Below are 72,089 nucleotides of genomic sequence, written 5' to 3' on the forward strand. Positions count from 1 at the left end.
ACACAAGACCAACTGACATGGATGCAACATGCATGCAAAAGAAAAATAAATACACTGGGTGAAAATAAAAGAGAGGCTATGGGAATTTCATCCCTGGACCTCCAGGATTCAAACCAAAGCGCTAAGAGCATCTCCAATAGATGATCCAAATGTAAAAATAACTAACTTTTAGACTGTGTGGGGGCAAAAAACGATGCTCCAACAGACAGTCCATATGCAAAAAAATGGACCGCGGCCTCCTCGTGATGTAAAATCCAACACCTCGCGGTGCAAATTTACATCACGAGGTGCATCTGGTCCAAAACCAGCCGCCGCCCGCGAGCGCCCAACCGCCACTTCCTTTCCATTCCCGCCCGCCCGAAGACCAGCTGGCTGGAATCTGTCGCCGCGACCGTCGAAAACCACGCCGTCGGCGCCGCCACCACCCTAAATCCCCGCCACCGCCCTCCACCGGTGTCGCCTCCCTCGCCGGTAGCCGGCTCGCAGCCGCCCGAACGCCGCCGAATCGGGAGGCAGCCGACGCGGGATTCGGCGCCTCCGGCGGTCCGGCTGCCGCGGTAGGCCTCCGTCGGGTCTAAGGCTGCCGCCGACCTTGTCCCCGTTGGCCGTGAGCCTGTTCACGGCCGTTAAGCCGGCCGCACGACCGCTGCGCGAAGCCCTCCGCCCGGGTGTTGAAGTACTGTTCACCGCCAGCTGAGCTCCTCTTGGCCGGCCTCGAAGATCTTTTATTATCACCGCCGCTGTCCAGAGGAGTTGACCGCATCAGTCCCTATCCGGAGGAGCCGACCGCGGCAGTCCGCAGCCATCAGCAGCAACCAATCCAACCGGCGGTCATCTTCTTCCACCGCGCGCACTATGTGTTCGACGGAATTCCCCAAGGTAAAAAATGACGAAAATTGATGATTTAACTCCAGAAAGATTTGATGGAAGAGCATTGGAAATGGCATAGAGAAAGATCCGCATAGATTCATTATTTGTTTGTCCAAAACTATGTTGTATTATCCAAAATATGTTGTATTTGTGTTGCATTTCATCTCCTGGATCTGAAGAACAATGTAATAATTTGATATTGTGGACATGAATTTTTTTACATTGTTTCAAAAAAATATTTTAGTGCAATATGTGCGCCTGTACAGTGGCTGAACAGCAGACGCGCGGCTGCTGACCGGTTTTGGACCATCTATTGGAGTTGGTCTTTTGAACCATGAGAATTTGGACCACCTGTTGAAGTTGGCCTTTTTTCGAAGCTACAAAACGCATTTTTGGCATTCTAAATTTTACATCTTCGATTTTGGATCATCTATTGAAGATGCTCTAACCAGCTGGGCTGGCTACTGGTGTGTGAACGAATATGGGCTCGATGCTAATTGAACCAATGGCATACGACGTGCTAGGTTGACCAGTAGAGGTGGCCAATGCTTGTGCTATGCGCAACTCAGTCATTGGTAAAGAAATAGGAACAGGTGCACACCGACGAGGCAACAAAAATGAAATGGAAAGTTGATCCCGCTGCGATTTGATCCTAGGTCTCCCGGGTGGAAGGAGAGGGTGCTAGCCACCGCGGTAAGTCATGTCCTTGTGCAGAAACTAGTGGCAACCCTAAATCACATCTACATGGCAAGACAAAGCTAAGAAAAGAATAGAGATTCATCCATGACGGGAGTTGCTTCCAGCGGACAAACAAAGAGGCCCACGACCATGGCGAGGCTGGCTGCGGGTGAAGGGAGCTGGGCCAGCGCGGAGGTCCAGGGCAAGGCGAGGGGGATAGGTAGAGGCGTCGTCCTCCTCTGCTTGAACTGCTCCTACTAGTCATGACAGGTGGGGAGGGGTGGGTTCAGGCGCTCGTCCTTTGTACGAGAGGAACCAGAGAAGCGGCGGCTTGGGCCTGATGCAGACCTTCGATGAGGTGGGGACATGGAACCGGTGGATCTGGTCGGGGCAAACCCATTCCTGCGATGGGAGCTCGATCTGGTCCATGTCGACGGCGTGGATTAAACTGCAGGCGTCCTCCATGACCATGGTGGCCTCCCTGTAACATAGAAAGAGAGAGCAAGAGAGATACAGGGAGATGTGAGAGAGGAAAACAAGAGGAAACGAGAAGAAGGGGAGGATACAAGGCATGGTCAGCGGAGATGGTGCCTGGTCCCCGAATTTTGGGGGATGGCCTTCATCAGTGGCCGGCGAGGTCCAGGTCGCCGGTGACGATGAGTCCCGGGCGGTCTCAGGGTGGATCTGAAGCTTCTCGATGGTTGGCTTCAAGAGCAAAACTTGGAGGTGGGCTGGTTGGATGGCTCATCGGGGATCTAGTTGCTGGTTGGTGGGATTTGGAAAACGAGGAAGAGGCTGGCGGCGGCGGAGGGACAAGCCTCGTATTTTTAGGGTTTGACTCATTTGACTAGGGTTGTCTACTTTATACTCGCTCCGTCCCAAAATAAGTGTCTTAAGCTTAGTATAACTTTATACTAGAGTTAGTATAAAGTTGAGACAGTTATTTTAGAACAGAGAGAGTATATAGTAGGGGTTCAAATGGAGGGAGTTGGGAATTATTAGAGACATCGGATCGCGATCGGACGAGTGCACGCAATTGGGAAAGTTAGTTGGGATGTGAAGATAGGCTAGGCTGAGATGAGAGAGGGGTTTGTGGACCGTGGCAAGATTTAAAATACCGAAAACATCCCATGATTTAACGGACTATAGTGTCGTTATCATTTTAACGGTACGTGTATCAATCGAACTCCGATTGCGACGAAATTTGTCACACGACCTACCTACATTAAAATAAGACCGCACGCCGAGTTTCAACCCAATCCAAGAAAGTTTTATACACACCTTTAAAAGCAACATTTAAACGATGCCGCGGGCGTGTGCGTGTGTGGTTGGTCTCAAAACGGTCAACGAGAAAAAACAGAGACAACAGACAACTAATAACAGATGCAGTTTTGAAAAACTGGCGACAACAGAGTGCCGATGCAATGCAGATGAAGCGGATGATGCGATGATGAGTGCGACAAACAAATAATCACACGGCGACAACAGAGTAAAAGAGGAATCTTCTAGAGCGTCGGTCTCGGGCTGTTATATGCTTCGTTGATTTCGGGCTCGAGTTGTGCCCCGACACATGTTGTTTTATTGGGGGCCGTTGGGTGTACCTGGAACTTGACGATCTCGTCCGCAAGTTTGAAGGTTGTAGACTTGGTCCGTTTGCTGATGATCACGTCATCTTTGTCCACCACGGCACGTACTACCGTGAGCTCTTCTGCGGCAAGGGTTTTCGCTAGCACCTCCAAGGCGAGGGATGCCGTTTTGTTTTTGGCTCGAAGGTCTCTTTTGGGGTCACTGTTTACTGTGATCACTCCATTTGGCCCTCGCATTTTGAGTTTCATGTACCCGTAATGTGGTATGTCCTAGAATCGTGTGAAGGCTTCGCGTCCCAATAGTGTGTGGTAACTGTTGTGGAACCGGACGGTATGAAAGAGCGGCTCTTCGGATCGGTAGTTATTGGGTGCACCGAATACTACGTCGAGCGCTACTCATCCGGTGCAGCGGGCCTCTCTCTCGCGGGCAATACCCCGGAAGGTGGTTGTGCTCGTCTCGATTCTAGATCGGTCGAATTGCATTTTTTCAAGCGGGTCCTCGTAGATGAGGTTGAGGCTGCTACCCCGTCCATCTGTACTTTGTTGAGTCTGAAGCCATCGCCTATGGGGTCTAGGACTAGGGCGGTAGGTACCCGACCCGTGCTGGTCATCGGCTCATCGCCTTGGTCGAAGGTGTTAGGTGTGTTCGACCATGGGTTTGCCACCGCTACATGGTGGATCTGATGGATCTCCTGAAAGGCTCTCTTTCTCTGACTTTTTGAGGTGAACGTCTCGTAGATCATTAAGTTTTTTGTGGACTTATCCGGTGGTGCCACTCGCCGCCGCTCCGCGAGTGTTGCATTGAGGATGTTCTCCCCGATTTTTGCAACCTGCCTAACGACCCAACATGCTCTAAGGCTATGGGTGGAGCTTGATTCAGGCGGGGCAGGATGTATGGGGCATGGTTTGTCTAGTAGTACGTCAAGGATTGACCTAGCCCGTGTCCTGTTCTCTTTGTTGAGTGCCCGGTGGTGACGGGCCCCGTGAGTAAGGGTGTACGTATTGTCTGGGTTTGTCTGGTTTGTCCTACAAGGCTAGGGTCGTTGCACATATGCTATATTTGCCAAGTGCTTTCATGGCACAATATTTGAGCACTAGGCTTGACAACTCGATGACGGTTAGAATCTGGCAACAGGAGGGGCACTGAGGATACCCTCATCATGACAATTATGCTGGAAAGCACGAATAAGCTTCTCCTCGTCGTGGCCGTCGACCCTGTTGTTGAGAGGAATCGGGCTCAAAAGTGGTGTACTGATTCCCTGGCGGTTGCATGACTTCATGTGGGGTTGATGAACCGTACTCGTCCATGCTATGCTCGAGTTGGGTGGTGGGTTGGAAAAGATTTTGAATTCCCATGATTTGTGGGCAAGAGACCTTGGTGGTCGCATTCCCAATTGGGTTGCGCCCTGGACCTGCCGCCGGCCCCGAAAATTGTCGGGGCAAGATTGATTCTCTGGACTATCGGGTCAGTCTGGATGATCATTGATCGGGATGTAAACCGTCCTCAACTCAGGTGACTGGTGCGGGGAGCCAGTAACCAGGCACTCGACGATCTTGGTCAAGCGTGTGATGGGCGGGATGTAAATTTCCTTCTCGTCGGGTCTAAGCCCGATCTGATCGTAGACTGTAACCTGGTCGTTCTTCATGCACATGACTTGTATCTGATCGAGTAGTTCGTGTAGTACAGGGGTTTCGGCGTAGCTCGTGCTCCCTATGAGTTTGGGATTAACCCATGTCACTGATGCCCTGGTGGCCCTCAAGGTCGCTTCCAGAGTGTTTTCGGCTGAGACGCACTCTAGCGTGTTTACCACGTTGCCGCTGGCTACGCCTATAGGGATTTCCTTGGCAAATATGCAAAGGATCCCCCCGCAGCCTTGGAGCCTTGCGTTGATGTTCCCTTGAAGAGGAAAGGGTGATGTAGCATAGCGGTGGTAAGTATTTCCCTCAGTTTGAGAACCAAGGTATCAATCCAGTAGGAGGATCGCGTCAAGTCACAAGTACCTGTACAAACACAAACAGCTTGCACCCAACGCTATGAAGGGGTTGTCAATCCCTTATAGATTGTTTGCAAAGTGAGAACTGAAAGCAAAAAGTAAACAAAGCAAAGTAAAAGTAAAAGGGGAGATGATAGTTGTGAATAGACCCGGGGGCCGTAGTGTTCACTAGTGGCTTCTCTCATGAAAGCAAGTAGACGGTGGGTGAATGAATTACTGTCGAGTAATTGATAGAACCGCGCAAAGTCATGACGTTATCTATGGCAATGATCATATCTATAGGCATCACGTCCAAAACAAGTAGATCGATACTTTCTGCATCTACTACTATTACTCCACACGTCGACCGCTATCCAGCATGCATCTAGTGTATTGAGTTCATAAGAAAAGATTAACGCCTTAAGCAAGATGACATGATGTAGATGGACAATCTCAAATCTATGATGAAAGCCCATCTTGTTACCCTTGATGGCGGCAACATGATGCGTGCCTTGCTGCCCCTTCTGTCACTGGGAAAGGTCACCGCATGGTATGAACTCAAAACCAAGCACTTCTCCCATTGCAAGAATCATAGATCTAGTTGGCCAAACAAAACCCAAGACTCGGAGAGACTTACAAGGATATCAAATCATGCATATACGAAATTAGCAAAGACTTAAATATAATTCATAGATAATATGATCACAAATCCACAATTCATCGGATCTCGACAAACACACCGCCAAAGAGGATTACATCGGATAGATCTCCATCAAGATCATGGAGAACTTTGTATTGAAGATCCAAGAGAGAGAAGAAGCCATCTAGCTACTAACTACGGACCCGTAGGTCTGAAGTAGACTACTCACGAGTCATTGGAGAGGCAATGATGTTGATGTAGAAGCCCTCCAGCTCCAAAGTCCCCTCTGGCAGGGCACCGGGAAGGGTCTCCAGATGATATCTCGCGGAAACGGAAGCTTGCGGCGGGGAAAAGTGGTTTCGTGGACGCCCTGATTTTTTCTGGGATTTTAGGGAATATATAGGCCAAAGAGCTAGGGCACGGGAGCTCGAGGGGTGCTCGAGGGAGGCCACAAAAACACAGAAAAAACAGGAACTAGCACTTGGCACTAAATTAGTAAGTTAGTCCCAAAAAAGATATAAAAGGTATATAAAACATCCAAAGTTGACAGGATAACAACATGAAACCATCAAAAATTATAGATACGTTTGAGACGTATCAAGCATCCCCAAGCTTAACTCCTGCTCGTCCTCGAGTAGGGAAGTGATAAAGAATGAATTTTTGATGCTTTCATGCTACCTAGCATAGATGTCCTTTGTAACTCCTCTTATGTGACATGAATGTTCAGATCCGATAGATTCAAAACAATAGTTTGCTATTGACGTGGAGACAATAATACTTCAAGCACACTAGCAAGGTAATCATGAACTTTCAAAATAACAAGGCCAAAAGAAAGTTATCCCTACAAAATCATATAGTCTGGCTATGCTCTATCATCCTTGCACAACAAATTTAAATCATGCACAACCTCGGTATTGGCCAAGTAATTGTTTTCACACCTTTACTTTCTCAAACTTTTTCAACTCTCACAAAATACATGAGCGTGAGCCATGGTTTTAGCACTATAAGTAGAATGGAATGTGGTGGAGGTTGCAAGGTAAACAAGGAGAAGATGGTCACATTGACTAGGCATATCAATGAACTATGGAGATGCTCATCATTAGATATCAATGTGAATGAGTAGGGATTGCCATACAAATGACGCACTAGAGCTAAGATTATGTGAAAGCTCTTAAAGAAAACTAGTGGGTGTGCATCCAACTTGCTTGCTCACGAAGACCTAAGGCAATTTTGAGGAAGCCCATCATTGGAATATACAAGCCAAGTTATGTAATGAAAATTTCCCACTAGCTATATGGTGGTGAAAAAACGAGAGATTCTCAATCATGAAGATCATGGTGCCTAATAAGCACAAGTGCGGAAAGATAGTAGCATTGTCCCTTCTCTCTTTTTCTCTCATTTTTTGGTGGGCTCTCTGGCCTCTTTTTTTTGTGGGGATCTTTGGCCATTTTTTGAAAATGGGCTTCGCTGGCCTCTTTTATTTCCTCACATGGGACAATGCTCCATCAATGATGATCATCACACTTACAACTCAAAACTTAGAGCAATGATGACTCTATATGGAATGCCTTCGGTAGTGTACCGTGACAATGATCTAGCATGGCATTGACATCAATGGAAACATCATGCTAGCTATCTTATGATCATGCAATGGCAATGTAGAAGCTGTGGCACATGTCATGGTGGTAGTTGCATGGCAATATATCTCGGAATGGCTTTGAAAAGCCATAGTAGGTAGGTATGGTGGCTGTTTCGAGGGAGGCTAATGGTGGGTTTTATGCACCAGCGAAAGTTTCACGACACTAAAGAAGATAGTGATGGTGGAAGGTGAAAGTGCATCTAAACCATGGACTCAACATTAGTCATGAAGAACTCATATACTTGTTGCAAAAGTTTTAGTAGTAATCCAAACAAAGCATTCAACGCATACTCCTAGGGGAAGGGTTGGTAGGTATAAACCATCGCGCCATCCCGACCGCTACCCAAAGGATGACAATCAATAAACTAATCATGCTCAGACTTCATCACATAACGGTTCACCATACATGCATGCTACGGGAATCACTAACTTCAACACAAGTATTTCTAGATTCACAACAACTTACTAGTATAACTTCAATATTACCACAACCACAACTCAAAACTAATTGAGATGAATCAAACTTCTCTAACTACTCAATGCATATGAAGGTGGAAGTTTTCATATCCCTTTGGATAACTACCCCTTTTGAGACAACTTTCATAGCATAGATCAACTACCATGCCACGCACTGTCGTGCTCCAAAAGATAGAAGTGAAGCACATAGAGCAAAATCAACTAGCTCAAAAGATATAAGTGAAACACATGTGAGCTGAATTTCCTAACCAAAGGATATAAGTGAAGCTCGACAAAATCACGGTGAGTGCATGTCTCTCTCTCTAGGTGTGCAGCAAGGAAGATTGTGACACAACAAAAATAAAAGACTCCTACGATACAATACGCTCCAAGCAAAACACATAACATGTGGTGAATAAAAATATAGCCCCAAGTAACGTTACCGATGGATTGAAGACGAAAGAGGGGATGCCTTCCCGGGGCATCCCCAAGATTAGGATTTTTCGGCATCCTTGAATCAACTTGGGGTGCCTTGGGCATCCCCAAGCTTGAGCTCTTGCCGCTCTTTATCTCTTTGTCCATAAGAACTTCACCCAAGACTTGAAAACTGCACAACACGAAACTTAAACTGAAACTCGTGAAATCATTAGTATAAGAAAGCAAACCACCACTTCCTTACGTACTGTAGAAAACTTAAATTCTACTTATGTTGATGTTGGATTACTATATTTTCAATCTTCCATGGCTAATACCCCCCGATACTATCCATAGTTTCATCAAAATAAGCAACCAACTCAACAAAAACAGAATCTGTTAACAGCAGACCAGTCTGTAGCAATCTGTATACTTCGTATACTTCTGGTACTTCAAAAATTCTGAAAACTTACGACATTCTGAATAAATTGCGTAGCAATCAGAAGAAAAAAGAATCAACTCAAAATCTCTCTCAGAAAGAAAATGAATATTCTTTTCGTGAGCAGAAAGTTTCTGTCTTTTCCAGCATGATCAAACGATCATCTCCAAGACTAATCATAACGGTTTTACTTGGCACAAACGCAAAAGAAACACCAAAACACAATCATAACAGAATTATGAAAGTGTGGAAAACACAAAACAGAAAGAAAAAGGATAGATTCGTTGGGTTGCCTCCCAATAAGCGCTATTGTTTAACGCCCTTAGCTAGGCGTAAGGTGATGGAATCACGTATAGTCATCTTTGGTGCTCAAACCATAAGTAGTGTGATCATTTATCATCTTAAGATCTTCATCTTTATTGGATGACTCACCACTAGATTTAGGAACAAAAACAGACTTGACAGTCTTTTTGAGAGTGAGAATTGGAGTATTTTGCACAACGGCAAAAGAGGAACCCAAGTTGGTTATGACATCTTCTAGTTTGCCAATTCTAGAGGAATCATTAACTATAGGTTCCTTCTCCCTTCAATTTTTCAAAACCATACCTACTTTGGATCCGTACTGAGTAATTTGATTGTGGATCTTTCTATCCAAATCCTCAATAAGTTCAATTGTGGAAAAAAAAATTCAATGGCGTCAAGCCTTTGCATCACGTGTTCCAAGGTCAGGGTAGTTCCACTAACCATGAGCGGGGGTGAGCCTACCCAATTCATGATAGCTCCATAGGAGTCAACAGTATGGCCTCCAAAAAAATTCCCGCCTATGATGGTATCAAGAATATACCTATTCCATGGAGAGATTTCAACATAAAAACTGCGAAGAAGAACGGTAGTGGATTGCTTACGAGTAGATCTACTTTGAGCACTACAAATCCTGTACCAAGCGTCCTTTAAATTTTCTTCCTCATTCTGTTTGAAATTGAGAACTTCGTTCTCAGGGGTATCATTTGGAGTGGTGGCTCTAGCCATTGATGAACTATCCCACACACAAACGAGCAGGAAGTAAGCGAGTGAAACGGGCAAAAGAGAACGGCAAAAAGGCAAAAGAAAACGGCAAAGGAGAAAGGCAAATGAAAACGGAAAATGTGAAGTGGGGAGAGGAAAACGAGAGGCAACTGGCAAAAAAAGGTAAATGCAAGAGATGAGTTTGTGACACTTACTTGGATAGATCTCGACTTTATCTCCCCGGCAACGGCGCGAGAAATCCTTCTGCTCCTAGCTACGCCTATAGGGATTTCCTTGGCAAATATGCAAAGGATTCCCCCACGGCCTTGGAGCCTTGCGTTGGTGTTCCCTTGAAGAGGAAAGGGTGATGTAGCACAGCGGCGGTAAGTATTTCCATCAGTTTGAGAACCAAGGTATCAATCTAGTAGGAGGATCGCGTCAAGTCACAAGTACCTGCACAAACACAAAGAGCTTGCACCCAATGCTATGAAGGGGTTGTCAATCCCTTATAGATTGTTTGCAAAGTGAGAACTGAAAGCAAAAGGTAAACAAAGCAAAGTAAAAGTAAAAGCGGAGATGATAGTTGTGAATAGACCCGGGGGCCATAGTGTTCACTAGTGGCTTCTCTCATGAAAGCAAGTAGACGATGGGTGAACGAATTACTGTCAAGCGATTGATAGAACTGCGCAAAGTCATGACATTATCTATGGCAATGATCATATCTATAGGCATCATGTCCAAAACAAGTAGACCCATACTTTCCGGATCTACTACTATTACTCCACACGTCGACCGCTATCCAGCATGCATCTAGTGTATTGAGTTCATAAGAACAGAGTAACACCTTAAGCAAGATGACATGATGTAGATGGACAATCTCAAATCTATGATGAAGGCCCATCTTGTTACCCTTGATGGCAACAACACGATGGGTGCCTTGCTTCCCTTTCTATCACTGGGAAAGGTCACCGCACGGTATGAACCCAAAACCAAGCACTTCTCCCATTGCAAGAATCATAGATCTAGTTGGCCAAACAAAACCCAAGACTCGGAGAGACTTACAAGGATATCAAATCATGAATATAAGAAATCAGCAAAGACTCAAATATAATTCATAGATAATCTGATCACAAATCCACAATTCATCGGATCTCGACAAACACACCGCCAAAGAGGATTATATTGGATAGATATCCATGAAGATCGTGGAGAACTTTGTATTGAAGATCCAAGAGAGAGAAGAAGCCATCTAGCTACTAACTACGGACCCATAGGTCTGAAGTAGACTACTCACGAGTCATTGGAGAGGCAATGATGTTGATGTAGAAGCCCTCCAGCTCCAAAGACCCCTCCGACAGGGCACCGGGAAGGGTCTCCAGATGAGATCTCGCGGAAACGGAAGCTTGCGGCGGCGGAAAAGTGGTTTCGTGGACGCCCTGATTTTTTCTGGGATTTTAGGGAATATATAGGCCAAAGAGCTAGTGGAGGGGAGCTCCAGGGAGGCCACAAGCCTGGTGGCCGCGGGCCCCCTGGCCGCGGCAACAGGGCTTGTGGGATCCCCGTGGGCCTCCTGCCTTGGCCCTCAAGTCCCCCGATCTTCTTCTGTTCTGGAAAAATTTATTTCGGGGATTTTATTCCATTTGGACTCCGTTCCAAAATAAGATCTGAAAAGAGTCAAAAACACAGAAAAACAGGAATTGGCACTTGGCACTGAATTAATAAGTTAGTCCCAAAAAAGATATAAAAGGTATATAAAACATCCAAAGTTGACAAGATAACAACATGAAACCATCAAAAATTATAGATACGTTTGAGACGTATCACACGTCGAGCTCTAAGGCCGGGGTGGGGACGCAGGTCGTACCAGTGGCGAGACCCGCGGTTTCCGATGCCGAAGTATCGGACCTGCGGGTTCCTGGAGAGGAGCTAAGAGCCTTGTTAATGCAAGATCTCCATAGGGGTGAGTGGTGAACTCTAGGTTACCAAACCTGACCTCCTAACTAGGGGTAAAGTTGTGGACCAGTAGGAGGTGGCCGGCCAGATTAGCATGCAGAACCATGCTTCCAAAAGCGAAGATCTGTCCGGGGACAAAGACATCCCTGTTGATGATCTCCTGGCTGATGACTAGGTGTTCCATCGATCCTTCTGGCGATCCAATCAGTGGAACTCTCAATGAAAGCACCAATGTCGATGTAATCACCGGCATATCTCGGGTAGGGGGTCCAAAACTGTGGACCTTAGATCGATGGGTTGCAGGAAAGAGGGGGGGACAGTGTTTACCCATATTCGGGCCCTCTTGAGGAGCTAAAACCCTACGTCCTGATTGATTATATTGATGGGGATGATGATTACAGAGTCTACCTCGAGATCGTGCATACTCAACGCTAGGTGAATCAACCTGTCTACACGGACGAGGACCCTCGGTTTGTGTAGTCACCGGGGGATTTAGGGTTACACACAACCGATGTAGTCTACTTTACATGGACTTCACACCGGTCTTCGGTGTTTTCCCCCTTGAGTACGAGATGACCGCACAACCCAACCTCCAATCGGTACGGCCCATCAGGCAGACCTCTTCATAGTAAGACGTCTACCTGAGGACCCCTTAATCCCGTACTCCCTCACCATGCTTCTTTCGATGTCCTCCTTGCGTATAATTTCCTTGAATTGCTTACTTCCGGCAAGAGTCTTTAAGACACCTCTCTCTATAATTCCTTTCAATAAATCATTTTCTTGCTCGAGTGTAACTTGGCTAAGAGAATCATTAGTGGAATCAAGAGAGCTAGTAGATGTTGGGGAACGTAGCATGGGAAACAAAAATCTCCGTACGCACACGAAGACCTATCCCTTTTGTAGCGAGGTGAAACGTAGCAAGCAAAGAGTAACAAGTAACAAGTAGTAGCAACGGTGCAGCAAGTGGCCCAATCCCTTTTGTAGCAAGGGACAAGCCTGAACAAATTTTTATAGGAGGAAAAACGCTCCCGAGGACACACGGGAATTTCTATCATGCTAGTTTCATCATGTTCATATGATTCACGTTCGTTACTTTGATAGTTTGATATGTGGGTGGACCGGTGCTTGGGTATTTCCCTTACTTGGACAAGCATCCCACTTATGATTAACCTCTCTCGCAAGCATCCACAACTACAAAATAAGAATTAAGACAAAGTATAACCATAGCATTAAACTAGTGGATCCAAATCAGCCCCTCACGAAGCAATGCATAGACTGGGGTTTAAGCTTCTGTCACTCCAGCAACCCATCATCTACTTACTACTTCCCAATGCCTTCCTCTAGGCCCAAATATGGTGATGTGTTATGTAGTCGACATTCACATAACACCACTAGAGGAAAAACAACATACATCATATCAAAATACCGAACGAATATCAAAATCACATGACTATTATCAGCATGACTTATCCTATGTCCTCAGGAACAAAAGCAACTACTCACAAGACATAATCATAATCATGAACAGAGGTGTAATGAATAGCATCAATGATCTGAACATAAACTCTTCCACCAAGTAATCCAACAAGCATCAACTACAAAGAGTAATCAACACTACTAGCAACCTTACAAGTACCAATCGTAGTTGCGAGACGAAGACTGGTTACAAGAGATGAACTAGGGATTGGAGAGGAGATGGTGCTGATGAAGATGTTGATGAAGATGCCTACCCTCCGACGAGAGGAGTGTTGATGATGACGATGGCGACGATTTCCCCCTCCGTGGGGGGGGGGGGGAGATTTCCCCGACATGATCGTCTTGCCGGAGCTCTAGATTGGATCTGCTCAAGTTCCGCCTCGTGGCAGCGGCGAAACCACGAAAAATCTCCCTCTTGATTTTTTCCAGACCAGGACGCTTCATATAGCAAAAGAGGGGGGCTAGTGGGCCTTCAGGCAGCCCACAAGCCTGCCCTGCGCCACGAGGGGGGGTGGTGGCGATGGGCAAGCTTGTGGAGCCCTGGTGGCCCCCCTCCAGTAGTTCTCTCGCCCAGTATTTTTAATATATTCTAGAAAAAATCCACGTAAATTTTCAGGGCATTTGGAGATGTGCAGAATAGTGTACTAGGATTTGCTCATTTTCTAGTCCAGAATTTCAGCTGCCTGAATTCTCCCTCTTCAAATAATCCTTGCAAAATAAGAGAGAAAAGGCATAAATATGGTACCACAAGTAATATAACAACCCAAAAATCAATAAATATCAACATGAAAGCATGATGCAAAATGGACGTATCAGTGTAGCCGTAGCAGAAGGATTCCTGGTGCCATCAACACGCCTATTTCTGGCGCCATTGGAAGGTCTTTTGTTGCAGTAGCAGAAGTTTTTCTGGCGCCGTTGCCGGGGAAGGAGAGATCTATCCAAGTAGGTCTCACAAACTCATCTCCTGCATTTACTTTTTTCCAAGTTGCCTCTCGTTTTCCCCTCCCCCACTTCACATTTGCCGTTTTCATTTGCCTTTCTCCTTTGCCGTTTTCTTTTGCCCGTTTCACTCTCTCTTCCTGCTCGTTTATGTGTGAGATAGTCCATCAATGGCTAGACCCATCACTCCAAACGATACCCCTGAGAATGAAGTTCTCAATTTTAGGCAGAATGAGGAAGACAATTTAAAGGACGCTTGGTACAGGATTTGCAATGCTCAAAGTAGATCTACTCGTAAGCAATCCACTACCGTCCTCCTTCGCAGTTTCTATGTTGGTATTTCACCTTGGAATAGGTGCATCCTTGATACCATTGTAGGCGGGAATTTTTTGGGGAGCCATACTGTTGACTCCTATGGAGCTATCATGAATTTGGTAGGCTCACCCCCGCTCATGGTTAATGGAACTACCTTGACCTTGGAACACGTGATGCAAGGGCTTGACGCTATTGAAAACAAAATTGCCACAATTGAACTTATTGAGGGTTTGGATAGAAAGATCCACAATCAAATTACTCAGTACGGATCCAAAGTGGGAATTTTTTTGAAAAATTTAAGGGAGAAGGAACTTATAGTTAATGATTCTTCTAGAATTGGCAAACTAGAAGATGTCATAACCAACTTGGGTTCCGCTTTTGCTGCTGTGCAGAATACTCCAAATCTCACTCTCAAAAAGACCGTCAAGTCTGTTTTTGTTCCTAAAGCTAGTGGTGAGTCATCCAATAAAGATGAAGATCTTAAGATGATAAATGATCACACTACTTCAGGTTTGAGCACCAAAGATGACTATACGTGATTCCATCACCTTTTGCCTAGCTAAGGGCGTTAAACAAAAGCGCTTGTTGGGAGGCAACCCTACGAATCTATCCTTTTTCTTTCTGTTTTTTGTTTTCCACACTTTCGTAATTCTGTTATGATTCTTTTTTTTCTGTTTCTTTTTGTGTTTGTGCCAAGCAAAACCGTTATGATTAGTCTTGGGGATGATCGTTTGGTCATGTTGGAAAAGACAGAAACTTTCTGCTCACGAATATAATTTTCATTTTTTTTTCTGTAAGAGATTTTGAGTTGATTCTTTTTTCTTCTGATTGCTACGCACAATCTTCAGACTGTCGTAAGTTTTCAGAATTTCTGAAGTACCAGAAGTATACAAAATATACAGATTGCTACAGACTGGCCTGCTGTTAACAGATTCTGTTTTTGTTGTGTTGGTTGCTTATTTTGATGAAACTATGGATAGTATCGGGGGGTATTAGCTATGGAAGATTGAAAATACAGTAACCCAACATCAGCATAAGTAGAATTTAAGTTTGGTACAGTACCTAAGGAAGTGGTGGTTTGCTTTCTCATACTAATGTTATCACGAGTTTCTGTTTAAGTTTCGTGTTGTGAAGTTTTCCAGTTTTGGGTGAAGTTCTTATGGACAAAAAGATAAACAGTGACAAGAGCTCAAGCTTAGGGATGCCCAAGGCACCCCAAGAGATTCAAGGATGCCGTAAAATGCTAAGCTTGGGGATGCCCCGGGAAGGCATCCCCTCTCTCGTCTTCAATCCATCGGTAACGTTACTTGGGGCTATATTTTTATTCATCACATGTTATGTGTTTTTGCTTGGAGCGTCTTGTATCGTAGGAGTATTTTATTATTGTTGTGTCACAATCATCCTTGCTGCATACCTAGAGAGAGAGACATGCACTCACCGTGATTTTGTCGAGCTTCACTTATATCTTTTGGTAGACAATTCAGCTCACATGTGCTTTACTTATATCTTTTTGAGCTAGATACTTTTGCTCTGTGTGCTTCACTTATATATTTTAGAACACAATGGTGTGTGGATTGGTAGTTGATCTATGCTTTTGAAATAGTCTCAAAAGGGGTAGTTATCCAAAGGGATACGAAAACTTCCACCTTCATGTGCATTGAATAGTTAGAGAAGTTTGATTCATCTCAATTAGTTTTGAGTAGTGGTTTTGGTAATATTGAAGTCATGCTAGTAACGTGTTGTGGATGTAGAAATACTTGTGTTGAAGTTAGTGCTTCCCGTAGCATGCACGTATGGTGAACCGCTATGTGATGAAATTTGAGCATGATTAGTCTATTGATTGTCATCCTTTGCGTGACGGTCAGGATCGCACGATGGTTTATACCTACCAACCCTTCCCCTAGGAGTATGCGTTGAATGCTTTGTTTCGATGACTAATAAAATTTTTGCAACAAGTATATGAGTTCTTCATGACTAATGTTGAGTCCATGGTTTAGATGCACTTTCACCTTCCACCATCACTATCTTCTTAGTGCCGTGCAACTTTCGCCGGTGCACAAAACCCACCATTAGCCTCCCTCAAAACAGCCACCATACCTACCTACTATGGCTTTTTCAAAGTCATTCCGAGATATATTTCCATGCAACTACCACCATGACATGTGCCACCACGTCTACATTGCCATTGCATGATCGTAAGATAGCTAGCATGATGTTTCCTTTAATGTTTATGCCATGCTAGATCATTGTCACGGTACACTACCGAAGGCATTCCATATAGAGTCATAGTTGCTCTAAGTTTTGAGTTGAAAATGTGATGATCATCATTGATGGAGCATTATCCCATGTGAGGAAATAAAAGAGGCCAAAGATGCCCACCAAAAAAAAGAGAAAAAAGAGGCCAAAGAGCCCACAAAAAAATATAAAAAAATATGACAGAAAAAGAGAGAAGGGACAATGCTACCACCTTTCCACAGTTGTGCATATTTAGCACCATGATCTTCATGATTGAGTCTCTCGTTTTGTCACCACCATATAGCTAGTGGGAAATTTTCATTATATAAATTGGCTTGTATATTCCAATGATAGGCTTCCTCAAAATTGCCTTATGTCTTCGTGAGCAAGCAAGTTGGATGGACAGCCACTAGTTTTCTTTAAGAGCTTTCACATACTCTTTGCTCTAGTGCATCATTTGTATGGCAATCCCTACTCATTCACATTGGTATCTATTGATGAGCATCTCCACAGCTCATTGATATGCCTAGTTAATGTGATCATCTTCTCCTTATTTTGTCTTGCAACCTCCACCACACTCCACACCACTTATAGTGCTAAAACCATGGCTCACGCTCATGTATTGCATGAGAGTTGAAATGGTTTGAGAAAGTAAAGGTCTAAAACAATTACTTGGCCAATACCGGGGTTGTGCATGATTTAAATTCGTTGTGCAATGATGATAGAGCATAGACAGACTATATGCTTTTGTAGGGATAACTTTCTTTTGACCTTGATATTTTGAAACTTCATGATTACCTTGCTAGTTTGCTTGAATTATTATTGTTTCGATGTCAATTGCAAACTATTGTTTTGAATCTAATGGATCTGAACATTCACGTCACATAAGAGGAGTTACAAAGGACATCTATGCTAGGTAGCATGAAAGCATCAAAAATTCATTCTTTATCACTTCCCTACTCGAGGACGAGCAGGAGTTAAGCTTGGGGATGCTTGATACGTCTCAAACGTATCTATAAGTTTTGATGGTTTCATGCTGTTATCTTGTCATCTTTGGATGTTTTATGTACCTTTTATATCTTTTTTGGGACTAACTTATTAATTCAGTGCCAAGTGTCAGTTCCTGTTTTTTTTGTGTTTTTGGCTCTTTTCAGATCTGATTTTGGAACGGAGTCCAAATGGAATAAAATCCCCAAATTAATTTTTTCCCGAACGGCAGAAGATCACGGGGCTTGTGGGCCAAGCCAGGAGGGCTACAGGGAGCCCACAAGCTCCCCATCCGCCAACAGGGGGCAGCGGCCAGCAGGCTTGTGGCCTCCCTGGCGCCCCCTGACCTAACTCCTTCGCCTATATATTCCCTAAAATACAGCAAAAAATTAGGGGATCCACAAAAATACTTTTCTGCCGCCGCAAGCTTCCGTTTCCACGCGATCTCATCTGGAGACCCTTCCCGGTGCCCTGCCGAAGAGGACTTTGGAGTTGGAGGGCTTCTACATTAACATCATCGCCCCTCCAATGACTCGTGAGTAGTTCACTTCATACCCACGGGTCCGTAGTTAGTAGCTAGATGGCTTCTTCTCTCTCTTGGATCTTCAATACAAAGTTCTCCATGATCTTCATTGAGATCTATCCGATGTAATCCTCTTTGGCGGTGTGTTTGTCGAGATCCGATGAATTGTGGATTTGTGATCAGATTATCTATGATATTTATTTGAGTCTTTGCTGATTTCTTATATGCATGATTTGATATCCTTGTAAGTCTCTCCGAGTCTTGGGTTTTGTTTGTCCAACTAGATCTATGATTCTTGCAATGGGAGAAGTGCTTGGTTTTGGGTTCTTACCGTGTGGTGACCTTTCCCAGTGACAGTAGGGACAGCAAGGCACACATCGTGTAGTTGCCATCAAGGGTAACAAGGTGGGATCTGTCGTAGATATGAGATTGTCCATCTACATCATGTCATCTTGCTTAAGGCGTTACTCTATTCTTTCGGACTTAATACACTAGATGCATGCTGGATAGCGGTCGACGTGTGGAGTAATAGTAGAAGATGCAGAAAGTATCGGTCTACTTGTTTTGGACATGATGCCTATAGATATAATCATTGCCATAGATGATGTCACGACTTTGCACGGTTCTATCAATTGCTCGACAGTAATTTGTTCACCCACTGTCTACTTGCTTTCATGAGAGAAGCCACTACGGCCCCCGGGTCTATTCACACCTATCGTTTCCACTTTCGCTTTTTACGTTGCTTTGTTACTTTGTTGCTTTCAGTTCTCACTTGGCGAACAATCTATAAGGGATTGACAACCCCTTCATAGCGTTGGGAGCAAGCTTTGTGTGTTTGTGCAGGCACTTGTGATACTCCTTCACTGGATCGATACCTTGGTTCTCAAACTGAGGGAAATACTTACCACCGCTGCGCTACATCACCCTTTCCGCTTCGAGGGAACACCAACGCAAGGCTCCAAGGCCAGGGGGAAATCCTTTGTATATTTTCCTAGGAAGTCCCTTAAGGTGTAGCCGTAGCAGAAGGATTCCTGGTGCCGTCAACACGCCTATTTCTGGCGCCATTGGAAGGTCTTTTGTTGGAGTAGCAATCCGTACCACGAACTGTCTCGTGATCCGTCCCGATCAAGTGCTGAACCGACGACACATCTTTGTTCAGCACACGTACAACTCGATCAAGATCTCCTCCTTCTTGATCCAGCAAGAGAGACGCGGATGTAGATGAGTTCCCCGGCAGCGCAACAACGCTCCGGTGGTGCTGGTGATCTATTCCTGCAGGGCTCCGCCCGAGCTTCGCAGAAAACCGATCTAGAGGAAGAACTACGAAGTAGAGGTTTAGGGTTGCACGTGGCAAAGTTTTGTTTAAAACAACCCAAAACCTCTATTATATATAGGAGGAGGGAGGGGGCAGGCCTTGCGCCACAAGGGAGGAGCCCTTGGGTTTGCCTAAGTGGAGGAGGGAGGAGTCCTCCTCTAATCCCACTTGGATTAGGACTCCTTCCTTAATTTCCCACCTCTTTTGGATTTTCCACTTTTTCCTCATGGGCTTTCCTTGGATGACTTTGTCAGCCCATTATGACTTATTGCGCATCCAATAAACCCATGTGGACCCCTTAGGGCATGGTGGGCCCCCCCAGTGGGCCCCCGGAACCCATTCGTCACTGTCGGTACACTGCCGACAATGCCCAAAAACCTTCCGGAATCCAAATACCAACTTCCTATATATCAATCTTCATTTCCGGACCATTCCGGAACTCCTCATGACGTCCCGGATCTCATCCGGGACTCCGAACAAAACTTTGGACACCAACACATATAACTCAACTATACCAAAACGTCATCGAACCTTAAGTGTGCAGACCCTGCGGGTTTGAGAACTATGCACACATGACCTGAGACACTCTCTCTTCAATAACCAATAGCGGTACCTGGATGTCCATATTGTCTCCCACATATTATACGAAGATCTCTATTGGTTAAACCTCTGTGTCAAGGATTCAATTAATCCCGTATGATGTTCCCTTTGTCCTTCGGTATGTTACTTGCCCGAGATTCGATTGTCGGTATCTCCGTACCTAGTTCAATCTCGTTACTGGCAAGTCTCTTTACTCGTTTCGTAATACAAGATCCCGTAACTAACTCCTTAGTCACATTGCTTGCAAGGCTTGTTGTGATGTTGTATTACCGAGTGGGCCCCGAGATACCTCTTTGTCACACGGAGTGACAAATCCCAGTCTTGATCCATGCCAACCCAACAGACACATTTGGAGATACCTATAGAGCACCTTTATAATCACCCAGTTATGTTGCGACGTTTGATAACCCACAAGGTATTCCTCCGGTGTCCGGGAGTTGCATGATCTCATGGTCATAGGAACAGATACATTGACATGTAGAAAACAGTAGCAATAAACTAACACGATCATACACTACGTTTATAGTTTAGGTCTTGTCCATCACATCATTCTCCTAATGATGTGATCCCGTTATCAAGTGACAACACTTGTATATGGTTAGAAAACCTTAACCATCTTTGATCAATGAGCTAGTTAACTAGAGGCTTACTAGGGACAATGTTTTGTCTATGTATCCACACATGTATTTGTGTTTCCAATCAATACAATTATAGCATGGATAATAAACGATTATCATGAACAAAGAAATATAATAATAACTAATTTATTATTGCCTCTAGGGCATATTTCCAACAGTCTCCCACTTGCACTAGAGTCAATAATCTAGTTTACATCACTATGTGATTTTAACGAATCCAACGCCCATACAGTTCTGGGGTTTGATCATGTCTTGCTTGTGAGAGAGGTTTTAGTCAACGAGTCTGAACCTTTCAGATCTGTGTGTGCTTTACAAATCTCTATGTTATCCTGTAGATGCTGCTACTACGTGCCATTTTGGAACTATTCCAAATGACTGATGCACTATACGAATCCGGTTTACTACTCATAGTTATTCGGATTAGTGTCAAAGCTTGCATCGACGTAACCCTTTACGATGAACTCTTTAATCACCTCCATAATCGAGAAAAATTCCTTAGTCCGCTAGTTACTAAGGATAACTTTGACCGCTGTTCAGTGATCCAATCCTGGATCAATCTTTGTACCCCTTGACAAACTCATGGCAAGGCATACATCAGGTGCGGTACACAACATGGGATACTTTAGAGCCTACGGCTAAGGCATAGGGGCCGACCTTCATCCTTTCTCTTTCTTCTGCCATGGTCACGCTTTGAGTCTTACTCAAATTCACACCTTACAACACAACCAAGAACTCATTCTTTGCTGATCTATTTTGAACTCCTTCAAAAACATGTCAAGGCTTGCATTTCTTTGAAAGTTCCATTAAGTGTTTTGATCTATCTCTATAGATCTTGATGCTCAATGTTCAAGTAGCTTAATCCAGGTTGTCCTTTGAAAAACACCTTTCAAACAACCCTTTATGCTTTCCATAAATTCTACATCATTTCCGATCAACAATATGTCTACCACATATACTCATCAGAAATTCTAAAGTGCTCCCACTCTCTTCTTTGGAAATACAAGTTTCTCATAAACCTTGTATAAACCCAAAAGCTTTGATCATCTCATCAAAGCGTATATTCCAACTCGGAGATGCTTGCACCAGTCCATAGAAGGATCGCTGGAGCTTGCATACTTGTTACCATCCTTATGATCGACAAAACCTTCTGGTTGCATCACATACAACGTTTACTCAAGGAAACCGTCGAGGAAACAATGTTTTGACATCCTATGTGCAATATTTCATAAATAATGCAACAACTGCTTAACATAATTCCAACAGATTTTTAGCATCGCTACGAGTGAGAAAGTCTCATCATAGTCAACTCTTTGAACTTGTCGGAAACATCTTCGCGACAAGTCGAGCTTGTCTTAATGGTGACTTTTCACCATCATTGTGTGTCTTCCTTTTAAAGATCCATATGTATTTAATAGTCTTACGACCATCAGGTAGTTCTTCCAAAGTCTATACTTTGTTTTTATACACGGATCCTCTCTCGGATTACATGGCCTCCAGCCATTTGCCAGAATCCAGGCCCACCATCGCTTCTCCATAGCTCATAGGTTCATTGTTGCTCAACAACATGACATCCAAGACAGGGTTACCGTACTACTCTGTAGCAGTACGCGACCTTGTTGACCTACGAGGTTTGTATTAACTTGATCCGAAGCTTAATGATCACTATCATTATTTTCCACTTCAATTGGCGTAGGCGCCACAGGAACAACTTCCTGCGCCCTGCTACACACTGGTTGAAGTGACGGTTCAATAACCTCATCAAGTTCCACCACCCTCCCACTCAATTCTTTCGATAGAAACCTTTCCTCGAGAAAGGACCCGTTTCTAGAAACAAACACTTTCTTTCCGGATCGGAGATAGGAGATGTACCCAACTATTTTGAATATCCTATGAAGATGCATTTATCCTCTTTGGGTTCGAGCTTATCAGACTGGAACTTTTTCACATAAGCGTCGTAGGACCAAACTTTCAAGAAACGGCAGCTTAGGTTTCTCCAAACCATAGTTCATACGGTGCCATCTCAACAGAATTACGTGGTGCCCTATTTAAAGTGAATGCAGTTGTCTCTAATGCCTAACCCAAAATGATAGTGGTATTTCGATAAGAGACATCATAGTATGCGCTATATCCAATAGGGCGCGGCTAGACGTTCGGACACACCATCACACTATGGTGTTCTAGGTGGCATGAATTGCGAAACAATTTCCACATTGTCTTAACTGTGTACCAAAACTCGTAACTCAGATATTCATCTCTATGATCATATCATACAGAGTTTATCCTCTTGTCACAATGATCTTCACTCTGAATTAGCTTTGAACTTTTCAATATTTTAGACTTGTGATTCACCAAGTAAATACTATTGTATCTACTCAAATCGTCAGTGAAGTAAGAACATAACAGTATCCACTCCGTGCCTCAGCACTCATTGGACTGCACACATCAAAAATGTATTACTTCCAACAAGTTACGTTCTTGTTCCATCTCACTGGAAAACGAGGCCTTCAGTCATCTTGCCCATGTGATATGATTTGCATGTCTCAAGTGATTCAAAATCAAGTGAGTCCAAACGATCCATCTGCATGGAGTTTCTTCATGCGTTTATACCAACAGATATGGTTTGCATGTCTCAAACATTTCAAAAATGTGTGATTACAAAGATCCATCAGCATGGAGCTTCTTCATGCATTTTATACCAACATGACTCAAGTGGCAGTGCCACAAGTAAGTGGTACTATCATTACTACTTTGTATCTTTTGGCATTAATATTATGAACATGTGTAGCACTACGATCGAGATTCAATAAACCATTGAAGGTTATTATTTAAGAAAATAGAATAACCATTATTCTCTTTAAATGAATAGTCGTATTGCAATAAACACGATCCATTCATCTTCATGCTCAACGCAAACACCAAATAACAATAATTTAGGTTTAACACCAATCCCGATGGTAGAGGGAGCGTGCGATGTTTTATCACATCAAGCTTAGAATTACTTCCAACACACATAGTCTCCTCACCCTTGCTAGTATCCTTTTAATCCGTAGCTATAACTTCGAGATACTAACACTTAGCAATTGAAACGGTATCTAATACCCTGGTGCTACTAGTAAGGTACACATCAATATCAGGTATATCCAATATACTTTTGTCGACTTTGCCAACCTTCTCATCTACCAAGTATCTAGGGTAGTTCCGCCTCAGTGAACGTTTCCCTCATAACAGAAGCACTTAGTGTCGGGTTTGGGTTCAACCGTGGGTTTCTTCACTAGAGCAGCAACTGTTTTTTCCGTTTCATAAAGTATCCCTTCTTGCCCTTGCCCTTTCCTGAAACTAGTGGTTTTACTAACCATCAACAATTCATGCTCCTACTTGATTTCTACTTTCACAGTGTCAAACATTGTGAATAGCTCAAGGATCATCATATGTATCCTTGATATGTTATAGTTCATCACAAAGCTCTAGTAGCTTGGTGGCAGTGACTTTGGAGAACCATCACTATCTCAACTGGAAGATCAACTCACACTCGATTCAAGCGATTGTAGCACTCAGACAACCTGAGCACATGCTCAACGATTGAGCTTTTTTCCCTTACTTTGTAGACAAAGAATCTTGTCGGAGGTCTCATACCTCTTAACAAGGGCACGAGCATGAAATCCCAATTTCATCTCTTGGAACATCTCATATGTTCCGTGACGTTTCAAAACGTCTTCGGCGCCCCAATTATAAGTCGTTAAGCATTACACACTGAACTACCATGTAGTCACCAAAAACGTGTATGTGAGATGTTCGCAACATCCACAGACGACGCTCGAGGTTCAGCACACCGAGCGGTGCATTAAGAACATAAACCTTCTGCGCAACAATGAGGAGAATCCTCAGTTTATGGACTCAGTCCGCAAAATTGCTACTATCATCTTTCAACTAAATTTTCTCTAGGAACATACAAAACAATAGAGCTATAGCGCAAGCTACAACATAATTTGCAAAGACCTTTTTTACTATGTTCATGATAATTGAGTTTAGCTAATCATAGTACTAATTACTCCCACTCAAAAAAGACATCCCTCTAGTCATTTGAGTGGCGCATGATCCAAATCCACTAACTCAAGTCCGATCATCACGTGGGTTGACTATAGTTTCAGTGGTGAACATCTCCATGTTGATCATATCAACTATATGATTCATGCTTGAAGTTTTGGTCTCTTGTGTTCCGAGGCCATGTATGTACATGCTAGGCTCGTCAAGTTTAACCCGAGTGTTTCGTGTGTGCAATTGTTTTGCACCCGTTGTATGTGAACATTGAGTCTATCACACCCGATCATCACGTGGTGTCTCGAAACGACGAACTGTCGCAACGGTACATAGTCGGGGGGAACACAATTTTATCTTGAAAATTTTAGTGATGGATCACCTTTTAATGCTACCATCGTTCTAAGCAAAATAAGTTGCATAAAAAGGATTAACATCACATGCAATTTATAAGTGACATGATATGGCCATGATGTTGTGCTTCTTGATCTCCATCACCAAAGCACCAGCATGATCTTCATCATCACTGCGCCACACCATGATCTCCATCATTGTGCCGCCATCGAGGTTGTCGTGCTATATATGCTATTACTACTAAAGCTACTACCTAGCAATATAGTAAACGCATCTGCAAGCACAAACGTTAGTTTAAAGACAACCCTATGTCTCCTGCCGATTGCCGTAGCATCGACGTGCAAGTAGATATTTAACTATTACAACATGATCATCTCATACATCCAATATACCATATCATGTCTTTCGCCATATCACATCACATGCATACCCTGCAAAAACAAGTTAGAAGTCCTCTAATTTGTTGTTGCATGTTTTACGTGGCTGCTATGGGAATCTAGCATGATCGCATCTTACTTACGCGAAGCCACAACGGTGATATGCAAATTGCTATTTAACCTTCTCCAAGGACTGTCTTGGTCAAATCCGATTCAACTAAAGTTGAAGAAACAGACACCCATCAGTCATCTTTATGCAACAAGTTGCATGTTAGTCGATGAAACCGGTCTCTCGTAAGCGTAAGAATAAGGTTGGTCCGGGCCGCTTCAATCCAACAATACCGCCGAATCGAGAAAAGACTAAGGAGGGCAGCAAATCGAACATCAACGCCCACAAACTCTTTTGTCTTCAACTGGAGATATCATCTACGCATGAACCTAGCTCATGATGCCACTGTTGGGGAACATAGCATGTGAAACAAAAAAAATCCTACGCACACGAAGACCTATCATGGTGATGATCATCTACGAGAGGGAGATCGGATCCACATACCCTTGTAGATCGCTAAGCGGAACCGTTAATAAACGCGGTTGATGTTGTGGTACGTCTTCACGATCCGTCCCATGAACCATCCCACGATCTGTCCCATGAACCGTCTCGTGATCCGTCCCGATCAAGTGCCGAACGGACGACACCTCCGCGTTCCGCACACGTACAGCTCGATGACGATCTCCGCCTTCTTGATCCAGCAAGAGAGACGGGGATGTAGATGAGTTCCCCGGCAGCGCGACGGCGCTCTGGTGGTGGTGGTGATCTATTTCTGCAGGGCTCCGCCCGAGCTCTGCAGAAAACCGATCTAGAGGAAGAACTACGAAGTAGAGGTTTAGGGTTGCACGTGGAAAAGTTGTGTCTAAAACAGCCCTAAACTTCTAGAACATATAGGAGGAGGGAGGGGACAGGCCTTGCACCACAAGGGAGGACCCTTGGGTCGGCCGAAGTGGAGGAGGGAGCAGTCCTCCTCCAATCCCACTTGGATTAGGACTCCTTCCTTAATTTCCCACCTCTTTTGGATTTTCCACCTTTTCCTCATGGGCTTTCCTTGGATGACTTTTCAGCCCATTATGCCTTCTTGCGCATCCAATTAGCCCACGTGGAACCCTTAGGGCGTTCCTTGGGTGCCCCCGTAACCCATTCGGCACTCTCGGTACACTGGCAACAATGCCCGAAAACCTTCCTGAATCCAAATACCAACTTCCTATATATCAATCTTCATTTCCGGACCATTCCAGAACTCCTCGTGACGTTCGGGATCTCATCCGGGACTCCGAACAAAACTTTGGTCACCAACACATATAACTCAACTATATCGAAACGTCACCGAACCTTAAGTGTGCACACCCTACGGGTTCGAGAACTATGCAGACATGACCTAAGACACTCTCTGGTCAATAACCAATAGCGGTACCTGGATGTCCATATTGTCTCCCACATATTATACGAAGATCTCTATCGGTTGAACCTCTATGTCAAGGATTCAGTTAATCCCGTATGATGTTCCCTTTGTTCTTTGGTATGTTACTTGCCCGAGATTCGATCGTCGGTATCTCCATACCTAGTTCAATCTCGTTACCGGCAAGTACCTTTACTCATTCCGTAATACAAGATCCCGTAGCCAACTCCTTAGTCACATTGCTTGCAAGGCTTGTTGTGATGTTGTATTACCGAGTGGGCCCCGAGATACCTCTCCGTTTCACGGAGTGACAAATCCTACTCTTGATCCATGCCAACCCAACAGACACATTTGGAGATACCTGTAGAGCACCTTTATAGTCACCCAGTTACGTTGCAACGTTTGATAACCCACAAGGTATTCCTCCGGTGTCCAGGAGTTGCATGATCTCATGGTCATAGGAACAGATACATTGACATGGAGAAAACAGTAGCAATAAACTGACACGATCATGCGCTACGTTTATAGTTTGGGTCTTGTCCATCACATCATTCTCCTAATGATGTGATCCCGTTATCAAGTGACAACACTTGTCTATTTTTAGGAAACCTTAACCATCTTTGATCAATGAGCTGGTTAACTAGAGGCTTACTAGGGACAGTGTTTTGTCTATGTATCCACACATGTATTTGTGTTTCCAATCAATATAATTATAGCATGGATAATAAACGATTATCATGAATGAAGAAATGTAATAATAACTAATTTATTATTGCCTCTAGGGATATTTTCCAACACTAGCAACAACATCATTTGATTTAAGTTTAGAGTTGTTGTTACTAGATGAAGAAACTTTCTTGCCTCTGTTACTAGTGTTCTTTGATTTAACTTGTGGAACCAAAGTAGACAAGAGTAATCATTTGGCTAGATAAGAAGAACTCTTCTTTCGAATATCAACATTGATTGCTTTTAGAAGCTCATGCTCTTGCTCTGAATTTAGCTTCTCAAAGCGTAGCTTGTCATGAGATCTTGCAAGCTCTTTACGATCTTCTAGAGTAGTTTCATGAGCTAACTTAAGAGTGTTTAATTGTTTAGTTAGTCGTTCAATCTCTTTCTTATCATCATCATTCAACTTCTATTGACTATCATGATTATTATCAAGCTCATTTTTATCATTGTCACTAGTTTTATCATAGAGCCAGTCATCTTCTCCTAACAAGTCGTCCTCATCACTATCAAAGTCAAAGTCCTCACGGTGTGATACCTTGGGGACTTATGCCATGAAGCAGTTTCCAATCCCTTCATTTGGTGAATCAAATATGCAGTAGGAGTCGGAGGAAACGAGTGCAAGACCGGCAACACCTTTATCTTGACTATAGTCAGAGTTGGAGTGGTAGCTTCTCTCGGATTGGTTGTCGAACTCGGAGCCGGATACCCATTCACCAACATGAGCTTGATGTCTTCTTCTTGAGTGGCTCTTGGGTAATTGTCCTTCTTCTTTGATGCCTTACTTCTCTGGGAGTGTAGTCATTCATAATGATCTTCTCTAATCCTTCTCTCTCTGCGACGTGACTATTCTCTTGAGCTTTGTCTTCTAGGTGACTCCTCTCTTCGTTTGTGGGGATCCAATCACTCATCGGAATAGTGTCTGGGCTTTCCACAATTATAGCAGTTTCTGTCATGACTAGATGGACGCTTCTCTTCATATCTTGAGCTAGGACTTCTCATTTTGCTTCTACTCTTCTAGAACTTCTTGAATTTACTAAACTTGAGGCTTGTCTCTTCATTGGTAACAAGGTTGTCATTTGAAGTAGCAGAAGTATCACTCGAAGCTTTGTAAGCACCGCTTGACTTGTTGTGCAGCTCATCTTTGTCCTTGAGTGGCATTTTATGAGCGACAATACTTCCAATGACTTTCATTGGCTTGACATCCTTATAGTTTGGCATCTGTTGGATCAATGTGCACATGGTGTCATATCTTTCAACCAAGGATCTAAGTATATTTTTGATGATGAGTTTGTCGGTCATCTCTTCGCTTCTAAAGCCAGCAATCTCATATGTGATGAGAGCTATCTTAGAGTACATCTCACCGACTCCTTCACCATTCTTCATCTTGAAATTGTCAAGCTGAGTTTATAGCAGATCCAACTTAGATTCTCTGACAAATTTTTGTACCTTCGTCCATATCAACCAACATATCCCAAATTTCCTTGGCATTCTCAAGGCGGCCTCATTTTGTTGAATTCTTTGGGACACAAAAAGTTGAATAGAACATCGCAGGCTTGAGAATTGTATTGCAACATCTTCAATTCTTTCGTTGTCGCATCACGATCCGGTTCCTCTCCATCACCAAATAAATCACCTTGCACACCAACACGAACAACAGCCGAAACGACAGGGTTATTGAAAAGGATCGAGATGGACCTAGAGGGGGGGGGGGTGAATAGGTACAAATCCAAATTTTAATAATTACTTAGCAATTTTAGGCTAAAGTGCGGAATATGAGTGTAAGCCTAATAATTGCTATGACAAAGAGTAAGCTATTAGGAGAGAAGCAAGGCAAGCGGTAAACAATAATCAAATACAAGTATGTAATAAGGATTAACACAAGTAGAGAGTTAGGGTTAGGAATAACCGAAACTCCGAGAGAGACAAGGATGTATCCTGATGTTCACTTCCTTGGAGGGAAGCTACATCACCGTTAGAGGGGCGGATGTTACCACGAAGGCACACCAACGCCACGAAGGCTCACCCTATTCTCCCTTTGAGATAACTCCATGAAGGCGTTTCTCAACCACTAGTGGTAAGCCTTGAGGTGGCTTCCAAACCTTCACAAACTTTCTGGGGGGATATCACAATGGTTTGATTCCTCTCCGAAGACTCCTACCGCCTAGGAGTCTCCAACCTCCAAGAGTAACAACATCACGGGGATTGCTCAAAACTTGCTCAAATCACAAATCACTTTGGTGGGAAGGAGGAGAGGGAGACGATCTATCTTTTGATTGGAACAACACTCAAAAGGACTCACAAATGCTCTTGGGATCTAGGATTTGGTGTAGACAAGAGTGAGTGAGAGGAAAGGTGTTCTTGGGTGTATTCTAGCTGTGCTGAACACCCTTTCACGAGGTGGGAGAAGAGTATATATAGTGTGGAGTGAAATCCAGCCGTTGGAGGTGCATTAAGTCACACACGGTCCGGACGTCCGACACTTGCCGGAAGTCCGGGCGTCCGCGAGGGGCTGGACATCCGACAGGAGTCGGTCGTCCGATTCTTGTAGGCACGACTGGAACTCTTCTGAATTTATCAGTGACAGGACGTGCGACAGTGGTCGGTTGTCCGAGGCCTGTAGATACGACTGAACCTATTTCAATTTATCAGCGTCCGAACGTCCGGAGTGGACTGGAAATCCGTGTTATGCAGCTCAATTTCTACTGGTGGTGGCTTCCGTATTTCCGATGGGGGTCGGACGTTCGGCGCTCGGACGTCCGGAGGGAGCCGGATTTCCGAGATATAGACCACAAATTCTACTGGTGTAGACTTCCGGATTTCCGGAGCTTGGCTGGACGTCCGGCCCTCGGATGTCCGGAGGGAGCCGGATTTCCGAGTTATATGCCTTACAAACTTCTGGTGACGGGCTGCGGATTTCCGAAGCCAACCGGATGTCCGGCCCTCGGACGTGTGGAGGGAGCTGGATGTCCGAGGCAATGGACATGTTTTGAATTGAGGACAGAGTGGAGAGTATGTGGTGTTTGGTATGATAGTAAAGATGTGGTATGAGCAAGTTCATCGCAAAACCTGTGATCCCCTCTTAATAGTGCGGGATCCCTATACTCAATATTAGTAAACTCAAAAGACTAGTCTACATCATCTCTTCTTAATCCCGAGCCTTCTCGAAATATAAATCACCAATCTTTTGAGACAACCTTTGGCACATAACTCTCAATCTACTAAAGTACTTGCCGTCCTGAGATACACTCAACAAATAGGATTAGTTTGCTATGTATGTGTTGTCATTAACACCAAAAGACGATTAGGGGCATTGCATGCACTTTCAGTTATGACCAAGAATATGCACTTTCATCATATGCTCCCAACCAACAAAGTTTGTACCATCAAAATATGGACCTCTATGGTGGAAATTTCCCTCACTAGACGCCATACTCTCCTAGGTTGTGAAACCAATGCAATGGAGGCCAAAGCTCTGACACCACTTGTAGGATCCGAAGTATGTCTAGAGGGGGGTGATTAGACTACTTGACCAAATAAAAACTTAGACTTTTCCAAATTTAAGTTGTGGTCTTGTTTTAGCAATTATTACTAGTCACCTTCACCATACACATGCATATGTAAGAGTATAGCAGGGGAAAGTAAAGACATGCAAATGTAAGTAGAGGGTAGGGAAGGAAGATCAAACGCAAAGGTTAACATGATGATTTTTGGCGTGGTTCCGATATGTGGTACTATCGTATGTCCAAGTCAGTGGAGACTTCAACCCACACAGAGTAACAGCTACGAGGGTCCAGGGAGGGCTCCACCCACAAGGGGTCCACGAAGAAGCGTCCTTGTCTACTCCACCATCCCTTACGTCCACACAGGACTAGCCCCACTGAGGCTAGATCTTCACGAAGTAGGCGATCTCCTTGCATGTACAAACTTCTTGGTTCAACTCCACAACATGAAGTAGGAGGCTCCCAAGTGACACCTAACAAATCTAGGATGCACCACCCTCCAAAAGGTAATAGATACGATATAACGATGAACTCCTTGCTCTTGTGCTTAAAAAAGATAGTCTCCTCAACACTCAATCACACCCTCACAGATTTGGCATTTCTAGGAGAGATTGATTTGGTGGAAAGCAACTTGGAGAGTGAGCTTTGCCAAGGAATTTGGCAATGCGACCGAGAGGAGCGGAGCTAGATGAGGGGGTGACGGCCCGTGCAGCAGTGCGGCGAGTGGATGTGGAGGAAGAAGGGGCTTTCTTGGGAGCAAAGTCATCCGCCATGTGAGCGGGAATGACCCACTTGCGATGGGTGTGAGTGACAGCCACAGAGAAATCAACAACATGGTTAATAAGTGCCTGAATAAAAGGAGCGTGAGGAAAGGCTCGCTTGTACTGAAAGCTAGCAAGCCGAATCTCATGCCATAGGAAATGGGGCACATTGATTTTGCTCTTGGGGTTCTCGAACAAGTGATACATGATGTCGATACAATAGCCACTGCAAGAACCCTTATCACCCATCTTGGGATAGATGGTGCGGATGAGACACTGAAAAATAATGAAGTAAGGTGAGCGCCAGATGGATACCTGGTTAAGGTCCTTCATGCGCTCATCCGCGTCAAGCTCACGTAGTGGCTTGAGAAGATGTCCACACACGTCAATAGTCTTAGGCGCATGGTTAGGATCATCCTTATGTATTTTGAAGCCGGAATTGGGGAAGCCCAGTGCGACAACAAATGTAGCATAAGAAGCTTGGAAGCGAACGTCAGAGGTGATCCAGCTGACAGTGTTGTCGGAGCCAAAATGGCATGTGGCATAGAACTGGTGAATGGCAGCAGCATTAAAGTCGCAATGCAAGGCAAACGGGGTGGCAAGCCCCGATGCCTCAATAAGCTCAATGGCACCCGGATATTTCGCCGGGTGCATGCGAATATGCTCAACATCAATAAAGAGATGATTAGATAACCCTTTAGGAACTATGACTGTGGTAAAGATGTCCGCCTGGACGTTTGTGCGGAAATGTGAGTCCGTAGAGTCACGTCCGACCTCGTATTGATCTATGTCGCGGAGGAAAGTGAGATATGAAGCGGCGGCGGCTGGGAGAAAATGGGGCGCTGAGGGTTAGGGAAAATGCCCAGCCTCGCGCCCAGCTATATATATAGGCCCCGAGGCGTCGGACGTCCGGAGGTTATTTTTGCGTCGGACGACCGGAGGAGGTTTTGCCGCCCGACGTCCGAGATCAGTCGGACGTTCGAGAAGGAGGAGGAGGCAGAGGCTGGTTCTGTTTTTTTGTTTTGATGATGATGACTTGCATGGTATCGCATAAAAAAATACGAACATTGTTTTCCTACAAGCATTACATGCATGAAATGATCTATGCGTACGTTGTAAGCTTAAAAACATAGAATTACGACTCACTCCCCCTAAATACATGCGCACATCAAGACACAACCATAATGTGAGTGTGTGTATGTGTGCAAGATTTCAAGATATGTTGTCAAGCTCCAAGATACCAAGTTCACGCCTAAGTTGACAGAACCTAGCTACGCAAAGTGGCTTGGTGAAAATGTCGGCTAATTGCATGTCGGTACCCACATGGGTAATATCAATGTCACCCTTTTGCACATGGTCTCTCAAGAAATGATACCTAATATCAATATGTTTTGTGCGAGGGTGATCAATGGGGTTCACGGAGATCTTTATGGCACTTTCATTATCACAGAGAAGAGGAACGTGTCGATACGTGATACCATAATACTTTAGTGTTTGCCTCATCCATAGCAGTTGAGTAGCACAGCTTGCGGCTGCAATATATTCGGCCTCGGCCGTGGAGAGAGAAACACAGTTCTGCTTCTTCGAGGACCAACTTACCAACGAGCGTCCAAGAAACTGACATGCACCGGAAGTGGATTTCCGTCCCACTTCATCACCGGCCCAATCCGCATCGGAATACCCAATAAGATCAAACTTTGCATCCTTAGCGTACCATAAGCCTAACTTTGGGGTGTGAACAAGGTATCTAAGAATATGCTTAACCACCGTGTGATGGCTTTCCATAGGGGAAGCTTGAAATCTAGCACATATTCCTACACTTAACATGATGTCCGGTCTAGATGCGCAAAGATAAAGCAGCGAACCAATCATGGAGCGGTAAGTAGATGGGTCAAAAGGAATACCGTTTGGGTCTTCATTTAGAACTACATCGGTGGCCATAGGTGTCTTCATTGGTTTAGCATTTGTCATATAAAATTTCTCAAGAATGTCCTTGAGGTACTTAGTTTGAGACAAGAAAATCCCTTCTTGAAATTATTGTATTTGAAAACCAAGAAAGAACTTCAAGTCCGTGTTGAGTGACATCTCAAAGGTCTTGGTCATGGCGGCCGCAAACTTCTTGCATAAGTGATTGTTAGGAGAACCAAAAATGATGTCATCTACATAGATTTGGCATAAGATCAAATCACCATTTTCCCTCTTAGTAAAAAGAGTGGGATCGATCACCCCCACCACAAAGACATCATCGAGTAGGAACTTCTTAAGATGATCATACCAAGCACGGGGTGCTTGTTTAAGACCATACAGAGCCTTGTGAAGTTTATATACATGATCTTTGTGATGAGGGTCAACAAACCCAGGTGGTTGTGATACATATACCTCTTCTTGTAGAGGACCGTTAAGAAAAGCACTTTTCACATCCATTTGATGCAAAGTAAAATCATTGAAAGCAGCATAGGCCAATAAAATGCGAATGGACTCAAGACGAGCAACAGGGACGAAAGTTTCACCAAAGTCCAAACCTTCAACTTGGGAGTACCCCTGTGCTACTAACCTTGCCTTGTTGCGTAGGACAGTCCCGTTCTCATCTTCCTTGTTCTTGAAAATCCATTTAGTTCCAATGACATTATGTTCCTCAGTTGGTCGTTCTACCAATGACATTATGTTCCTCAGTTGGTCGTTCTACCAATGACCATACTTCGTTGCGTGTAAAACTATTTAGCTCCTCTTGCATAGCAAGTAGCCAGTCATTGTCACATAATGCATCCTGAACCCTGTGTGGAACGGTACTAGAGACAAACGAAAAGTGAGCAAAAAAGTTTGTTAATTGTTTACAAGTCACTCTACCTTCTGACACGCTTGTGAGGATTTGATCAATATCAACACGACCGGCCACACGTGGCATGATGGAGGTCAAGGTTTCACGAGGTTCAACTTCGTTTCCATCATCAACGTCCTCAACATATGGATCATTTATGTGCGGAGGAAGATATTCCTCTTCGCGTTGCACCTTTTGAGGTTCATCATCAAACATACCCATACTTTGGTCTACCTCTTGAAGATCAACTTGTTCTTGAGTGTCATCAGGGTGAGAGACATGTTCTCCCACTTGATCCTCAACAACTGGCATGATGTGTGTACTAATATCTTGTGGAGGTACGGGCAGTGAACTGTCTTGGGGATGCGAGATACTCTCATCATCTTGATCATCATCATGGGGTCTTTGTTCCATAGGCAGAAGTGCACCTACACCCATGTTTAAGATATCTTGTGGGGAGTCTTCTTCACCTGCATCATTTAGATCAACTTGCTCCCCATGGGAGCGGTTAAATTCATCAAACGTCACGTCACAGGTTTCTATAACACATCCAGTGGATTTGTTGTAGACTCTGTAGGCGTGAGAGTTTGACCCATAGCCAACAAAAATCCCTTCAGTTGTTTTGGATTGAAATTTCCCTAACCGTTCCCGTTTGTTGAGGATGAAGCATTTGCATCCAAACACACGAAAGTACTTAACATTGGGCTTGTTCCCAGTTAGGAGCTCATATGGACTTTTCTCCAATATTGATCGGAGGAAGAGCCGGTTTGATGCATGACATGCTGTGTTGACGGCCTCAGCCCAAAAACTATGTGGTGACTTGTATTCATCTAACATGGACCTTGGCATTTCCACAAGTGTCCGGTTCTTCCTCTCTGCCACACCATTTTTTTGAGGGGTGTAAGGTGCGGAGTACTGATGTTCAATCCCCTCATCACTAAGAAATTCTTCTAGGGTGTAGTTCTTGAACTCAGAGCCATTATCACTTCTTATTGCCTTGATGTCCTTGTCAAACTTCCGCTGGGCTTGTTTTGCAAAGTCAATGAAAGTGACCTTCGTCTCGTCCTTGGACTTGAGAAAGAACACCCATGTATATCTTGAGTAATCATCAACAATGACTAGGCCATACTTTTTCCCTCCAAGACTTGCCCATGAAGGAGGCCCAAACAGATCCACATGAAGGAGCTCTAACGGCCTCGAAGTGGATACAATGTTCTTGGGTGGAGGTCTTGATTGATGTTGTTTCCCAGCTATGCATGCACTGCACACACGATCTTTCTTAAAAGATACATTTGTTAGTCCAAGAATGTGATTGCCGTTTTAGAGATTTTGAAGATTTTTCATGCCAACATGGGCGAGCCGGCGATGCCACAATCATCCCATGTCGGCCTTGGCCATTAGACAAGTTGTATGGAAAGTGCTCTCTTTCGAGAAATCAACCGTGTAAAGGTTGCCATCCAACTCTCCAACAAAGGCCACTTCAAGAGTGTCTCTCTTAAAGACTTTCACATCCGTTAGTCCAAATAGTGTGTCATAACCGACGGAAGCCAATTGGAGAACTGAAAGTAAATGATATTGAAGAGATTGGACAAGCATGACATTTGCAATAGACATGTCATTAGTGATTGCCACCTTGCCCAACCCAATTACCTACCCTTTCGACCCTCCACCAAATACAATGCTCATATATAGTCGAATGGCTTGCATGAAGTCATAGAGCAAGTTACTATCTCCGGTCATATGATTGGTGCATCCACTGTCGATCACCCATTTGGCTCCACCGGAGAAAACAGCCTGTAACGAATTAAGACTTGGTTTGAGGTACCCATTTTGTCATGGGGCCTTTCACATTAGTTACAAGAGTCTTAGGGACCCAAATAGCATAGAATCGAAATGCATTACGGGGACCAACGAATTTAGCATAGACCTCTCCTTCCTTTGATTTGCGTAGTACATAGGATGGAGGCATGAATTCGGTTGTCTTGTTGTGAGTAGACGAACCCCTAGTGGCCGATCCACTCACAACCTTACCTTTCTCCGTGTGTCCCTCTCGTACAAATATTTCCTTAAGAGGAGTGGTACACTTGAGAGGAGATGCACTTTTCTTGGCAGTGCTTGGGTTGAACCCAAGCCCTTCCTTGGCGAAACCTCCATTGTGTCGACTTAAGATCTCATTGAGAGTCTTTTCTCCTTGTGCACATGTCATGAGACCTCTGTCTAGCTGTGCCTTTAACGAATAGTTTTCCTCAAGGATAGATGTCAGTTCACTACTAGGGTTAGTAGTGCCGGTATGAACATTGATAATAGGTGAGGAGTAGGCCTTAGCTAGAGTGTCAAGATAAGTGACCTTAAGTGCCTCAAAGCTCTTTGTAAGAACAGTGAGTTTCTCTTCCTTGTCTTTGAGAGACAAGGATAGACGCTCACAATCCTTAGAAAGAGAAGCATGAGAGTTCACAAGTCGGTCTTTATCATTTAGTAATTCTCTGCACAATTTTCAGCCTTTTTCAAGGAGGCAAGATCATTAGCATGTTTATTAAGGTTTTCACCTACTTTTGAACATAATGCATCATTTTGTGCTTCCTCATACAGGACTTTCTGCTCAAGGAGTTCATTTCTCTCCTTCTCCTCAGTGACGAGGGTTTCGAGTTCCTTGATGGTATTGGTGTGCTTACTCACCATTTCCATAAGTATGCGAAACATAGTGAGTTTCTTTCCTTTAAGAGAGCACATAAATTTGTTTATTTTAGCAAACATGGGATGATCTAAATCATTATCCTCATAGTGATCTTCCGCATCAAGATACTCATTAGAAGGAGTAGAAACTAGACTGAAAGAGTTTAACCGTGGGGTTACCTTAACCTTATCATGGGAGCTTTGTTCTTCCCCATCTCCCATGGCAGTCTTTGCCATCAAACACTTGTGAGCGTTGCCCTTGTAGTCCTTCATATAGTTGTAGTGAACAACATCACCACTTTTGTTGACTAGCCTCAAGGTGCTCTGTGTATCTTGAGCTACTCCGGCAACTCCACCAACATCTTCTGGATCTGATTCTTCTTGTGCAACCATTGCTCTTCCATCTGTCCTCTTGAACTTGGAGTTCATAGGGTTTGGCAACTTCTTCTTTACAAAGGTCTTTGGAAACCTTGGTTTGTCTTCTCTCTTCTCATAAGGGCAGTCATTGGAGAAGTGGTTGGTTTCCTCACAGTTATAGCATTTCCTTACTTTCTTCTTTGGGAATCTTCCCTTGAACTTCCCTGCACTGAACTTCTTTACAAAGAGAGCAATGTCCTCAAAAGATGGGCTTTCATCAGAGTCAACGTCATCACCAGCTTTGCAGTCATCATCACCCTCTTCTTCTTCACTTTCTTCTTCGTCACACTCATGCTTGGCTTTCAAAGCAAGATTGATCTTTGATGTTGAAGTGCCATGCATGGCTAGGTGCTTTGTTGCATTTGCCTTTGACTCTTCAAATAATTGGAAGGTGGATATGATGTCATCCGGAGTCATTTCTTTGAAACCATGATGCTGCCTCATGTCCCATACCATTTGATGGTGATATGGATCAAGAGCGTGAAGTAACTTGTCCACAAGAAATCTCTTGGTCAGATTGAAACCATCTTGCGTCTTGTCACAGTCACATGACTCAATGTCTGCGGCGAGAGTCATGAGCTGTTCTAGTAGTTGCTTGGGAGATTCACCCTTTTCCATACAGAAATTCCGTAATTGCCCCTTGGAAATTTCATATTGAGCAAGCCGGAGAGTGGAGGTACCGGTCTTGGTCCTTATGATGCTGTCCCACAATTCCTTGGCACTTGTGATGTGAATGTAAGGTCTTCGTTGCTTGTCATTCATTCCTTTTCTTATGCACATGATCGCAGTGTCATTGAGATGCTTGTCATAAGTTTCTCTGGGCGTGAGGCATCTTGGATCAACAGGATTGTACCCATGCTCGAGGATGTCCAGCATCTCATCATTAGCGTACCTAAGACGATCCTGCATACCAACTCTCCGTAAAGCAAAATCGGAATTGTCATCAAGCAAGGGAGGATTTCCTCTAGGATTGTACTTAGGTTTCTCAATTTGAGATCTAGCATAAATCCATGGAACACTGGTTTGGTTCCTCTCCGGAGGAGGTTGGCCAAATGAAGTACCGTGCACGTGGGGCCCTGAGGCCCTCTGGGACGTGGTTGTCCCCGTGGTTAGTGATGCTAGTCTCATTTGAATTATGGCCTCAAGAGAAGCATCATGCTCCTCTTTTTGCTTGGCAAGGGCCCATTCCAGGTCCTCAGAGGTGAAAGACTTGACTTCCGCGGAAGTCCCATCCCTCTGCACTGGAGCTACCGTAGCTGGATCCACATCCATCTCGCTCTAGGGCGGTTAAGCCACACAAATAGAGCACGAGGCTCTGATACCAATTGAAAAGGATTGAGATGGACCTAGAGGGGGGTGAATAGGTACAAATCCAAATTTTAATAATTACTTAGCAATTGTAGGCTAAAGCGCGGAATATGAGTGTAAGCCTAATAATTGCTATGATAAAGAGAAAGCTATTAGGAGAGAAGCAAGGCAAGCAGTAAACAATGATCAAATACAAGTATGTAATAAGGATTAACACAAGTAGAGAGTTAGGGTTAGGAATAACCGAAACTCCGAGAGAGACAAGGATGTATCCCGATGTTCACTTCCTTGGAGGGAAGCTACGTCACCGTTAGAGGGGCGGATGTTACCACGAAGGCACACAAACGCCACGAAGGTTCACCCTATTCTCCCTTTGAGATAACTCCACGAAGGCGTTTCTCAACCACTAGTGGTAAGCCTTGAGGTGGCTTCCAAACCTTCACAAACTTTCCGGGGGGATATCACAATGGTTTGATTCCTCTCCGAAGACTCCTACCGCCTAGGAGTCTCCAACCTCCAAGAGTAACAAGATCACGGGGATTGCTCAAAACTTTCTCAAATCACAAATCACTTTGGTGGGAAGGAGGAGAGGGAGACGATCTATCTTTTGATTGGAACAACACTCAAAAGGACTCACAAATGCTCTTGGGATGTAGGATTTGGTGTAGACAAGAGTGAGTGAGAGGAAAGGTGTTCTTGGGTGTATTCTAGCTATGTTGAACACCCTTTCACGAGGTGGGAGAAGAGTATATATAGTGTGGAGTGAAATCCAGCCGTTGGAGGTGCATTAAGTCACACACGGTCCGGACGTCCGACACTTGCCGGAAGTCCGGGCGTCCGCGAGGGGCTGGACGTCCGACAAGAGTCGGTCGTCCGAGGCCTGTAGGCACGATTGGAACTCTTCTGAATTTATCAATGACCGGACGTCCGACAGTGGTCGGTCGTCCAAGGCCTGTAGATACGACTGAACCTATTTGAATTTATCAGCGTCCGGACGTCCGGAGTGGACCGGAAATCCGTGTTATACAGCTCAATTTCTACTGGTGGTGGCTTCCGGATTTCCGATGGGGGTCGGACGTCCGGCGCTCGGACATCCGGAGGGAGCCGGATTTCCGAGATATAGAACACAAATTCTACTGGTGTAGACTTTTGGATTTCTGGAGCTTGGCCGGACGTCGGCCCTCGGATGTCCGGAGGGAGCCGGATTTCCGAGTTATATGCCTCACAAACTTCTGGTGACGGGCTGCGGATTTCCGAAGCCAACCGGACGTCCGGCCCTCGGACGTCCGGAGGGAGCAGGATGTCCGAGGCAATGGACATATTTTGAATTGAGGACACAGTGGAGAGTATGTGGTGTTTGGTATGATAGTAAAGATGTGGTATGAGCAAGTTCATCGCAAAACCTGTGATCGCCTCTTAATAGTGCGGGATCCGTATACTCAATATTAGTAAACTCAAAAGAATAGTCTACATCATCTCTTCTTAATCCCGAGCCTTCTCGAAATATAAATCACCAATCTTTTCAGACAACCTTTGGCATATAAATCTCAATCTACTAAAGTACTTTCCGTCCTGAGATACACTCAACAAATAGGATTAGTTTCCTATGTATGTGTTGTCATTAACACCAAAATACGATTAGGGGCATAGCATGCACTTTCAGTTATGACGAAGAATATGCACTTTCATCTTATGCTCCCAACCAACAAAGTTTGTACCATCAAAATATGGACCTCTATGGTGGAAATTTCCCACACTAGACGCCATACTCTCCTAGGTTGTGAAACCAATGCGATGGAGGTCAAAGCTCTGACACCACTTGTAGGATCCGAAGTATGTCTAGAGGGGGGTGATTTGACTACTTGACCAAATAAAAACTTAGACTTTTCCAAATTTAAGTTGTGGTCCAGTTTTAGCAATTATTACTAGTTACCTTCACCGTACACATGCATATGTAAGAGTATAGCAGCGGAAAGTAAAGACATACAAATGTAAGTAGAGGGTAGGGAAGGAAGATCAAACGCAAAGGTTAACATGACGATTTTTGGCGTGGTTCCGATATGTGGTACTATCGTATGTCCAAGTCAGTGGAGACTTCAACCCACACAGAGTAACAGCTACGAGGGTCCACGGAGGGCTCCACCCACAAGGGGTCCACGAAGAAGCGTCCTTGTCTATTCCACCATGGCTTACGTCCACACAGGACTAGCCCCACTGAGGCTAGATCTTCACGAAGTAGGCGATCTCCTTGCATATACAAACTTCTGGGTTCAACTCCACAACATGAAGTAGGAGGCTCCCAAGTGACACCTAACAAATCTAGGATGCACCACCCTCCAAAAGGTAATAGATACGATATAACGATGAACTCCTTGCTCTTGTGCTTAAAAAAGATAGTCTCCTCAACACTCAATCACCCCCTCACAGATTTCGCATTTCTAGGAGAGATTGATTTGGTGGAAAGCAACTTGGGGAGGCTATAGATCAAGTTTCAAATGGATGGATTGGAATCTCTTGATCCGGGAATCGAACCCGCATCGTTAGCTTGGAAGGCTAGGGGTTATAGTCGACGTTGGTTGATTATTTTTAACGTCTCTAATTCAAAACCGAACATGAAATTTTGATTTCATTCGGCTCCTTTATGGATATTCTCACCACTTAACATCTATGTCAGCTTTTCTATTTGAATGGAACCAAAGCTCTCTGCTTTCTAGATGATCCTTATAGAGTAGGAGATAGAAATTCTATCTAAATCCATCTAATCTACTTACTTCGTTCCCTAATTTCATTCAAGAGATCCTGAGGAAAAGAATGGATATGGAAAGTGTGTGTGTGTTGTGTGTTGTGAGTACTTTCTTTGTGAATGAGAGGTGGTGGAGGGGCATATATAGGCATCACCCAAAATCCAACCGTTACAACATTATTACCCAACTCGGTGACACAAAATGTATCTCTGTGGTACCGAGTTGCATTAAATGTGACAACTTTTGAATTCTCAGTGAGACCGATATATGAATCTCAATGGTACCGATTCAATGACCTTGGGCAGTTTCCAATTCTCGGTGAGACCGATTTCAAAACTCGGAATTTCCAATTGTTGAAATTGACATACCAGAAAGTTTGTCACTATCTTTCAGTGGGATCGATATGAAAGTTTGTGGTACCGAGGTATTAGGGTTTGGCAAAGGTTTTGTCATTGGGAAAAATCGTAGGGCCGAAATGGAATTCTCGGTGGCAACGATTTTGATGTGTAAGCTTTGGAGAGAGATTTTTGTGAGACATATGCTCAGTGTTTTTGGTTGCTTTCTGTAAGCACTTGAGCAACTAATTCATCATAAATACCTTACCCCCTTTTGATAGTATTGTAAGTGCATCTAGTGCCCCTTAGTGATTTTGGTGGATTTAAGACTTATAGGTTAAGAGACTAATGTGTTTGTGAGTTTACACGTGCCCTATAAGAGGCTAAGGAGTTTGAGTTATTTGAAGAATATCGACCCCTACAAATGTATGTCTTCAGGTGAACACTTAGGTTATTTCTTGAAGACTTTGATAGCGAAGAAATTGCTATTCCTCATGAAGACTTTGAAAATGAGGATTTTTGTGTATCCCGAAGAAAATGTTCCCAAGACTTAGAAGCTTGAATACTAAGGAAAAGTTTCCTCATGATCCTCAACTCAAAACCTACACATACCATATCCTTCACAACTTAGTCGAAGTCTTTAGTGACAGAGACGAAGTTCTTCTGGTCTCTGAAGAAATTGCACCAACTGAGGTGTTAGAATTTCGCGAGTGCGAACTGCCTATCAGTGAGGAACATGAGAGACATGAGGACTTTCACAATTGAAAGATCTGACCGTTGCCACGCCGAGCGCCACCTGTCCCCAATCTTATCCACCCAACGGTCATATCATTGGGGGCATTAGTGTCAAATCATGTTGGGATGCTCCTAGGTTATAAATAGCCTCCCCCACAACCATTGGTTGGTTGGCTGCTCCGAGAGAAACTAACACTTTTCATTTATAGCAACCCAATCCTCGAGGACTTTGAGCGAAAATCATCAAGTCAGGAAAAACCCCAAACACCCAAACAAAAACCCAAAACCCCAAAGTGATATAGCATCACTTAAGAGATTGTTCCTGTGTGGAACCGACTCTTGTTACCTTTGAGGACTGTGCATCCTCCAAATGGCTAGGCATCATGGTCTAGAGCATCGAACACTGAATTCTGGATCACCGGGTGACCTAGTTTGTGAGGGTTTGGAAGTCTACCCTGAAGTCTTACCACGAGTGTTGGGAGAGGACCGTGTGTCCTTAACTCAAGGAGAATAGGGTAGGGACTGTGTGTCCCGAGACTGTGTGTCCTTTGGTTTGAATACCAAGCCACTGCAAACCATACGTACGACTGTCACAACAGTTGGAACTGGGTCATCAAACCACTGTCTTCATCATGCAACGGATTCTAATTCCTCAACTCTTTCATTTCCTCAATTGCATGCTTGGACTTTGATCTTTACTGTTTGAAGAATTTTACTAAAGATTTTATCTAATTCCTCACCTCAAATTCTTCACTTAAGTTATACACCTGCTTATCCTAATCACGCGGCCTGTCCAACCCGAATGTTTCATTTCACTCTGACGACTAAGCTATAGCTGTTTTCACACATCTGTTTGAGTACTTATTCCGCTGCACTGAGTTCGTGACCGAGGACTTTCCTCACTATGAATTTTCTCAGAGACGAATTTCTAAAAATCTCCTATTCACCCCCTCTAGTCGATATAACACACTTTCAATTGATATCAGAGCAAGGTACTCCCTTGTTCTGTGTGATTTTGGTTTAACCACCTAGAGTTTTAGTTATGTTGACCGCAGGTATGATCAAGGTTACTGCAGGTTGTCCTACCTTTGAAGGAAAGGATTTCCCCAACTGGAAGAACAAGATGCGCATGCACCTTGAAGCAATTGACAATGATCTCTGATACATTGTGGAAAATGGTGTTCCCTCTATCACTTCAATTATCACTGCCCCTGATGTGAAGAGCTTCATTCAACTCGACTGTCAAGCGAAAAATATCATTTGTGTCCATCGGAGCAAAGGTCAGTATGCCAGAGTGAGTGCTTTGGCCTCTACAAAGCTTATCTAGGAAAGGTTGTCCAAAGTTAATGAAGGAGTCTCCACACAACATGACTCTCATGTTGATGTTCTTCGCAATATCTTCAAGAGACATGATAATGAAAGCTATCAAGACACCTTTGATCGCCTCAGTGACATCTCCACTGAGCTTCAGGCATGTGGAGCCAGAGACATCACTGACCATCAAGTTGTGAAGAAACTGCTACAATCTCTTGATCCTTCATTTGACACACTGGTATTGATGATTCAAGAATGAAGAGACTACAAGCTACTCGATCATGCTAATATTCTTCAGAGACTCAATACTCATGAATTACAACAAGAGAAGAGATACCTTTAGGGACCAAGATATACAAGACCTCGTATGCTGAAGGCAAAGGTTGTTTCCTCATCTGAAGAAGAAGACTCTCATTGCAGTCTTGGTGATGCTGAAGAACTTGGCCAAGAACTTTCTATGCTCGTGAGGAAATTGTAGCAGTTCTCAAGGCGTGGCCAGTTCGGAAAGTCTTCAAGGAGAGATCTGAGGAAATCAGAATATTCATCTAAGGACTACAAGAAAATAACTTGCCATAAACGCAAGAAATCTGGTCACTACATTGCTGCTTGTCCTCGTTGGGTGAAGGAATCAAAGAAGAAGAAGTACAACGATGACAATTCTGATGATTCGAAGAAAAAGAAGAAATCTTCAAAGTCGTCATCCTCAAAGTCCTCATCACACAAGAAGACCAGCTTCACAAAGGCTTGGGCACTTATTGGCAAAGAAATGGATTCTGAAGAAGAATCTGAAGAATGTGATGAAGAGGAAGGTTCTGAAGTGGGCTCAGAGTCAGCTGTGGCAAGCTTAGCCCTTGGCACCACATTCATGAGCAAGTCCATCTTCGACCTCGAAGAAAATGACAACGTCAACAACACTGATGACTGTGATGATGACTTTGCTCCCACCTATTGCTTCATGGAAAAAAGGTTCAAATGTACCAAGCCACACATCCTCTTCGGACTCTAGTGATTGTGAACCTAATGACTATAAAAAATCCAGTTACTATAAACATGCTAATATTGCCACTAAGCAACAAGCTACTATTGAAAAGCTTTAGAAACTGCTAGACAAAAGCGATGAACTGTTGAGTGAGGAAACGAATCAGACTCAAATCCTCACTAATTATGTTTAAAGACTTCAGTCTAGGTTTGATAGTCTTCAAGAATGTTATGGAACACTCTTGGCTGATCATGTGTGGGGACCCCGACTTAGGAGTCGAGATCGCGGAATGAATGTGCTCAGTGATACCAGAGATCGATGCTCACCGAACACACAGATGCTAAATAATAAGAGTCTTACATCCAACATACCGAAATAACACAACACATGACCAATAAGGTCAAGTTCACATAGGTAGGGCCTATAAGGCCAAAACACACTGATACAACTACTAGCGGAAATCTTGGGGCTAAGCGGGTGCCCATGCCATCAACCTACACCAACAGTCATTCTGACTGGGAAGCGTCCTAGTTCACAGGGCCATCTTGGATGATGCATGCTACTTCTCAAACAACAGCGCCAAAAATTGACACGTTGACGGAGACTTGCTTGTGTCGGGTTTTCCCATGAAGAGGAAAGGGTGATGCAGCACAGGAGCAGTAAGTATTTCCCTCAGTTTTAGAACCAAGGTATCAATCCAGTAGGAGAATCTCGTCAAGTCCAGAGTACCTGCGCAAACACAAACGAGATTGCACCCAACGCTATAAAGGGGTTTTCTATCCCTTCAAGATTGATTGCAAAGTGAGATATGAAGGCGGAAAGTGCAACGAAGTAAAAGAGTAAGGCTGAAAATATGGTGTGGAGTAGACCTGGGGGCCATAGTGTTCACTAGAGGCTTCTCTCAAAATAGCAAATATTACGGTGGGTGAACAAATTACTGCCGAGCAATTGATAGAACCGCGCAAAGTCATGACGATATCTGAGGCAATGATCATACATATAGGCATCACGTCTGAGACAAGTAGACCGATACTTTCTGCATCTACTACTATTACTCCACACATCGGCCGCTATCAGCATGGATTTAGTGTATTAGGTTCATGACGAACAGAGTAACGCCTTAAGCAAGATGACATGATGTAGAGGGATAATCTCAAACCAATGATGAAAACCCCATCTTTTTACCCTTGATGGCAACAACATGATGCGTGCCTCGCTACCCCTTCTGTCACTAGGTGAGGTCACCGCATGGTATGAACCGAAAACCAAGCACTTCTCCCATTGCAAGAATCATAGATCAAGCTGGCCAAACAAAACCCACAATTCGAAGAGAATTACAAGGATATGAAATCATGCATATAAGAGATCAGAAGAAACTAAAATAAGATTCATAGATAATCTGATCATAAATCCACAATTCATCGGATCTCGACAAACACACCGCAAAAGAAGATTAAATTAGATGGATCTCCATGAAGACCATGGAGAACTTTGTATTGAAGATCCAAGAGAGAGAAGAAGCCATCTAGATACTAGCTATGGACCCGTAGGTCTATGGTGAACTACTCACGCATCATCGGAGAGGTCATGGTGTTGATGAAGAAGCCCTCCGTATCTGAATCCCCCCTCCGGCAGTTCACCAGAACGTGCCCAGATGGGATCTTGTGGAGACAGAAGCTTGCAGCGGCGGAAAAGTACTTTCGATGACCTCTTGATTTTTTCTAGATTTTTTGGGAATATATAGGCGAAAGACCTAGGGCAGAGGTGGCCCAGGGAGCCCACAAGCCTCGGAGGCGCGGGCCCCCCTGACTGCGGCTAGGGGGCTTGTGGGGTCCCGGGTGGCCCCCTACCCTGGTTCTAAGGCTCCCCGATCTTCTTCTGTTTCGAAAAAAATATATTTGGACGTTTCATTCCGTTTGGACTCCGTTTAAAATCCTCCTCTGAAAAGGGTCAAAAACACTGAAAAACAGGAACTTGCACTTGACACTGAGTTAATAAGTTAGTCCCAAAAAAGATATAAAAGGCATACAAAACATCCAAAGTTTGACAAGATAATAGCATGAAACCATCAAAAATTATAGATACGTTGGAGACGTATCAAGCATCCCCAAGCTTAACTCCTGCTCGTCCTCGAGTAGGGAAGTGATAAAGACTTAATTTTTGATGTGGAATGCTACCTAGCATAGTTGTCCTTTGTAACTTCATTCATGTGACATGAATGTTCAGATCCGTAAGATTCAAAACAATAGTTTTCTATTTACATGAAAACAATAATACTTCAAGCAAACTAGCAAGGTAATCATGATCTTTCAAAATAACACGGCCAAGGAGAGTTATCCCTACAAAATCATATAGTGTGGCTATGCTCCATCATCCCCACACAAGTAATGTAAATCATGCCCAAACCCGGTATTGGCCAAGTAATTGTTTTCGCACTCTTACTTTCTCAAACCTTTTTGAACTATCACGCAATACATGAGCGTGAGCCATGGATATAGCACTATAGGTGGAATAGAGTGTGGTGGTGGTTGTGAGACAAAGAGGAGGAGATGGTCACACTGACTCGGCGTACCAAAGGGCTATGGAGATGCCCATTAATAGATATCAATGTGAATGAGTAGGGATTGCCATACAAAGGATGCACTACAGCTATAAGTATGTGAAAGCTCAAAAGGAGAACTAGTGGGTGTGCATCCAACTTGCTTGCTCACGAAGACCTCGGGCAATTTTGAGGAAGCCCATCATTGAATATACAAGCCAAGTTATATAGTAAAGATTCCCACTAGTATATGGTGGTGACAAAACGAGAGGCTCTCAATCATGAAGAACATGGTGCTATTATGAAGCACAAGTGTGGAAAAAGATAGTAGCATTGTCCCTTCTCTCTTTTTCTCTCTTTTTTTTATTTGGGCACTTAGGCCTCTCTTTTTTATTTGGGCTCTTTGGCCTCTTTTTTTTATTTCCTCACATGGTACAATGCTCCAATAATGATGATCATCACACTTTTATTTACTCACAGCTCAAAGCTTAGAAAGATGATGACTCTATAGGAAATGCCTCCGGTAGTGTACCGGGATGTGCAACGATCTAGCTTGGCGTATGACGTTGAAACATCTCGCTAGCTATCTTACAATCATGCAATGGCAATATGAGAGTGACAGCACAAGTCATGAGACGGAACGGTGGGAGTTGCATGGCAATATATCTCGGAATGGCTATGAAAATGCCATAGTAGGTAGGTATGGTGGCTGTTTTGAGGAAAGCATATGGTGGGTTTGTGTACCGGCGAAAGTTGCGCGGCACTAGAGAGGCTAGCAATGGTGGAAGGTGAAAGTGCATCTATACCATGGACTCACATTATTCATGAAGAACTCACATACTTGTTGCGAAATTTTTTATTAGTAATCGAAACAAAGTGCTAAACGCATACTCCTAGGGGAAGGGTTGGTAGATGTTAACCATCGCGCGATCCCGACCTCAACAGAAAGGATGACAATCAATAGATCAATTATGCCCCGACTTCCTAACATAGCGGTTCACCATACGTGCATGCTACGGGAATCACTAACTTCAACACAAGTATTTCCAGATTCACAACACCCAACTAACATAACTCTTAATATTACCAATTCCACTGTCTCAAAACTAATTGAGAGGAATCAAGACTTCTCTTTCTACTCAATGCACATGAAGATGGAGGTTTTTGTATCCTCTTTGGGTACCTATCACCTTTGGGAATACTTTCATAGCACAAGCTAACTACCAAGTCACGCACCACCGTGCTCTAAAAGATCTAAGTGAAGCACATAGAGCAAAACTATCTTGCTCAAAAGATATAAGTGAAGCATGGTGAGCATTCTCTCAAAATAACGATGAGTGCATGTCTCTCTCTCAAAAAGTTGTGCAGCAAGGATGATTGTGACACAACAAAAATAAAAGACTCCTACGATACAAGATGCTCCAAGCAAAACACATATCATGTGGTGAATAAAAATATAGCTCCAAGTAATGTTATCGATGGATTGAAGACGAAAGAGGGGATGCCTTCCTGGGGCATCCCCAAGCTTAGGCTTTTTGGTGTCCTTGAATTTGGCTTGCTATACCTTGGGCATCCCCAAGCTTGAGCTCTTTCCACTCCTTATCTCTTTGTCCATGAGAACATCAACCAAAACTTGAAAACTTCACAACACAAAACTTAAACAGAAACTCGTGATATCATTAGCACAAGAAAACAAACTACCTCCCCTTTAGGTACTGTAGCAATCTTGATTTCTATTTATATTGGTGTTAGTCTACGGTATTCTCACTTTTCCATGGCAAGTACCCCCCGATACTATCCATAGTTTCATCAAAACAAGCAACCAACACAACAAAAACAGAATCTGTCAAAAACAGACCAGTATGTAGCAATCTGTATACTTCGTATACTTCTGGTACCTCAAAAATTCTGAAACATTAGGAATGCCTGGGAAAAAGGCATATCAACCAGAAGCAAAAAGAATCAACTCAAAATCTCTTTCTGAACAAAGCTGAAAAATCATCTAATGAGCGAAAAGTTTCGGTCTTTTTCCAGCAGGGTCAGACAACCATCACCGAGACTAATCATAAAGGTTTTGCTTGGCTCAAACACAAAAAGAAACTTAAAAGACACAATCATAACAGAATTATGATAGTGTGGACGCAACGAAATAGAAAGAAAAAGATAAATTCATTGGGTTGCCTCCCAACAAGCGCCATTGTTTAACGCCCTTTGCTAGGCATAAGGCGAGAGAATCACGTATCGTCGTCTTTGGTGCTCAAACCATAAGTAGCCCTCATCATGGATTCATAAGGAAATCTTACTTTCTTTCTAGGAAAGTGCTCCATGCCCTTTTTAAAGGAAATTGAAATCTAATATTCCCTTCCTTCATATCGATGATAGCACCGATAGTCCTTAGGAAAGGTCTACAGAGAATAATAGGGCATGTAGGATTGCAATCAATGTCAAGCACAATGAAATCCACGGGTACATAGTTCCTATTTGCAATAATAAGAACATAATTGATCCTTCCCATGGGTTTCTTGACAGTAGAATCCGCAAGATGCAAATTAAGAGAAACTCTTCAATCTCATTAAAACCCAGAACATCACATAAAGACTTTGGAATCGCGGAAACACTAGCACCCAGATCACACAAAACATTGCATTCATAGTTTTTGATTTTGATTTTGATAGTAGGTTCCCACTCATCATGAAGCTTTCTAGCGATAGAGACTTCCAATTCAAGTTTCTCTTCAAGAGATTTTATCATAGCTTCGACGATATGATCGGTAAAGGCCTTGTTTTGGCTATAAGCGTGTGGAGAGTTTAGCATGGATTGCATCAAGGAAATGCATTCAATCAAGCAACTATCATAATTGAATTCCTTGAAATCCAAAGTAGTAATTTCATTACCACTCAAAGTTTTAATATCTTCTACTCCACTTTCAATGCTTTTAGCATCAAGATAGATGGACTCCGAATCATTGGGGCGTTTTTCAACCAAAGTGGATTCATATCCAGCCCGATCATCATTGGGTTTGACACAAGAAAACAAAGATTCAATGGGAGTCACACCAAGTACTTTAATATCTTCGTGATTCTTATCACGAGAACACGCCTTTTTAAGCCATTCATGTCTAGCACGAATTTGGGCGGTTCTTTCCTTGCTCTCACTCATGGAAACACACATAGATTTCAAGGTTTCACCCATATTGATCTTGGGAGGAGCACATCTAACTTTCAAAGCATCAATATCACTAGACATTCTATCAACGCTCTTAGCCAAATCGTCAATTTTGAGTAGTTTTTCCTCTATGGACGCATTGAAAATCTTTTGCGAGTTGATAAACTCTTTGATATTACTCTCTAGATCAGAGGGTAATCTATTATAATTTCCATGAATATTGTTGTAGGAGTCGCCAAAGTTATTAGAGGGGTTACTAGGAACAGGCCGAGGAACACATTTTCCTCTAAAAGAATTGTTGTTGCCAAAATTATTCCTACCAACAAAATTAACGTCCAAGCTAGCGTTGCTACTCTCAATGACGGAAGACAAGGGCGTATCATTAGGATCTAAAGGAGCACTTCTACTAGCAACCAAATTCATTAACTCATCCATCTTAGCACTCAACGAGTTAATTTCTTCTATAGTCTGTACCTTCTTACTAGTAGGTGACCTTTCACTGTGCCACTGAGAGTAGTTCGTCATGATATTGTCTAGGAGTTTTGTGGCTTCGCCTAACGTGATTTCCATGAACGTTCCACCTGAGGCGGAGTCCAAGATATTTCTAGAAGAGAAATTCAAGCCAGCGTAGAAGATTTGTATAATCATCCAAAGACTCAAGCCATGAGCGGGACAATTTCTAATCATCAATTTCATTCTCTCCCAAGATTGTGCAACATGTTCATGATCAAGTTGCTTAAAATTCATGATATCATTACGAAGAGAGATAATCTTAGCGCCGTAAAATACTTGGATATATAAGCATCTTTGCACTTATCCCGAGAATTGATACTATTTTTGGGCAAAGACGAAAACCAAGTTTTTGCTCGATCTCGCAACAAGAAAGGAAAAAAGATTCAATTTAATCACATCATTATCCACATCTTTCTTCTTTTGCATATCGCAAAGCTCTGTGAAGGTATTAAGATGGGATGCAGCATCCGCACTAGGAAGGCCGAAAAATTTCTCTTTCATAACAAGATTCAGCAAAGCGGCATTAATTTCGTATGACTCCGCACTAGTGGCGGGAGCAATCGGAGTACTAATAAAATCATTATTATTAATATTCGAGAAGTCACAAAGTTTGGTGTTTTCAGTCATGGTGACTTCAGCGAGCAAGCAAGCACACAAGCGAACAAGGAGCAAGCGAGAGAAAATGGCGGACGAAAAGGCAAACGAAGAAAAGGGCAAATCTTTTTGTAAATTTTTGTTTTTCAGAAGTGGGGGAGAGGAAAATAAGAGGCAAAAAAGAAAATGCAAGAGATGAGTTTGCGACACTTACTTGGATGAGTTCTTGACTTGATCCTCCCCGGCAACGGCGCCAGAAATTCTTCTTGCTACTTCTCAAACACCAGCGCCAAAAATTGACACGTTGACAGAGACTTGCTTGCGTCGTTTTTTCCCTTGAAGAGGAAAGGGTGATGCAGCACAGGAGCAGTAAGTATTTCCCTCAGTTTGAGAACCAAGGTATCAATCCAGTAGGAGAATCTCGTCAAGTCCAGAGTACCTACGCAAACACAAACGAGCTTGCACCCAACGCTATAAAGGGGTTGTCAATCCCTTCAAGATTGATTGCAAAGTGAGATCTGAAGGCGGAAAGTGCAACGAAGTAAAAGAGTAAGGCTGGAAACATGGTGTGGAGTAGACCCGGGGGGCATAGTGTTCACTAGAGGTTTCTCTCAAAATAGCAAATATTACGGTGGGTGAACAAATTACTGCCGAGCAATTGATAGAACCGCGCAAAGTCATGACGATATCTGAGGCAATGATCATACATATAGGCATCACGTCTGAGACAAGTAGACCGATACTTTCTGCATCTACTACTATTACTCCACACATCGGCCGCTATGAGCATGGATTTAGTGTATTAGGTTCATGACGAACAGAGTAACGCCTTAAGCAAGATGACATGATGTAGAGGGATAATCTCAAACCAATGATGAAAACCCCATCTTTTTACCCTTGATGGCAACAACATGATGCGTGCCTCGCTACCCCTTCTGTCACTAGGTGAGGTCACCGCATGGTATGAACCCAAAACCAAGCACTTCTCCCATTGCAAGAGTCATAGATCAAGCTGGCCAAACAAAACCCACAATTCGAAGAGAATTACAAGGATATGAAATCATGCATATAAGAGATCAGAAGAAACTCAAATAAGATTCATAGATAATCTGATCATAAATCCACAATTCACCGGATATCGACAAACACACCGCAAAAGAAGATTACATCGGACAGATCTCCATGAAGATCATGGAGAACTTTGTATTGAAGATCCAAGAGAGAGAAGAAGCCATCTAGCTACTAGCTATGGACCCGTAGGTCTATGGTGAACTACTCACGCATCATCGAAGAGGTCATGGTGTTGATGAAGAAGCCCTCCATATCCGAATCCCCCCTCCGGCAGGGCACCAGAACGTGCCCCAGATGGGATCTTGTGGAGACAGAAGCTTGCGGCGGCGGAAAAGTACTTTCGATGATCTCCTGAATTTTTCTGGAATTTTTGGGAATATATAGGCGAAAGTCCTAGGGCAGAGGTGGCCCAGGGAGCCCACAAGCCTCGGAGGCGCGTCCGCCCCTGGCCGCGGCTAGGGGGCTTGTGTGGTCCCTGTTGGCCCCCTGCTCTAGTTCTGAGGCTCCCAGATCTTCTTCTGTTTCGGAAAAAATCTTTTTGGAAGTTTCGTTCCGTTTGGACTCCGTTTAAAATCCTCCTCTTAAAAGGGTCAAAAACACGGAAAAACAGGAACTGGCACTTCGCACTGAGTTAATAAGTTAGTCCCAAAAAAGATATAAAAGGCATACAAAACATCCAAAGTTTGACATGATAATATCATGAAACCATCAAAAATTATAGATACGTTGGAGACGTATCAATGTACTCTTCTCCAAACTCCGGTCCTTCGATGTCTGGTCAATAATATAACCAGTGGCAAGCCAATGAGTACTTTGAATGTACTCGCAAATAGCCCATGATATGAATAATGCAATTGGTAGGAGAACGAGTAACATGCAGTATCGATGGATAGCAGCTTAACTGTAAATAAACATGATCATGGATGTGCAACATAAGCTAGATGGTATTTCGAAGAACAGGTTACAGATATCAACATATCTGTTAAGGGCTGAACACTTTGGGTTCACCCGATATGCCAAGTCACCAAACTTGGTCATATCCACTCTTTCTCAGATATCACTTTTAACACACACACACACACACACACACTTGGTTTATGCGGAAACGATTAGACGTAGTTTAAGCAGCACCACCCAACTGTCCTTGACCGTGGACACGGCTATTTGAATAGTTTTACACTCTACAGAGGTTGTACGCTGTACCCACGAGATCGAGGAAACTTCCGTGTCATCCACGACTCGCGGTATATAACATACCTGAGGTAAGTACCCGATCAATGCCTTTCCCCTGACGATACTAGACAAGGAGGTCCACTCGTTTGGTACCCAACCCACATGATGTACGTCTTAGGAGCACCGACTCTGGACAATATCATCAATGAGGGGACCAACGGTGTGCCCAGAACACGTAAAAATGGCCTAGTCGCCCTACCTGGCACGACCCCGTCACGAGAGTGACTGATGACGAGTTGATGAATATACTTCTCTCCCCTCGTTAGTTACCCCAAGTGGAAGGTGGAGATGTAATCAGCAGCAAGTTGCCCTTACGCGGAGACTGTAAGGTTTATCGAACCAGGAGGACTTCGAGGATCAACAAGTAGGTGTCCACTTCCCTGGCGCTAGCAGAAGACGTGTACCTGCACACACAACAAATAACTTTGCTCCCAACGAGTATAGAGAGGTTGTCAATATCTCCGGCCTTGTAGTTTGTAAAGGATCAAAACACAAGCAGGAATAGTGATAGTGATTGCAACAAAAAAGTAAAAAAAATTAAATGATGGAGGTGTAAGCAGTGGTGGTGATATGGACCTGAGTCACATGATGTTCACTAGTGATGTCTCTCTCCCAAAATACGATAAACAACTATGCATGGGTAAAAAATTTACTGCTGGGCAATTGACAAAATTATAAACGCATCACAATGCTAATTATGCTACTTGAAAGTCAGAGGCTCAATAGTAATGGGCAGTACGCCAAGACAAGTAGACCGTTTATTAACTTGTGAGCCCCATCCAAAGTGTAAACTCAAAGCAATGGACAAGTTCATTAACGAACTATGCGTAATGTAAACAATCCTTGCAACCATGGTCACAAGCATCGTTGTTTTCTCCCTGGTGGAAACAACACATCCCCTAGTCTCATGTTTCTGTCACTCAAGCTAGACATCAAGGGGCATGAACCCACAATCGTGCATAACGCTCCCTCTTGGATTACAATCTATTACTCGGCCAAAGCAATAAAGAGCAACAGAGAACATGCATGAATCACTAAAGAACATAATATATAAAAGGATAATCAAATATATAACTTATAACAATCTAAACATAATCTCATAATCCATCGGATCCCAACAAACCGAGCATAGCAATAGCAGAAAAATTACATAGATGCCTTGATCATGTAGGGCAGCTCACAAGGGCTAATCATTGAAGGACAATATTGGAGAGAAGACATCACATAGCTACTGGTCATGGACTCATGGTCCAAGGAGGACTACTCAAGGCACGTCCAGGAAGCGTCCATGATGGTGGAGAAGCTCCCGGAGGTCAATCCTCCCTCCGGCAAGGTGCCGGGAAGAGGTGTCCTGACGCTCCTGATCTCGGAAGCGCTGCGGTGGCGGAACGATGGAGAAATTCGCGATTATAGATATGCTTTAAGGGTTTTCGATCGGAGGGGTAAATATAGGCCAAAGGAGGGAGTCAGAGGAGGTGGCGCCCACCCAGCCGGCCTGTGGGTGCGACCAGGGGCCAGGCCGCGTAGGGTGGCCGCCTAGGCAGCACCTGGCTCTCCTGTGGCCCATCTTTGGTGATCTGGAAGCTTCCGTCATGTTTACTTTTATATATTTTTCTCAGGATTTTGGGGGCTCTAGAAATTTGGGTAAAAGCCCCTGCAAAAAAAGACATCAGGAGACAAAAACTGGCACTGGGTGCACTGAGTTAGTAGGTTAGTCCAAATATGTGTAAAAAGATATAAAAATGTAGCAAAACATATAACAATGTCACCAAAAGATCATGGAACAAGCAGAAATTATAGATACGTTTGGGACGTATCAGTGACCACACATCACTCCCGCCACTAGTAATGTGGCTCTTTGCTAGCACCGACCAGAGTAATCAACAAATCCCTCTCCCATAAAGGGTTAACGTGGTCGCACATGTAAGGTTGGGACGGTCGACACATCAAAAATATAATCCCATTTCCGAAACCACTCACACCAAAATACCCGGTGCACCACTTCACCAAAAGTGGCCACCTAACTCATCATCACCCTCGGGCATTAGTGGCACCTGATGCGAGTTTTCACAAACCTTTGATTTATACCATCATCATGCTCATGCTTCTACTACACTTAGCTCTACTTGTCAAGATGATATTAGCGTGACCCTCATATGTGGTAGGATCATGCTCACAATGCAAGTGATCCGGACGAGCCATCGGTAACATCACTTCAATGATTTACCGAATATTTATGATCACATGCAACGGGAATATTTGCTTTACTAGCATGCAATATAACATATGCTCAGACATGGTCAAAGGGATGCGTGCCTTGATCAGCTAAGTATCTGGGGTCTTCGGGTTCTTCAAGTGCAACTCCTTCGTCAAACGTGGTCTCTATCGTCGTAATAAATAAAAAGCAATAAGTAGCTCACTCAAAAACAGATCACAAAATCTCTTTTAAAATGTTTCTTAATTCTGATAAATCCATATTGTTATTTTAAAAATATTTGTCGGTGGTTTTAGTGAACGAATTATTTTTAAAATCTCTTTAACAGAAACAAAACTATTCCAAATAACCTTTTTAATTATTATAAAATAGTAAGGTTGTCTCAAAAATTTGTGCAAAGGTTCTGTTAAATACTACTCATTTTTAGAAAAATTATGGTGGAAGAATAACAAAAATATGTTGAATAATTATTTTTATAAATATATTTTAAACCCAGATTAAACAGAATAAGAAAAGAGGCTTGGGATCAGGCCTAGCTCGGCCTGAGGCTTGGGTCGGCCCAACTGGCGAGCCAACCAGCCCATGCGCGCAGGCGCGGCCAGGTTCAAACCTGACGCGCGGGCCCCTGCGGTCAGTGGCAGAGAGGAGAGAGGGGGAGAGACAAGAGCCACTGACAGGTGAGCCCCACCTGTGAGGGGTCGTCTTCCACCTCGGGACAGAGAGGAGGGGAGGCACGCCGGCGATTCTACCGACGTCCTCGATCCCAACCGAAGGCAGGAATGGGACCAGCTCACTGCCGCCTACCTGTTGGTGGTCTAGGGGTCGACGGGGAGGCCCTGGTTCACCGGCGATGAGGTGGATGCGGCGGAGATGTTTCGGGAGGCTGATGAACTAGGTGCTACAGGCGTGGATTAGCTCGGGGAGGTGATGGGGAAGCTCCGTGAGGTTGTTAGGATCAGGGAGGAGGTGAAAGGAGCGTCGGAGCTGGCCCGTAGCCCGAGATCGATGGAGCTCCGAAGTGGCGGGGCCTTGGTCGATCTTGAGCACAGGAGCTCGATGTGCTCAAATGGAGAGGCTAGGGGAGGAATTCAGGCTCTCGAGAGGTCGGATGGGGGTGCTGGAGCGAGGGGGAGGCCTATTTATAGGCTCCCGACGGTGCACCGAGCCCGTGGCACCGGTGGTTTCACTCGAGCTTGCAGGAGGAGCAGTGAGCCTTCGGGGTCGAAACCACGGTATGCAGACATGGTTTAGGACCCGTGTGACCCACCGAGAGGGAGAGAAAGCGAGGAGGAGCGTGCACTCGTGCCCACGGTCTTCTGGTTGGATCTGGCGCACGTGGGCACGCGTCGCTCCGGTCAACAGAGCGAGAGAGGAGGGCCCCTAGGGCTGCCCTGATATAGAGAGATGGTCGGGGGCTCGAATGGGTATCAGGGGCAGGCTCGAACTGGCCGAGGCTGGCCACCTAGCTTCGGGTGCGCCCAACAGCATGCCCAGAGCGTATTTTTGGCATGCCACGACATACTGACGCACTTTGGGGCGCTTTGGCCTTGTGTGGGGTGTCTTGGGGCTTGGCCTGAAGATGCGTAGCCGTTTGGGAGCCGAGGGGCTCACTGTTGGCCATGGGAGGAGAGGAAAGAAGAGATGCCAGCATAGGCTCAGATCTTAGAATGAGGATTTTGGGGCCTTCTGCTTGGATTCAAAGAGGGGGCACCCTCCTGCAGTGAGGAAGTGGTTCTCGCTGCTTGGTCAAAGAGTTTGGAGGGAAGAGCTTCGGTTTGGAGTGGGGTAGGGGCTGATTTGCTAATATGGCAGAAGGTGTTCCGCAGATGTTTGGGACAACAACACCTCACCACTGGTGGTGAGAGTTAACATGATTAACTTTGATGAAGAAATAAGATACTTCACCAAATTTGAGCCTCATTGGATGAGTTTGGTATTGCAAACTAGAAATTACCCCAAATGGCAGATATGTCCCTTCCAAAGGGAATGTGGGGAGATAACCTTCTGCAAATCCCATTTTTGGCAGAGACTCCTCATTTTGGGTGTTGAACACCCCTGCAAAATTTCAACCCATTTGGATAAACTTTGTAATGTAGAGATGTTTCAACTAGGTTTTGGACAGAAAGTGAAATTATTTAGGGAACCAAATCACCTTGGAATGAGGTGAAACTTGGTGTGGCCACTAAATATAGCTTGGGAAGGTTGCTGGAATTTTCTAGGATTTTATTGGAAATATTTCCTTTTGAAATATTCCAAAAGTTAAAAACAGACAGAATAGGTTTTCAAGGTTTTGCTCAAATATTTTGAATATAAATAGGGGTTGAAAATCTTATGTATAAAAAATATATGTCCTCTGAGTATCTCCAAATTTTTCTCAGATTTTTCTAAGGCAGAAAAGTAATTTTCCATATAGGAATATCATTTCTGGCCTCAGAAATGGACATGTAAATAAAATAGGAAAATAATTCATAAAATAATTATTTTATGGTTTTGGAGAGTTAAAATAGTTTTATAACCAAATCACCATCTTTGGGTAAGAGCACTTCCTTGCTGCCAAGGACTTGTAGTGCAACCCAAAGCAAGGTTTTTAAATACTCAAAAATAAGAAAAAGAATTTTGGGAATATTTATGTTATAAAAATAAGGTTTTTGATACCACTCAATCAAGCATACAAGCATACAATGACAACCATGGCACTCACAACTTTGGTTTTTGAAAAGTTTTAATAAACTCGGATTTTTGAATTACACTGAAAGTGAGGTGAAAACAAGGTGTGACAGACCTATCCCCTTTACAAGAATCTCGTCCCCGAGATTCCTAAGCTAGGTGCTAAAAGGTACGGAAATTCGGATCGGAGATAGTCTTTCATGCTCCCATGTTGCTTCTGCTTCGGTGTGGTTTCTCCACTGAATCTTGAAGTACTTGATGGTGCGGCTTCTGGTGCAACGCTCTTCTTCATCCAGGATGCAGGTCTGGCTAGAGGTCGATGGTGTGATGGTCAATGTCCTTATAAAGATCTGGAAGGTTTGGCGCTTGCAGACATTTCCGGAGTTGTGACATGTGGAAGACATTGTGCACACCCAAAAGTTTCGGGGGTAGCTCCAACTGGTAAGCAACTTTGCCGCGCCTTGTCGTGATCTTAAAAGGTCCAATGAACCTTGGAGAAAGTTTCCCCTTGACATGGAAACACTTGGTTCCTTTGAGAGGTGTGACATGGAGGTACACCTAGTCTCCGGGAACGAACTGCACTTCTCTGCAGTGAGAATCCGCATAGCTCTTTTGTCGCGATTTGGCCGCCTTTAAGTTTTCCCGGACAAGGTGCACCTTGTCTTCTGCCTCTTACAGAACTTCCGGCCCGAAAATCAATCCTTCACCTGTTTCGGACCAGTTGAGCGGGGTGCGGCACTTCCGTCCGTATGACACTTCAAATTGGGCCATCTCGAGAGTGGACTCGTAGTTGTTATTGTATGAGAACTCAGTGAATGTCAGACAGTCTTCCCATTTGGTCCCATGTGCCAAGACACATCCGCGGAGCATATCTTTGAGTATCTGATTCACTCTCTTCGTTTGTCCGCCCGTCTGCGGGTGGAAGCCGGTGTTGAAAGAGAGCTTGGTTCCGAGGGCTTCTTGGAACTTCTTCCAAAATCCTGAGGTGAACTGCGTGCCTCGCTCAGATACAATCTCCTTGGGAACTCCGTGGAGACTCACTATACGATGGATATACAGGCTAGCCAATTGGCTACCATCATAAGTGGTGTTGATTGGAATGAAATGGGCCACCTTGGCTAGGTGGTCAACAATGACCCATATGGAATTGTGCCCCTTGCTTGATCTGGGCAGACCAGTGATGAAGTCCATGCCGACTTTGTCCCACTTCCGTTCGGGCACCTAGAGAGGTTGTAGTAGTCCAGTGGGTCATTGGTGTTCAACCTTGACCCTTTGGCATACGTCGCACTTGGCGATGTAAGATGCTATTTTCCTCTTCATGCCATGCCACTAGAATCTTTCCCGGAGGTCTTGATACATCTTGTTGCCACCGAGGTGAATAGAGTAGGGTATGTCATGGGCTTCCTGCAGGATCAATTCCTTGAGTTCTGCCTTGTTGGGTACGGATAAACGCTTCCCAAACCACACTACTCCTTGCTCATCTACCGAGAATTCTGGGGCCTTGCCTTCCTGGATCTTCTTCTTGATGCCTTCGATGTTCTTGTGCCCCTTCCGGGCTTCCTTGATGTCGTCTGCCAGTGTGGGTTTGACTTCGAGGTTAGCTAGGAATCTTGGTTCAACTAGCTCCAACCCGAAGCTTTCCATCTCTTCATACAAGGCGGGTAACCTTTCCTTGAGCATAACATTCCAGGTGCTGGTCTTCCGGCTTAAGGCATCGACCACCACATTGGCCTTACCGGGGTGGTATTGAATGCTGAGGTCGTAGTCTTTGATTAACTCTAACCATCTTCGCTGCCTCATATTCAATTCCCTTTGAGTAAAGATATACTTCAGACTTTTGTGGTCAGTGTATATTTCACATCGCTTTCCCACAAGGTAATGTCGCCACGTCTTCAGGGCATGCACTACCGCTGCCAACTCAAGATCATGGGTGGCATAGTTCTCCTCATGTGGGCGCAATTGCCGTGATAGGTATGCCATGACCCTGCCGTCTTGCATTAGGACTCCATCGAGCCCGGTTCTGGAGGCATCACAATATATCACAAACTCCTCGCTGATATCTGGAGTAGCCAATACCGGGGCGGTAGTCAATCTCTTCTTCAACCCCTGGAAGCTTGCTTCACACTCCGGCGTCCATTCGAACTTCTTGCCTTTCTTCAAGAGCTGAGTCATTGGTCGAGCGATGCGGGAGAATCCTTCTACGAACTTGCAGTAGTATCCCGCGAGTCCAAGGAAGCTTCTAACTTCCTTCATATCGTGGTAATCTTGGAAGGATCGACCGCCAATTCGTTTGCTGTCATGGTATGACCCAAGAATCCAACTTCGTGCAACCAGAATTGGCATTTGCTAAATTTGGCATAAAGTTTGTCCTCTCGAAGCTTCTCCAACACTAACCTCAAGTGTTGCTCATGATCTTCTTCGGACTTGGATAAGATTAATATGTCATAGATGAAAACAACGGCAAACTTATCCAGGTATTCCATGAAGACCTTGTTCATGAGGTACATGAAGTATGCTGGGGCATTTGTCAACCCAAATGACACGACGGTGCACTCGTATAGACCGTACCGGGTCACGAATACAGTCTTGGCTATGTCTTCAGGTCGGATCTTTAGTTGGTAATATCTAGATCGGAGATTGATCTTGGAAAATACCTTGGCTTCATTTAACTGGTCAAACAAGTCTTCAATCTTGGGGAGTGGGTACTTTTTCTTGATCGTGACTTCATCGAGAGAATTGTAATCGACGCAGAGCGTGATAGTCCCATCCTTCTTAGACACGAACAGAACAGGTGATCCCCAAGGTGATGCAATCGAACGAATGAATCCTTTCCTGAGTTGCTCATCTAGCTGCTTCTTCAACTCTGCTAGCTCTTCGGATCCCATCCTATAAGGCTTCTTATAGATAGGACTTGACCCGGGCATGAGTTAATGCTGAACTCGATGTCTCGGTCAGGAGGGATCCCTGGCAGCTCATGAGGAAAGACGTCCCGGTATTCACAGACTATCGGTACTCAATCCAACTCTTCTCCCGATAGGCAGTTTACCTGCGGGATTTGAGTGGATGTGGGCTCAAGGACATACTTGACTTTGACCCCTTGGTCGCTTGTCAAGGTAATAGTCATGTTGGCATAGTCTAAGATGCTCTGGTGCTTGTCCAACCAACCCATACCAAGGATCACTTCTAGGCCTTGCGACTTAATGACGATGAGATCTGGTGAGAAGCTTATCCCATTAATATTGATCCCGACTCCTCTACATCCTAGGTTGGTCCTTCGCATTGCTCCCGGGGTATGTACTGCCATTTGCCCAGTAAGTAGGGTAGGCTTCAAACCACATTTTCTGCAAACTTCTGAGTAACAAAAGAATGTGAAGCACCACAATCAAACAATAATGTTGTTGGGGTGGAGTTGACAAGGACCGTACCCAGAATAAAGTCCGGGTCTTCCTGTGCTTCTTCTGTGGAGATGTGATTAATACACCCCTGCTGTGGTACTGCTGATTGCGGGGAGCTTGGTCCCTGCCTGGCGCTCCTTGACCTTGTCCCTGATTTGGTGCATTGGGGCGCGGGGCATCGGGGTTCTAGTTGGGGCACTGCCTGGAATAGTGCCCAGCTTGTCCACATCCAAAACAGGTAACCAGTCCCGAGATGTTGGTCTTGACTCCACTATTATTCGGCGGGTTGATTGATGGCTTGGTGTTGACTTGCTAGTGAGGCTGGTAGTTCTGGCGGAATGTTTGTGCCTTGTACTATTGTTGCTGATAACTGGGACTTGCTGGGGCTGACTGCCTTGGGCGTGTTTTCGGGTTACTAGGTCCTCCACTACCCATCAGCTTGCGCTTACGTATGTTGTCCATTGCACGACGCTTATCCTCCAACATAGGGTCTTGTTAACCAGATCGCAGAAGGTCCGACATTCACAAACAACTAGTTGACACTGGATTAACTGTTGTAGTCCTTCCATAAAGCGTTCCACTTTTGCGGCCTCAGTATTGACGTCCTCTGGTGCATATCTTGACAGGAGGTTAAACTTCTGCAGATACTCCTTGACGGTTCCAATGTCTTGCCTTAAAGCTCGAAATTCCCGCTTCTTAATGGTCATCATTCCTAGAGGAATGTGAGTAGCGAGGAATCCTTCCTTGAATACTGCCCAAGTGATAGCTTGCCCTTCTCGCATGATCTGGAACCCGTCCCACCAAGCTCTGGTCATGCCTCCGAGACAGTGAGAAGTTGTAAGTGCATCTAGTGCCCCTTAGTGATTTTGGTGGATTGAAGACTTATAGGTTAAGTATCTAATGTGTTCGTGAGTGTACACAGGATCTATAAGTCGCTAAGGAGTTTGAAATATTCGATGAATATCGACCCCTAAAAATGTATATCTTCGGCTGAAGAAATTGGTCTGAAGCTGAAGAATTGAATCGCGAAGAAATTGCGATGAAATTCATATTCCTCATGAAGATAATGAAAATGAGGAATTCGGTGCGTCCTAAAGAAAATCAATCTGAAGACTTTGAAGCATGAAGATTTCTCCTTTCTGTTTTATTTTCTTCACACCTGAGTAATAGGAACACCGTACTGTTAAAGGGGGTCAAAGTAACACGTCGGAATAAATTTCCTCATGATGCTCAACCCAAGCCTAATCCTACCAAAAGCCTCAAGTGAGGAATATGAGAGACATGAGGACTCTCATAGTTGAGGGTCCCGACCGTTACCGCTAGTCGCGCCACATCATTGGTCTTATCCACACCAACGATCATATTATTTAAGGGAAATAATGTCAAATCATGTTGGGATGCTCCCAGGCTATAAATAGCCGCCCCCCACAACCATTATCTGGTTGTCTGCTCTGTTAGAAACTGACACTTGTCATAAGAGCAACCCAAATTCCTCACAATCTTCGAGAGTAATTCATTAGTGAGGAAATACCACAAACACCAAACCACAAACCGAAAACCAAGTGATTGAGCATCACTGAAGAAGTTGTTCCTGTGTGGGACTGAAGCCTTTTACCTTTGAGGACTGTGCATCCTCCAGACAGTTAGGCGTCATGGTCTAGAACAATCCAGCAGCCAATTGTGGATCGCCAGGTGACCATGTTTGTGAGGGTTTGGAAGTCTGCCCTGACGACTTACCACGAGTGTTGGGCGAGGATTGTGTGTTCTTAGCCCAAGGAGAATACGATAGGGACTGTGTGTCTCGGTACTGTGTGTCTTTTGGTTTCAATACCAAGCCGCTCCAAACCAGATGTACAACTGTCACAGCAGTTGGAACTGGGTCATCAACCACTGTCTTCACCGTGAAACGGGTTCTATTTATTCAACTCTTTACATTCCTCAGCTTGTGTGTTGATGATTTTTACTGTCACTGTTTGAAGAATTTGCTGAAGACTTTCTCTAAAATTCCTCAACCCCAAATTCTTCACGCGATTTAATCCTCATCTGTTTTCTCCGTGCCTGCGTACTGTGCAAACTGTTTTTCATATTCCTCACCCTGAAAAACTATTGTAGTGATACTTTGCACTCATGATCCTTTTGCTGTTTCCGCTGCAAGTTAGTCATCAGTGAGGAATTTCCTCAAAAGGAGTTTCCTCAATGATGAAATTCTAAAAATCTCCTATTCACCCCCCTCTAGTCGATATAACGCACTTTCAATTGGTATCAGAGCAAGGTACTCCCTTGTTCTGTGTGATTTTGGTTTAACCACCTGGAGTTTTAGTTATGTCGACTCCAGGCATGATCAAGGTTACTACAGCATGTCCTACCTTCGAAGGAAAGGACTTTCCCTTCTGGAAGACCAAGATGCAGATGCATCTACAAGCTATTGACAATGATCTCTCGTATATTGTGGAACATGGCGTCCCTATCATCACTGCTACTGTCTCTGCCGCTGATGTGAAGAAATTCAAGCAACTTGATTCTCAAGCGAAGAATATCATTTGTGGCCATCTGAGCAAGGGCCAGTATGGGAGAGTAAGTGCTTTGGGCTCAGCAAAACTTATCTCGGAAAGGCTGTCCAAAGTGAACGAAGGAGTATCAACCCAGCGTGATTCTCGTGTTGATGTTCTTCGCAGTCTCTTCAATTGCTTCAAGAGGTTTGAAATGAAAGCTGCCAAGATACCTTTAATCGCCTCACTGACATATCAAACGAACTGCAAGCACTGGGAGCTCGAGACATTACTGATCACGAAGTTGTGAAGAAACTGCTAAGATCTCTGGATTCTTCATTTGATACTTTAGTTCTGATGATTCAAGAAAGACCAGACTACAAGATGCTTGATCCAGCTGATATACTCGAAAGACTCAATACTCATGAATTCCAACAAGAAGCAAAGAGAGATCTATATGGACCAAGCTATTCTAGACCACGTGCACTGTAGGCCAAAGCAATTTCCTCATCTAAAGAAGAAGACTCTGATGGTAGCATTGGTGATCCCGAAGAATTTGGACAGGAGCTTGCAATGCTCATCAGGAAATTCCAGAAGTTTACACGACGTGGCCAGTTTGGTAAATCTTCAAGAAGAGACATGAGGAAATCAGAATCTTCATCTGAGGACTACAAGAAAAGAACCTGCCACAAATGCAAGAAATTAGGTCACTACATTGTTGATTGTCCTTGTTGGGGAAAGGAATCAAAGAAGAAGAAATACAAGGATGAAAATTCTGATGACTCCAAGAAAAAGATGAAATCTTCAAAATCCTCATCTTCAAAGTCCTCATCGCACAAGAAGACTAGTTTCAGAAAGGCTCGGGCACTTATTGGCAAGGAAATGGACTCCGAGGCAGAATCCAAGGAATGTGATGAAGAGGAGGGTTCTGATGAAGACTCAGAATCTGCACAGGCTAGCCTTGCACTTGCAACCACATTCGTCAGCAAGTCAATCTTCAACCTTGAAGAAAATGATAACACCATCCACACTGATGACTATGTTGATGACGTCGCTCCAACCTATTGCTTCATGGCAAAAGGTTCAAAGGTACCGAATGATGCTTCTTCCTCTGATTCAAGTGACTGTGGACCTGATGATTATAAAAAACCCAGTTACAGTAAACTTGCTATCATTGCCACTAAACAACAAACTGCCATGGAAAAGCTTCAGAAACTGCTAGATAGAAGCGATGGTTTGTTGAATGATGAAATGAATCTTACACAAATCCTCACTGAAGATATGAAAAGTCTTCAATCCAGATTTGATAATCTTCAAGATCATCATGTTACACTCCTCGCTGATCATGAGAAACTTTCCTATGAATTTCTTCAAAGGAATCTTGATCTTGAGAAGCTGAGGATTTCTCATGATGATCTTCGTATGGAAAATGATTCATTCCTCCATGTCTTAAATGCATCGAACTGAAACTGCTAATTCTTCACCAGAATCATCAAATGCTTCTATTTCTACAAATTCTTCAACTGCTCCTATAGTGTCAAATTCCTCACTTGAGGAAACCACAAATGTCACTGATGAAAATGCAGGGCTGAAGGAACTGTATGTGACAGGCATATACAAAAGTCTCAAAGGACACCAAACCCTTTGTGATGTGCTCAAAAAGCAGATCTTGAACAGGAACTCGAGGAAAGAAGGAATTGCCTTTGAGAGGAAATTGAATGCTGATGGATCTTGTTGGAAACCTGAGCAGTATCCCAAAACCTCATGGGTTGCTGCAACTCGGCCTCCTTTTGATCCATCCAATCTAACAGACTTTTCATGTGAATTATCCTATTCCTCACATGAGTCATTTGACTCAAACTATAAGCTGTTCAAAAATCAATCTGGTGAAGTATTTGCTCGATATGTTGGAACTAACTGCAGGAATGGGCCTCCGTTGAGAAAAACTGGATTCCCAAAAGTTGCCTTGAAAATCTTCAGGTGAATGTCCTCATGACTCCACCTATGAAGAATTTGAACGCAATCAAAATCCTCAAGAGGATCAAAATCCTCAACTGGTCAAAACTATGCTCGTACCCGTGCTAATGCTTCTAACATGGAGGGAAATTACAAGGAATATGAATATGAGCGTTATTCTTCAAATCATTATGTTCATAAATCCTCAAATAAGTTCTCTGCATAACCCCCCTACTGTTAAGAGAAGTGCATTAGCTTCAATGCCCCCTTTCTCATATGGTGCCCGTAGGATGATGAATGCTTTACCACCCCTTCAGATGTGGGTGGTGAAGAAATTGAACTAATCACTTCTGCAGGTCAGGTCTCCACATGAAAATCATCATCTAAAGAATTTGCTGGAGACCTGAGGAAAATGCTTGATAGGACGCAAGCTAATATTGATGAAATAGAAATATTTCACATGTCCTTATAATTCTGTTTATGATGAAATTCCTATCTGATGAAATTGATATCATATTCTTCAAAGCTGAAGCATATGAGATGGTAAGGTGTACTAATTAATCTACAGGATGACAAACCCAAGAGTACTGAGTGGGTTCTTGATAGTGCCTGCACACATCACATGACTGGTGACAAAAGCTTGCTAATGAATATGCCACTAACTCCATCACCCGCGAAGCAAATCACATATCCTGACAAAGGTAAAAGCAAGGTATTGGGACTTGGCAAACTGGCTATTTCCAAGGATAGGCACATGGACAAAGTGATGCTTGTTGAATCCCTTGGATTTAACCTCATGTCAGTCTCAATGCTTTGTGATCTTGATATGATTGTTATCTTTGGAAGATATAGATGTGTTGTCATCATGGAATCTGACAGATGCAAAGTCTTCGAAGGTGTTAGAAGAGGGGATTTGCACATTGTTGATTTCTCTACAGGTTCTCAACCAGCCACATGCTTACTAGCAAAAACCTCAGAAGGGTGGCTGTGGCATCAAAGACTCGGTCATGCAGGCATGAGGAATTTGCACACGCTCGCGAAGAAGAAGCATGTCATTTGGATCGAATCAGTCAAATTCCTCACGGACCACCTCTGCAGTGCTTGTGAATCTGGGAAAATGACCAAATCCAAGCACCCCTCGAAGACTATCATGACCACTACTCGTCCATTTGAATTGCTTCACATGGATCTATTTGGACCTAATCATTATGCCACTCTAACAAATGCAACATCTTTATATGGCTTTGTCATAGTTGATGATTATTCCAGATATACATGGGTGCATATCATTCTTTATAAAACTGAAGTGCAGGAAGTCTTCAAACGATTTTCTTTAAGGGCCTCGACGAACTTCGGCATCAAGATCAAGCACATCAGGAGTGATAATAGAACAGAGTTCAAAAACACTGGTCTTGATAATTATCTTGATGAACTTGGTATTACTCACGAATTGTCTGCTCCTTATACTCCTCAACAGAATGGTTTCGTCGAAAGGAAGAACAGTACTCTGGTTGAGATGGCAAGAACCATGCTTGAAGAATATCAGACTCCTCGCCGCTTTTGGCCTGAAGCAATCAACACTGCATGCCATATCATCAACAGGGTATATCTTCACAAATTCCTCAAGAAAACCTCATATGAACTCCTCACTCGCGAGAAACTCAATGTAAGTTATTTCAAAGTCTTCGGTGCAAAATGTTGGATTAGAGATCCTCACCATAGCTCAAAATTTGCACCTAAGGCACATGAGGGTTTTATGCTTGGTTATGGAAAGGACTCGCACAACTACAGAGTCTTCAACAACTATCACAACAAGGTTGTTGAGACTGTAGATGTGTGGTTCGATGAAACTAATGGCTCGCAAAGAGAGCAATTGCCTCCTGATCGAGATAAGTTGTCTCCTGAGGAAGAAATAAAGCTCAAAGCTTCTGAAGACATTGTTCCCCCTGAGGAAATTGATGAAGAAATCATTCCCAGCACTGATGAAAATCAAGAAGATGCTCCTGAGGAAATTGCTCCAGAACCAATTCGTCAACCCAGACGAAATCCTCAACCAGCTCATCCGAGGATTGCAAATGAAGTGGAACTTGACAAAATCCTCAATGACATCAACGCGCCAGGTCCTCTCACTTGCTCAAAAGCTTCACACTTAGTTAACTTTTGGGGGCATTTCTCCTTTGTGTCTATCACAGAACCCTCAAAAGTTGCTGAGGCTTTCATGGAACCGGAGTGGATCCAAGCCATGCAAGACGAACTTCTTCAATTCAAGCTGAATGACGTATGGGAGCTCGTCAAACGACCAGATCCTTGCAAGCACAATATCATCGGAACCAAGTGGATTTTCCGAAACAAGCAAGATGAGGATGGTCAAGTGGTGAGGAATAAGGCACGACTTGTAGCCCAAGGCTATACACAGGTTGAAGGAATAGATTTTGATGAAACTTTTGCACCTGTTGCTAGACTTGAACTTATTCGAATACTACTTGCTTATGATAATCATCATAACATCATCTTATATCAAATGGATGTGAAAAGTGCATTCCTAAATGGTAAGCTTGAGGAAGAAGTATATGTTGCTCAGCCCCCAGGTTTTGAGGATCCAAAGAATCCAGACAAAGTCTTCAGACTCAAAAAGGCGCTCTATGGTCTCAAGCAAGCCCCTCGGGCATGGTATGATACATTGAAGGAATTCCTCATGAAGAAAGGCTTCAAACCTGGTTCACTCGATCCAACTCTTTTCACTAAATCCTATGATAATGAACTATTTGTGTGCGAGATATATGTCGATGATATCATATTTGGATGTACTGACAAACGTTACAGTGATGAATTTGCTTACATGATGAGTGAAGAATATCAGATGTCTATGATGGGGGAGCTGAAATTCTTCTTAGGTCTTCAAATTCGTTAACAACGCAATGGAATCTTCATATCACAGGAGAAATACATCAAGGACGTTCTGAGGAAATTCGACATGCATGAATGCAAAGGTGCCAAGACTCCAATGCCTACCAACGGCCACCTCTACACTCACGAAAATGGTAAAGAATTCGATCAGCAGGTATATCGCTCCATGATTGGCTCTTTACTATATTTATGTGCATCTAGGCCAGATATAATGCTTAGTGTTTGCATGTGTGCACGTTTTCAAGGAAAACCGAAGGAATCACACCATAAGGCTATGAAGCTTATTCTTCGATACTTAGCTCACACACCAACACTAGGATTCTGGTACCCCAAGGGCTCAAATCTTCATCTTGTGGGATATTCTCATTCTGACTATGCTGGTGACCGTGTGGATCGCAAGTCAACCTCTGGCAGATGTCATTTCCTTGGAAGATCACTAGTCTGCTGGTCCTCAAAGAAGCAGAACTGCATTTCACTCTCCATTACCGAAGCTGAGTACATTGCTGCTGGTTCATGTTGTGCTCAATTGCTATGGATGAAGCAAACCCTCAAGGACTACGGCATCAACATGAAGAATGTGCCTCTCTACTGCGACAATGAGAGTACTATCAAAATTGCATACAACCCAGTACATCACTCGAAGACTAAGCACATCCAGATTCGTCATCATTTTCTTCGGGACCATGTCCTCAAGGGCAATATCCTCATCGACCATGTGAAGACTGACGATCAACTGGCAGATATCTTCACTAAGCCTCAGAAAGCTGCACCAGCATCATCACCAAAACCCTCAGCACCACCAAAGGCTTCAAAGCCTGAACAGACGCAGATAGGGAAGCAACTGTCCACTGTCTCCAGCTCCTCAGTCCCGTCTGCAACAAGCTCTAAGACAAAGTCTTCACCGACTCCCCTGAAGACTAAGGTGACTGCTGGGAGAGGAACCAGACCAAGCCCAAGCAAAATCATCAAAGTCCCTTCTGCATTAGAAGGTAGTGATGAATTGGATGATGAGACTTTGCAAGCCATCATCAGAAACAAGCAGGAGAGGGTAGCACAAGCTTCAGGCAGCTCCATTCCTCTGGCCATGGACCCAAAAGTCCTCCTGGATTGCATCAACATCTGGTATGAGGACCCCAACACTCCAATCGATGATTTGAAGCTTCCCCCATGCATCAGCCACATGGTGGCCACATTCATCAACGAGGCCAAGTGGAAAGAGCAGCAAGCCAAACAAGCTAAGGTTGCAAAGCTCAAAAAGGAGAAATTCCTGAGACAGAATCTCCTCAACCTGACGCCTGATGCACTTGTATCCACACAGGCTGAATTGAAGACTTTGACTGACAAGTACACGAACCTCTCTGATCGTCAAAGTCTCAAAAACAATTTCATCAAATTTGCCACTGACACAGTTGATGATTACAACAAGAAAGCTGCCCCTCCAGCACCAACACCTCTGATTGAAGAACCAACCGATGAAACTGCTCATGATGAGGAAATCCCTCAAGAAAGCCGTGCTGATGAACCGGCTATTGAGGAAATTATCAAGGAAAATCCAGCTGATGACTCTGCTACATCTGGTGAAACTGCTCCAGCTTCCTCTAAGCCAGCTGATGACTCTGCTCGAGCAGATCAAACTGCTTCAACTGAGAAAACGCCTTCATCAAAAGCTTCAAAGATGAAGAAAATAACTCCGTCTGCACCGGACGTGAAGAAGACCAGAGCTGCTGAAAAGGAAGCCAAGAAGAGAAAAGCGTCCTCAACAGAAGAATCAACTGAGGCCAAGCACCTCAAAGCTCTTGATGAAAATGCACCTTTGGATCATGTGCCTTTCAACGTTGCTCCATTGTATGAGATGACTCCCTTCGAAAGCGAAGACAAGGAGCACTTGGCTGATGAGGAAATGAAGAATGCTGAGTCCAAGGAACACACTGATGAGGAAATTCGACTTGATGACAGTCCTCAGACCTTCATTCCTCCTGAAGAAACTGCTCAAGGATCAGCTGCACCAGCTGATGAATCTGGCTCCTCCACCAAGCAAGCTCCTCAAGCTGAGGAAAAGCAAAGTGAAAATCTTCAGCCTGATGACATTCCAAATCCTGAGAAAAATCCTCAACCTAAGGCTCAGGATGACCCA

The sequence above is a fragment of the Hordeum vulgare genome, chromosome 1H (assembly GCF_904849725.1).
Source record: "Hordeum vulgare subsp. vulgare chromosome 1H, MorexV3_pseudomolecules_assembly, whole genome shotgun sequence".
NCBI classification, from domain to species: domain Eukaryota; kingdom Viridiplantae; phylum Streptophyta; class Magnoliopsida; order Poales; family Poaceae; genus Hordeum; species Hordeum vulgare.